The sequence below is a fragment of the Gallinula chloropus genome (assembly GCF_964237585.1).
Source record: "Gallinula chloropus genome assembly, chromosome: 25".
NCBI classification, from domain to species: Eukaryota; Metazoa; Chordata; class Aves; order Gruiformes; family Rallidae; genus Gallinula; species Gallinula chloropus.
The window spans coordinates 3,846,628-3,917,104 of record NC_140110.1 but is presented as its reverse complement, the minus strand read 5'-3'; the positions used below and the strand labels follow the sequence as shown (position 1 = coordinate 3,917,104).

Sequence of the window (70,477 nt, the reverse complement as noted above, 5' to 3'; positions counted from 1 at the left end):
AGAACTGGACACAGTACTCCAGGTGGGGCCTGACCAGGGCAGAGTAGAGGGGGAGGATCCCCTCCTGTGACCTGCTGGCCACACTCCTCCTGATGCCCCGCAGGATCCCATTGGCTCTCTTAGCCACCAGGACACACTGCTGGCTCATGGCCAACCTGTCACCCACCAGGACCCCCAGGTTCTTCCCTTCTCTGCAGAGCTCCTCTCCAACAGGTCATCCCCCAGCCTGTACTGATTCCAGCAGTTATTCCTTCCCAAGGTGATGATGTCAGGCACTGTTAGGAACGATCCCTTGGTAGGGACAGACATGAGTCCCAAGGTTACTGGGGCTGCTACTGGGCTACCTGGCATGGTTTCAGGACAGGAACATATTTCTGCCCCCAATCCTCCTATTTGGGAGTTACTGCTGGACATTTATCAGTTTGAAATATGGACACTGTTAGCACACGGAATGACAGAGGCATCGTTAGGAACATTCCCTTGCCAAGGAAAGACCTGAGGGTCGTGGTTTTACCCCGGCTGAGAGCTGAGATCCAGGCAGCTGCCTGCTCTTTAAAGGAAAAGAGGAGGGGGAGAAGTGATGACCAAAAGCCTCCCCATTTCAGTGGGCATTGGACTACCACTGGGCCCTGTGGTGTGCCAGGACACATCCAAGTGGATCCACGACACAGCATGTCTGTATCTTCTCACTTTGTCGTCCTGAAATTGCTCCCTCTGATTTCCTGCTCTAATCAGCATTCAGGGAGGCACGTGTCAATGTTCTGAAGGAGTTTCATCACCCACAGCCCTTAGCAGCTTCTACTAAACCTCCAGGAATCTTCATTCCTGCCATGGCCCTCCACACTCAGTGCCTTTCCCCTGGAAGCTTGTTAGTGTGCAGCCACTATCATCAGTTTATTCTTGCCTCTCAACTCAGACTAAGTTAGGAACTCTGGGGATATGTATTAAAAGTAGGAGGGGAAATACACATCCTCCTGAGTCCTTGAGGTGTCAGGACACTGTCACACTGTGCACTGAAACTTGCCTCTCGGGTATTTCCACCTGCCCTGAGGAAACTGACTGTGTCTCAAGGCCTCTTTTCAGCAGACTCTCTGGCCATGTGCCCTGTCCTTTGCTTTTGGGATTTACTCCACCCCCATACAGTTTTTTACTCCTAGTTGGGGAATGTGTTTTATTTCTTTTATAACTTTTTTCAAAATGAGGAAAAATTCTGTTTCTATTCCCAGCCAGTCCTCAGGGTAAACGGGGTGGGAATTGCAGCAAAGGGGCTGCAACATTCAGCTGCAGACTTAGTGCAGAAGCCTGATGGAGGAAAAGAGTGCAAGTCCCAAGCATCCCTTGGAGACATGGTGGGGTTGGGGAGGTGTAGAGGGAGGTCATCTAAGCACTGTGAGAACTCAGGGAGACAGGTGTTATGACTTTTCCACACCTCCTTAGGAGGTCCTCTGGTGCACTATCAATTGGAGAAAGCTCCTGTCACTTCTGTAATTTGAAAAACTAAAAAGCCTGAAAGTGTTGAAATATCTTTTTTCTTTTCAAGTAAGTGCTCATTGAAATCTTCCACTTTAAATCGAGCCCTGAAACTTCTCCAATTAGCTGTACAAGTCTTGAAACCCTGAAGAAAAGACACATAGATTGTTAGGGCTTTTTCAATTTTAATGAGCCCCATGGTGTATTTGGTGCTGATTCCATGAACTGCAGATCCTGTGAGGAGACTGAAGCAGTCTCTCCAAGAGTTAAGGTCAGAAGAAAAAGCTGAACTGCTGTAGAGTGTTAATTGGCCCCACTGAGGCCCATTACTGAGAAAGCCTCTCTCCTCATGAAGGGGTTAGAGCAGAAAATTGGAGGCTGTGATTTAAGGTAGACTGAGGCACTGTGCAGGTGGATGTGATGCTGAGTAAAGCCTTGATGTATTTTATCAAGCAGAAGAGCCAGCCCCACAGAAGTGGGATTCTGCCCCCTGCACTGCCTCAGGGCTCTTCCTGGGCCAGTGTCACATGGGGTGTGTGATGCAGCATGTGGTACAAGGGTACCACAGCTCCCAGCATCCTGAGGGGGTGCAAGGAAGCAATGAGGCCCCAGTTCTGTGAGATTAGTATGTGTGGTGGTTTAGGCCTGGCTGGAGGCCAGATGCCCACCAAAGTCGATCTATCACTCCCCTTTTTTTGGACAGGGGAGAAAATAGATATAGAGAGGCTGAGGAGTCAAGATAAGCACAGGGAGAGATCATCCTGTAATCAACAACACGGCAAAACAGACTCAACACAGAGTGAAGGAAAGAAAACTCTGATTGATGACACTGCACTACACACACAGTGACACCAGAGTCGAGTCAGAAGCATGACCAGATCTCAAAGCACCTTCCCCCACCCCTCCCTTCTTAGCAGACTTTAGTCAGGATTTTGCTCCCTTCTCTGGTGGCAAATGCAGCTGCTTGTGTTTCTCTTTCTCCTGTATGTGATTCCCAGAGGCGCTGTGACCATCGCCAATTGGCTCGCCCTTAGTCAGCAGCAGCTCTGGCCTTGAATCAGCCAATGTTTACTCTCTGGGGTTTGCAGAGAGCTTCTGGCTGCTTCTTACAGCACCCATTTTCTGCAGCCCCCATTCTCTCCACCAGCCTCACCTCTAATTTTCCCCAAAATTCTCTTAAATTTTCCTCAAATTCTCATAATTTTTCCACAAATTCCTTAATTATCTTTTAAATTTCCTTAATTTACCCCCAAATTCCTTCATATTTTCCACAAATTCCTTCATTTCCCTCAAAAATCCTTTATATTCCTCCAAAATCCTCTAATTTTTCCAGCTGGGACACTGGTGGAGTCCAGAGGGGCTTCAAGACACCCGGGGGGTCCCTGCGCCTCCTCTGCAAGGCCTCTGGCTTTGACTTCAGCAGCACCCACATGTTCTGGACTCGCCAGGCTCCCGGTAATGGGCTGGAGTGGGTCACACACATTAGTAACGATGGTAGCAGCACTGACTACGGGTCATCGGTCAAGGGCCGGTTCACCATCTCCAAGGACAACTCCCAGAGCACGGTGATGCTGCAGATGAACAGCCTCAGGGATGGTGACACGGCCACCTACTACTGAGCCAGAGCTCCTGGTGGTGCTACTGGTGGTGCTGGTGGTGGCCTTGACCCCATCCCTGTATCCCCACCTCCCTGGAGAACCATTTTGTCCCATTCTCAATCTCTTTTAAGTCAACTTGGAGTGTTTCTGGCCAAAATCTCCCCCAGTTTCCTTCAGAACCCAACTGTGGGGCCCACCGACCCCTTGAAGGAAAACTTGGCGGCACAAGAACAGGCTGTCCCAGGCTGTGGGAAGAGGAGTCGGCCAGGAAGGAAGCCAGCTTGGCTGAGGAGAGAGATCCAAGAAGTCGCCTCCACGTCCGTGTCCTCATCCTTCAAGGGGAGCAAGTCTGGGCTGAGCCTTTGCCATGGCTCCTGGGGTCAAGGTTTGGGTTGGGGTTTGGGGCAAATACGGCTGAGCAATGAGGGGAACAATCAAAGGACCCAGCCATGACCATTCCACCCCAACCCTCCACTGGTCACGCCAGCCATCTGCCCTTGGAGCGACGCGTGGCCCAGCTTTGGCGTCCTGCTCCCAGCTCGGCCTCCTCCAGCTCTGTCCCAGTTCTGGGTCGCTGGGTGCTGGGAGAGAAGAGGGGCTGCTCAGACCAAGTGCTGTGCTTGGGGGGGGCTTTGACCCAGAGGTTCACTCCCTTTCCCATCTTCTTACCGTGGCTTTTACATGGCCTCTGGGAAGCTGGCAGGCTTGGGGACTCATCCTGAATCCTCGAAAAGCCAGAATCAAAGCCTCAGCAGGCCCCCAGCTGACCCTCACCCCCCGGGCAAAGGGCTGGGGGCATTTGGGGGGCCAGGGCCAGCTCCTCTTGGTCTCCCAGGCGACGCCAGGCACTGACTTTGCCCAGGTGGTGGCACGTGGTTGGCTGCCCCTTGCACCGTCACCTCTCGGCACTGTGATGTCATCACACGTCACACTCACCCTCCACTATAACTTGGGGTGTGGCGGCTGTGGGGCTGCCAGAAGGCCAGGAGCAGCCGTGGCAGCAGGAGCCATGGCTGGGTACTGCTGCAGCCACAGCTGGAGCAGCCGCCGGCAGAGACCCCGCTCCAGGCGCACCCGGCAGACACACAGCCGGAGAAGGGGGAGGCAGCCAGCTGCCAGCCACAGGCAGCAACGCCAAGGGAGGCCATGGAAATGGGGGCCTGTCCCCAGGTGTTGTGGGATGTCCTGGGGCTGCGAGCGGTGGGCGATGCAAGGGTGGCCGGGCAGCAAGGAGCGAGGCAGGGGACTCACAGATTCCCTTTTTACCCAGGGCGCCGCTCTGTCCTGTGCCGCTGCACCCCCATGCAGAGGAGGAGGAGGAAGGCACTGTAAGTGCAGCGCCCGCAGTCTCCTGCAAATAATTTGACTAGTAAAGGCTGAGGGAAAGAAGGAATTCAGGACCTCAGCCTTGTCCTCATCCCTTGTCACTCCTGTTCCCCCTGCGTCCAGTCAGGGCTGGAGATTCCCCTTGACCCTCCTGTTCCTGTTCATCTCCCTAGAGAAGGACTTTGATTCTCTGGTACAGAACTGGCCAGGCTGAGTCCCAGTTGGGCTTCAGCCCTTCTGACTTTCTCCACATGTGATCTCCCCACATACGGCCGGTCAGGTAAGGCCCAGTCAGCAAGGCGGCCGGTCAGGCAAGGAGACCGGTCAACATGGCGGCCAGTAAGGCAAGGAGACCGGTCTACATGGTGGCTGGTCAGGCAAGGTATCAGGTCAGGTAGGCAGCTGGTCAGGCAGGGAGGCCGGTAACCAAGGCAGTTGGTCAGGCAGGTGTATGGTCAGGCAAGGTGGCCAGTGAGGCAGGGAGGCCGGTCAAACAAGGTGTCTGGTCAGGCAGACGGCAGGTCAGGCAAGGCGATCGGTCGCTGAGGCGGCCGGTCAGTGACGGTGGCCAGTGAGGCAGGTGGCCGGTCAGTGAGGCAGCCAGTCACTAAGGCAGCAGGTCACTCAGGTGGCCGGTTGGGCAAGGCGGCCGGTCAGGCCAGGAAGCCAGTGTGCATGGTGGCCACCTGACCCGCCACCTGACGTGACCTGTCACCTCCCCTGACCCACCGTGAACAGCACCTATGGAGACAGCTCAAAGGTTTTCTGGCAAACTAAAGCCCTCAGAGCCACAATGCTAGGGGCTGCTTGTGGGCTGCCTGGGGAGGTTTCAGGCCAGCTATGTCTTTCAGTCCTGGCTCCTTTGGTTTGGGAGTTATTGCTGGATGTTCGGCATGTTTTCAAGGGAGCACTTCTGAGGCCGTGAACAGCAACTACAGAGAGAGCTCGAAGGTTTCCTGGCAAACAAAAGCCCTAAGAGCCGCCTACCTGACCTGAACGGCGGCCTTGCCTGACCAGCCGCGTAACCTGACTGGGCACCTTCGCTGACCTGACCAGCCGCCTTGCCTGACCTGACCAGCTGCCTTGACCGACTGGCCGCCTGACCTGACCTGCATGGCCGCCTGAACCGACCGGCCGCCTTGTCCAACTTGATAGGCCGCCTGCCCGACCGGCCGCCTGAACTGACCGGCTGCCTTACCCGACCTGACCAGCTGTGCGATCTGACTGGTCCCCCTGTCCTACGGGCCGCCTGACCTGACCTGACTGGCCGCCTGAGCTGACCGGCCACCTTGCCCAACTGGCCACTTGATCTTAGCTGACAGGCCTCCTGACCTGACCAGCCGCCATGCCCGACCAGCCTCCTTGACCGACCTGACAGGCCAACTGACCATCCGCCTCTCCCAACCTGACCGGCCGCCTGCCCGACCTGCCCGGCCGCCCGACCCACCAGACTGTCCACTGCCCGACCAGCCTCCTGACCTGACCGGGCTCCTTGCCCGACCTGACCGGCCGCGTACCCGACCGGCCACCCTACCTGACCAGCCACCTCGCCCGACCTGACCGGCCGCCTGACCTGACCTGACCCAACTGGCGGCCTGACCTGACCGGCCGTCTTGCCTGACCTGACCGGCTACGCGATCTGACCGGCCACCTGCCCGAACTGACTGGCCGTGTGACCCGACCGTCCACCTGAACTGATTGGTTGCCTTTCACGACGTGACCGGCTGCCTCCCTGACTGGCTGCCTGGCCTGAACTGACCAGCCACCTGACCTAACCACCCGCCTCGCCCGACCTGACCACCCGCCTGCCCGACCGGGCCGCCTGACCTCACCTGACCGGCCACCTGACCTGACCGCCCGCCCGAACTGACTGGCCGCCTGCCCCACCTTACCGGACGCCTGCCTGACCTGACCAGCCTCCTTGCCCAACATTACCGTCCGCCTGACCAACCCGCTGCCTTCCCGACCTGATCGTCCGCCTGAGTGACCGGCTGCCTGTCCTGACCGGCCACCTGACCTGACTGGCTGCCTTGCTCTTCTTACTGGCCTCCTACCCGACTGGCTACCTGACCTGACCTGACCAGCCGCCTGACCTGACAGGCATCCTTGCCCGCCTTGCCAGACCAGCCACCTGACGTGACCGGCCGCCATGCCTGACTCGATGCCTGACCTGACCTGACCGGCCTCCTGACCTGACAGGCCGCCTGCCTGACCAACGGCCCGACCTGTCCGGCCATCTTGCCCAACCTGACTGGCTGCCTGCCCGACCTGCTGCCTGACCTGACAGGACTCCTTGCCTGACCTGACTGGCCGCGTGATCTGGCCTGCCGCCTGCCAGAATTGACCGGCTGCCTTGCCCGACCAGCCGCCTGACCTGACCGGCCACCTCGCCCGACCTGACCTTCCACCTGACCTGACCAGCCGCCTGACCTGACCTGATCTGACTGGCCACCTTACCCGAATTGACCAGACGCCTGCCCGACCTGACGCCTTGCCCGACCTGACCGGCCACCTGCCCGACCGGCATCCTGACCTCACCGGTCGCCTTGCCCGACCTGACATGCCGCCTGCCCAACCAGCTGACTCACCTGAGCGGCTGCCTTGCCCGACTGGCCGCCTGACCTGACCTGACTTTCCACGTGACCTAGCAGTCCGCCTTGCCTGACCGGCCACATGACCTGACATGACCAGACACCTGACCTGACTGGCCGCCTTGCCCAACCTGATCGGCTGCCTACCTGACCGGACGCCTAACCTGACCTGACCGGCCGCCTGACCTGACCTGATCTGACCAGCCACCTTACCCGAATTGACCAGATGCCTGCCCGACCAGCCGCCACACGTGACCGTACAACTCTCCCGACCTGACTGGCCACCTGACCTGACCGGCCGCCTGACCTGACCTGACCTGACCTGACTGGCTGCCTGACCTGACCGGCTGCCTCACCTGACCTGTCCGGACCGGCCACCTTGCCCGAACGGACCAGCTGCCTGACCTGACCTGACCTAACCTGACCGGACGCCTGACCTGCCCATCCGCTTGACCTGACCGGCCGCCTGACCTGACTTGACTTGACCGGCCGCTTGACCTTTCCGGCCACCTTGCTGGACCAGCCGCCCCACCTGACCGGCCGCCTTCCTGACCTGAACGGCCGCCTGACCAGACTGGCCTCTCTGACCGGCTGCCTTTCCCGAACAGCCGCCTGACCTGACCTGACCAGCTGCTTGACCTGACCGGCCACCTTGCCTGACAGGCTGCCTCCCCGACTAGCCGCCTGCCTGATCTGACCGGTCGTCTTCCTTTACCTGACTGGCCACCTGACCGACCGACCACCTGACCTGACCTGACCTGACTGGCCCACTCCCTGACTGGCCACCTGACATGACCTGACCTGACCTGCCGCCTGACCTGTCCAGATGCCTGACCTGAACTGACGTGACCGGCCGCCTGACCTGATAGGCTGCCTTGCCAGACTTGAATGGCCGACTACCTGACTGGCCGCCCGACGTGACTGGCCGCCTTCCCAGACTTGTCTGGTCGCCTGCCTGACCGGCTGCACTACCTGACCGGCTGCCTTGCCGGACCGACCAGCTGGCCTGACCAGCCGTCTTCTCTGACCTGACTGGCCACCTGTCCAACAGACGGCCCAACCTGACCAGCCACCTAGCTCGACGTGACCGGCCTCCTGCCCGATCGGCCCCACGACGTGACGAGCCTCCTTCCTGATTGGCTGCCTGACCTGACCAGCTGCCTTTCCTGACTGGCCGCCTTGCCCGACACAACCGGCTGCATATCCAACTGTCCGCATTCCCCGACCGGCCGCCTGCCTGACCGGCAGCCTGACCTGACCGGATGCCTAACCTGACCTGGCCAGAATGGCCACCTGACCTGACCGTCTGCCTTGCCTGACCTGACCGGTCGCATGCCCGACCAGCCTCCTTGACCGACCTGACAGGCCAACTGACCATCCGCCTCTCCCAACCTGACCGGCCGCCTGCCCGACCTGCCCGGCCGCCCGACCCACCAGACTGTCCACTGCCCGACCAGCCTCCTGACCTGACCGGGCTCCTTGCCCGACCTGACCGGCCGCGTACCCGACCGGCCACCCTACCTGACCAGCCACCTCGCCCGACCTGACCGGCCGCCTGACCTGACCTGACCCAACTGGCGGCCTGACCTGACCGGCCGTCTTGCCTGACCTGACCGGCTACGCGATCTGACCGGCCACCTGCCCGAACTGACTGGCCGTGTGACCCGACCGTCCACCTGAACTGATTGGCTGCCTTGCACGACGTGACCGGCTGCCTCCCTGACTGGCTGCCTGGCCTGAACTGACCAGCCACCTGACCTAACCACCCGCCCTGCCCGACCTAACCACCCGCCTGCCCGACCGGGCCGCCTGACCTCACCTGACCGGCCACCTGACCTGACCGCCCGCCCGAACTGACTGGCCGCCTGCCCCACCTTACCGGACGCCTGCCTGACCTGACCAGCCTCCTTGCCCAACATTACCGTCCGCCTGACCAACCCGCTGCCTTCCCGACCTGATCGTCCGCCTGAGTGACCGGCTGCCTGTCCTGACCGGCCACCTGACCTGACTGGCTGCCTTGCTCTTCTTACTGGCCTCCTACCCGACTGGCTACCTGACCTGACCTGACCAGCCGCCTGACCTGACAGGCCTCCTTGCCCGCCTTGCCAGACCAGCCACCTGACGTGACCGGCCGCCATGCCTGACTCGATGCCTGACCTGACCTGACCGGCCTCCTGACCTGACAGGCCGCCTGCCTGACCAACGGCCCGACCTGTCCGGCCATCTTGCCCAACCTGACTGGCTGCCTGCCCGACCTGCTGCCTGACCTGACAGGACTCCTTGCCTGACCTGACTGGCCGCGTGATCTGGCCTGCCGCCTGCCAGAATTGACCGGCTGCCTTGCCCGACCAGCCGCCTGACCTGACCGGCCACCTCGCCCGACCTGACCTTCCACCTGACCTGACCAGCCGCCTGACCTGACCTGATCTGACTGGCCACCTTACCCGAATTGACCAGACGCCTGCCCGACCTGACGCCTTGCCCGACCTGACCGGCCACCTGCCCGACCGGCATCCTGACCTCACCGGTCGCCTTGCCCGACCTGACATGCCGCCTGCCCAACCAGCTGACTCACCTGAGCGGCTGCCTTGCCCGACTGGCCGCCTGACCTGACCTGACTTTCCACGTGACCTAGCAGTCCGCCTTGCCTGACCGGCCACATGACCTGACATGACCAGACACCTGACCTGACTGGCCGCCTTGCCCGACCGGCCACCTTGCCTGACCTGACCGGCCGCCTGACCAGCCGCCTTGCCCAACCTGATCGGCTGCCTACCTGACCGGACGCCTAACCTGACCTGACCTGACCGGCCGCCTGACCTGACCTGATCTGACCAGCCACCTTACCTGAATTGACCAGATGCCTGCCCGACCAGCCGCCACACGTGACCGTACAACTCTCCCGACCTGACTGGCCACCTGACCTGACCGGCCGCCTGACCTGACCTGACCTGACTGGCTGCCTGACCTGACCGGCTGCCTCACCTGACCTGTCCGGACCGGCCACCTTGCCCGAACGGACCAGCTGCCTGACCTGACCTGACCTAACCTGACCGGACGCCTGACCTGCCCATCCGCTTGACCTGAACGGCCGCCTGACCTGACTGGCCTCTCTGACCGGCTGCCTTTCCCGAACAGCCGCCTGACCTGACCTGACCAGCTGCTTGACCTGACCGGCCACCTTGCCTGACAGGCTGCCTCCCCGACTAGCCGCCTGCCTGATCTGACCGGTCGTCTTCCTTTACCTGACTGGCCACCTGACCGACCGACCACCTGACCTGACCTGACCTGACTGGCCCACTCCCTGACTGGCCACCTGACATGACCTGACCTGACCTGCCGCCTGACCTGTCCAGATGCCTGACCTGAACTGACGTGACCGGCCGCCTGACCTGATAGGCTGCCTTGCCAGACTTGAATGGCCGACTACCTGACTGGCCGCCCGACGTGACTGGCCGCCTTCCCAGACTTGTCTGGTCGCCTGCCTGACCGGCTGCACTACCTGACCGGCTGCCTTGCCGGACCGACCAGCTGGCCTGACCAGCCGTCTTCTCTGACCTGACTGGCCACCTGTCCAACAGACGGCCCAACCTGACCAGCCACCTAGCTCGACGTGACCGGCCTCCTGCCCGATCGGCCCCACGACGTGACGAGCCTCCTTCCTGATTGGCTGCCTGACCTGACCAGCTGCCTTTCCTGACTGGCCGCCTTGCCCGACACAACCGGCTGCATATCCAACTGTCCGCATTCCCCGACCGGCCGCCTGCCTGACCGGCAGCCTGACCTGACCGGATGCCTAACCTGACCTGGCCAGAATGGCCACCTGACCTGACCGTCTGCCTTGCCTGACCTGACCGGTCGCATGCCCGACCAGTCGCCTGACCTGACCGGCCACCTGACGTGACCAGACCGGCCGCCTGACTTGACCGGCCGCCTTGCCTGACCGGCCAGCTTATCTGACCGGCCGCCTGATGTGACCTTACCTGACCGTCCGCGTGACCTGACCGACCGCCTTCCCAGAGTTGACTGGTTGCCTGCCTGACCGGCCAGCTGATCTGACCGGCTGCTTTGTCCGACGGGACCGGCAGCCTCTCTGACCAACGGCCCAACCTGACTGGACCCCTTGCTCGATGTGACCGGCCTCTTGCCCAATCAGCCCACCGACGTGACCGGCCTCCTACCCGATTGGACGCCCGACCTGACCGGCCACCTTGCCCAAATGGCTTCCTTGCCCAACCAGACTGGCCACCTACCCAACCGGCCACCTTGTCCAACAGGCCACCTGCCTGACAGGCCACCTACCTGACAGGCTGCCTGACCTGACCGGCCACCTTGCCCAACCTCACCGGCCACATGACCTGACTGGCCACCTTGCACAACCTGACAGGCCACCTGACCTGACTGCCCACCTTGCTTGACTGGCCACCTGCCTGACCTGACTGGCCGCCTGACCTTACCTGACTGGCCGCCTGACCTGACCTTACCTGACTGGCTGCCTGACCTGACCTGACCATCCGCCTGCCTGAATGGTCGCCTTGCCAGACTTGACCAGCAACCTGCCTGACCGGCCGCCAGCCCTGACCGGCCACCTCACATCACCGGCCAACTTACCTGACCGGCCATCTTGTCAGACTTGACCGGTCGCCTGCCCGACCAGGCACCCGACCTGACTGACTGCCTGACTGGCCGCACTACCTGACCAATCGCCTGAACTGACTGGCAGCCTGCCCGACCTTATCGGCCGCCTTCCCAACCGGCCGCCTAACCTGACCGGCTGACTTGCCCAACTTGACAGGCTGCCTGTCCGACCAGCTGCCTGAACTGAGTGGTGGCCTTGCCCGACATGACCGGCCGCCAGCTCGACCGGCCGCCTGCCCGAACGACCGCCTGACCTTTCCGGCCGCCTGACCTGACCTGTGTGGCCGCATGACGGTCAGGTCGGGCAAGGCGTCCGGTCAGGACAGGTGGCCAGTCAGGTCAGGTAAGGCGGCTGGTCAGATCAGGTCAGGCGGCCAGTCGGGCAATGCGATCGGTCAAGTCAGGACGCTGGTTGGGCAAGATGGCCGGTCAGGTCGGGCAGGCAGCACGTCAGGCCGGGTAAGGAGGCCATTCGGGCACACGGCCAGTCAGGTCGGGCAAGGCGGCTGGTCATGTCGGGCGGCCGGTTGGGCAGGCTTCCAGTCAGGTCGGGCAAGGCGGTCGGTCATGTCAGACGGCTGGTCAAGCAGGCGGCCGGTCGGGCAAGGGGGCCAATCAGGATGGCAGACGGTCTGGTCAGGTCAGACGGCCAGTCAGGTCAGGTCAGGTGGCCAGTCGGGCAGACGGCTGGTCAGGTTGGGCATGGCAGCCCGTCAGGTCAGGAATCCGGTCAGGTCAGGTCAAGTCACTCAGCCGGTCAGGTCAGGTGGCCGGTTGGGCAAGGCGGCCTGTCAGGTCAGTTTGCCAGTCAGTTCAGGCAAGGCGGCCGGTCAGGTCAGGTCATGCGGCCAGAAGGGAGAGTCGACCAGTCAGGTCAGGTGACCAGTCGGGCAAGGCGACTGGTCAGGTCAGGCTGCAGGTCGGGAAGGCGGCCGGTCAGGTTGGTCAGGCGTCTGGTCAGGTGGGGCAGGCGGCTGGTCATGTTGGGCCGTCGGTCGGGCAGGCGGCCAGTCAGATCGTGCAGGCGGCCAGTCAGGTCAGGCAGCCGGTCAGGTCAGGTCAAGTGGCCGATTGGGCATGGTGGCTGGTCAGGTCAGGTCAGGCGGCTGGTCAGGTAGGGCAAGGCGGCCAGGACTGAAAGACATAGCTGGCCTGAAACCTCCCCAGGCGGCCCACAAGCAGCCCCTAGCATTGTGGCTCTGAGGGCTTTGGTTTGCCAGGAAACCTTTGAGATATTTCCATAGGTGCTGTTCACAGCCGCAGAAGTGCTCCACAGTTGCTGTTCACGGCGTGTCAGAGGAGGCGACAGGTCACGTCAGGCGGCGGGTCAGGTGGCCACCATGCACACTGGCTTCCTGGCCTGATGGGTTGCCTTACCCAATCGGCCACCTGAGTGACCTGCAACCTGGCAGGTACCTCCCAGGTTCCCGGCCCAACGAAAGCCCCCAGACCCAAATGGAGAGGGGCTGCTTGGGGGCCCCCTGGGGCCCCTTCAGGCCAGCTAGGTCTTTGGACCCTGGCTCCTTCGCTTTGGGAGCAGTCGCTGGACGTTGAGCATGTTGGCCGGAGAGTGCTTCTCGGGCCACGGACTGCAAGCTGGCAGGTACCTCCCAGGTTCCCGGCCCAACGAAAGCCCCCAGAGCCAAATGGAGAGGGGCTGCTTGGGGGCCCCCTGGGGCCCCTTCAGGCCAGCTAGGTCTTTGGGTCCTGGCACCTTCGCTTGGGGAGCAGTCGCTGGACATTTGGCACGTTGGCCGGAGAGTGCTTCTCGGGCCGCGGCCTGCAACCTGGCAGGTACCTCCCAGGTTCCCGGCCCAACGAAAGCCCCCAGACCCAAATGGAGAGGGGCTGCTTGGGGGCCCCCTGGGGCCCCTTCAGGCCAGCTAGGTCTTTGGGTCCTGGCTCCTTCGCTTTGGGAGCAGTCGCTGGACGTTGAGCATGTTGGCCGGAGAGTGCTTCTCGGGCCGCGGCCTGCAACCTGGCAGGTACCTCCCAGGTTCCCGGCCCAACGAAAGCCCCCAGACCCAAATGGAGAGGGGCTGCTTGGGGGCCCCCTGGGGCCCTTTCAGGCCAGCTAGGTCTTTGGGTCCTGGCTCCTTCGCTTTGGGAGCAGTCGCTGGACGTTGAGCATGTTGGCCGGAGAGTGCTTCTCGGGCCGCGGCCTGCAACCTGGCAGGTACCTCCCAGGTTCCCGGCCCAACGAAAGCCCCCAGACCCAAATGGAGAGGGGCTGCTTGGGGGCCCCCTGGGGCCCCGTCAGGCCAGCTAGGTCTTTGGGTCCTGGCTCCTTCGCTTTGGGAGCAGATGCTGGACGTTGGGCATGTTGGCCGGAGAGTGCTTCTCGGGCCGCGGCCTGCAAGCTGGCAGGTACCTCCCAGGTTCCCGGCCCAACGAAAGGCCCCAGACCCAAATGGAGAGGGGCTGCTTGGGGGCCCCCTGGGGCCCCTTCAGGCCAGCTAGGTCTTTGGGTCCTGGCTCCTTCGCTTTGGGAGCAGTCGCTGGACATTTGGCACGTTGGCCGGAGAGTGCTTCTCGGGCCGCGGCCTGCAATCTGGCAGATACCTCCCATGTTCCCGGCCCAAAGAAAGCCCCCAGACCCAAATGGAGAGGGGCTGCTTGGGGGTCCCCTGGGGCCCCTTCAGGCCAGCTAGGTCTTTGGGTCCTGGCTCCTTCGCTTTGGGAGCAGTCGCTGGACGTTGGGCATGTTGTCCAGAGAGTGCTTCTCGGGCCGCGTCCTGCCACCTGGCAGGTACCTCCCAGGTTCCCGGCCCAACGAAAGCCCCCAGACCCAAATGGAGAGGGGCTGCTTGGGGGCCCCCTGGGGCCCCTTCAGGCCAGCTAGGTCTTTGGGTCCTGGCTCCTTCGCTTTGGGAGCAGTCGCTGGACGTTGGGCGTGTTGGCCGGAGAGTGCTTCTCGGGCCGCGGCCTGCAACCTGGCAGGTACCTCCCAGGTTCCCGGCCCAACGAAAGCCCCCAGACCCAAATGGAGAGGGGCTGCTTGGGGGCCCCCTGGGGCCCCTTCAGGCCAGCTAGGTCTTTGGGTCCTGGCTCCTTCGCTTTGGGAGCAGTCGCTGGACGTTTGACATGTTGGCCGGAGAGTGCTTCTCGGGCCGCGGCCTGCCACCTGGCAGGTACCTCCCAGATTCCCGGCCCAACGAAAGCCCCCAGACCCAAATGGAGAGGGGCTGCTTGGGGGCCCCCTGGGGCCCCTTCAGGCCAGCTAGGTCTTTGGGTCCTGGCTCCTTCGCTTTGGGAGCAGTCGCTGGATGTTTTGCATGTTGACCGGAGAGTGCTTCTCGGGTCACGGCCTGCCACCTGGCAGGTACCTCCCAGGTTCCCGGCCCAACGAAAGCCCCCAGACCCAAATGGAGAGGGGCTGCTTGGGGGCCCCCTGGGGCCCCGTCAGGCCAGCTAGGTCTTTGGGTCCTGGCTCCTTCGCTTTGGGTGCAGTCGCTGGATGTTGGGCATGTTGGCCGGAGAGTGCTTCTCGGGCCGCGGCCTGCAACCTGGCAGGTACCTCCCAGGTTCCCGGCCCAAGGAAAGCCCCCAGAGCAAAATGGAGAGGGGCTGCTTGGGGGCCCCCTGGGGCCCCTTCAGGCCAGCTAGGTCTTTGGGTCCTGGCTCCTTCACTTTGGGAGCAGTCGCTGGACGTTGGGCATGTTGGCCGGAGAGTGCTTCTCGGGCCGCGGCCTGCAAGCTGGCAGGTACATCCCAGGTTCCCGGCCCAACGAAAGGCCCCAGACCCAAATGGAGAGGGGCTGCTTGGGGGCCCCCTGGGGCCCCTTCAGGCCAGCTAGGTCTTTGGGTCCTGGCTCCTTCGCTTTGGGAGCAGTCGCTGGACGTTGGGCATGTTGGCCGGAGAGTGCTTCTCGGGCCGCTGACTGCCACCTGGCAGGTACCTCCCAGGTTCCCGGCCCAACGAAAGCCCCCAGACCCAAATGGAGAGGGGCTGCTTGGGGGCCCCCTGGGGCCCCTTCAGGCCAGCTAGGTCTTTGGGTCCTGGCTCCTTCGCTTTGGGAGCAGTTGCTGGAAGTTGGGCATGTTGGCCGGAGAGTGGTTCTCGGGCCGCGGCCTGCCACCTGGCAGGTACCTCCCAGGTTCTCGGCCCAACGAAAGCCCCCAGACCCAAATGGAGAGGGGCTGCTTGGGGGCCCCCTGGGGCCACTTCAGGCCAGCTAGGTCTTTGGGTCCTGGCTCCTTCGCTTTGGGAGCAGTCGCTGGACGTTGGGCATGTTGGCCGGAGAGTGCTTCTCGGGCCGCGGCCTGCCACCTAGCAGGTACCTCCCAGGTTCCCGGCCCAATGAAAGCCCCCAGACCCAAATGGAGAGGGGCTGCTTGGGGGCCCCCTGGGGCCCCTTCAGGCCAGCTAGGTCTTTGGGTCCTGGCTCCTTCGCTTTGGGAGCAGTCGCTGAACGTTGGGCATGTTGGCCGGAGAGTGCTTCTCGGGCCGCGGCCTGCCACCTGGCAGGTACCTCCCAGGTTCCCGGCCCAACGAAAGTCCCCAGAGCCAAATGGAGAGGGGCTGCTTGGGGGCCCCCTGGGGCCCCTTCAGGCCAGCTAGGTCTTTGGGTCCTGGCTCCTTCGCTTTGGGAGCAGTCGCTGGACGTTGGGCATGTTGGCATGAGACTGCTTCTCGGGCCGCGGCCTGCAACCTGGCAGGTACCTCCCAGGTTCCCGGCCCAACGAAAGCCCCCAGAGCCAAATGGAGAGGGGCTGCTTGGGGGCCCCCTGGGGCCCCTTCAGGCCAGCTAGGTCTTTGGGTCCTGGCTCCTTCGCTTTGGGAGCAGTCGCTGGACGTTGGGCATGTTGGCCGGAGAGTGCTTCTCGGGCCGCGGCCTGCAACCTGGCAGGTACCTCCCAGGTTCCCGGCCCAACAAAAGCCCCCAGACCCAAATGGAGAGGGGCTGCTTGGGGGCCCCCTGGGGCCCCTTCAGGCCAGCTAGGTCTTTGGGTCCTGGCTCCTTCGCTTTGGGAGCAGTCGCTGGACGTTGGGCTTGTTGGCCGGAGAGTGCTTCTCGGGCCGCGGACTGCCACCTGGCAGGTACCTCCCAGGTTCCCGGCCCAACGAAAGGCCCCAGACCCAAATGGAGAGGGGCTGCTTGGGTGCCCCCTGGGGCCCCTTCATGCCAGCTAGGTCTTTGGGTCCTGGCTCCTTCGCTTTGGGAGCAGTCGCTGGACGTTGGGCATGTTGGCCGGAGAGTGCTTCTCGGGCCGCGGCCTGCAAGCTGGCAGGTACCTCCCAGGTTCCCGGCCCAACAAAAGCCCCCAGACCCAAATGGAGAGGGGCTGCTTGGGGGCCCCCTGGGGCCCCTTCAGGCCAGCTAGGTCCTTTGGTCCTGGCTCCTTCGCTTTGGGAGCAGTCGCTGGACGTTGGGCACGTTGGCCGGATAGTGCTTCTCGGGCCTCGGCCTGCAACCTGGCAGGTACCTCCCAGGTTCCCGGCCCAACGAGAGCCCCCAGACCCAAATGGAGAGGAGCTGCTTGGGGGCCCCCTGGGGCCCCTTCAGGCCAGCTAGGTCTTTGGGTCCTGGCTCCTTCGCTTTGGGAGCAGTCGCTGAACGTTGGGCATGTTGGCCGGAGAGTGCTTCTCGGGCCGCGGCCTGCCACCTGGCAGGTACCTCCCAGGTTCCCGGCCCAACGAAAGTCCCCAGAGCCAAATGGAGAGGGGCTGCTTGGGGGCCCCCTGGGGCCCCTTCAGGCCAGCTAGGTCTTTGGGTCCTGGCTCCTTCGCTTTGGGAGCAGTCGCTGGACGTTGGGCATGTTGGCCGGAGAGTGCTTCTCGGGCCGCGGCCTGCAACCTGGCAGGTACCTCCCAGGTTCCCGGCCCAACGAAAGCCCCCAGAGCCAAATGGAGAGGGGCTGCTTGGGGGCCCCCTGGGGCCCCTTCAGGCCAGCTAGGTCTTTGGGTCCTGGCTCCTTCGCTTTGGGAGCAGTCGCTGGACGTTGGGCATGTTGGCCGGAGAGTGCTTCTCGGGCCGCGGCCTGCAACCTGGCAGGTACCTCCCAGGTTCCCGGCCCAACAAAAGCCCCCAGACCCAAATAGAGAGGGGCTGCTTGGGGGCCCCCTGGGGCCCCTTCAGGCCAGCTAGGTCTTTGGGTCCTGGCTCCTTCGCTTTGGGAGCAGTCGCTGGACGTTGGGCTTGTTGGCCGGAGAGTGCTTCTCGGGCCGCGGACTGCCACCTGGCAGGTACCTCCCAGGTTCCCGGCCCAACGAAAGGCCCCAGACCCAAATGGAGAGGGGCTGCTTGGGTGCCCCCTGGGGCCCCTTCATGCCAGCTAGGTCTTTGGGTCCTGGCTCCTTCGCTTTGGGAGCAGTCGCTGGACGTTGGGCATGTTGGCCGGAGAGTGCTTCTCGGGCCGCGGCCTGCAACCTGGCAGGTACCTCCCAGGTTCCCGGCCCAACAAAAGCCCCCAGACCCAAATGGAGAGGGGCTGCTTGGGGGCCCCCTGGGGCCCCTTCAGGCCAGCTAGGTCCTTTGGTCCTGGCTCCTTCGCTTTGGGAGCAGTCGCTGGACGTTGGGCACGTTGGCCGGATAGTGCTTCTCGGGCCTCGGCCTGCAACCTGGCAGGTACCTCCCAGGTTCCCGGCCCAACGAGAGCCCCCAGACCCAAATGGAGAGGAGCTGCTTGGGGGCCCCCTGGGGCCCCTTCAGGCCAGCTAGGTCTTTGGGTCCTGGCTCCTTCGCTTTGGGAGCAGTCGCTGGACGTTGGGCATGTTGGCCGGAGAGTGCTTCTCGGGCCGCGGCCTGCAACATGCCCAACGTCCAGCGACTGCTCCCAAAGCGAAGGAGCCAGGACCCAAAGACCTAGCTGGCCTGAAGGGGCCCCAGGGGGCCCCCAAGCAGCCCCTCTCCATTTGGCTCTGGGGGCTTTCGTTGGGCCGGGAACCTGGGAGGTACCTGCCCGGTTGCAGTTCGCGGCCCGATAAGCACTCTCCGGCCAACATGCCCAACGTCCAGCGACTGCTCCCAAAGTGAAGGAGCCAGGACCCAAAGACCTAGCTGGCCTGAAGGGGCCCCAGGGGGCCCCCAAGCAGCCCCTCTCCATTTGGGTCTGGGGGCTTTCGTTGGGCCGTGAACCTGGGAGGTACCTGCCAGGTTGCAGGCCGCGGCCCGAGAAGCACTCTCCGGCCAACATGTCCAACGTCCAGCGACTGCTCCCAAAGCGAAGGAGCCAGGACCCAAAGACCTAGCTGGCCTGAAGGGGCCCCAGGGGGCCCCCAAGCAGCCCCTCTCCATTTGGGTCTGGGGACTTTCGTTGGGACGGGAACCTGGGAGGTACCTGCCAGGTGGCAGTCCGCGGCCCGAGAAGCACTCTCCGGCCAACATGCCCAACGTCCAGCGACTGCTTCCAAAGAGAAGGAGCCAGGACCCAAAGACCTGGCTGGCCTGAAGGGGCCCCAGGGGGCCCCCAAGCAGCCCCTCTCCATTTGGGTCTGGGGGCTTTCGTTGGGCCGGGAACCTGGGAGGTACCTGCCAGGTTGCAGGCCGCGGCCCGAGAAGCACTCTCCGGCCAACATGCCCAACGTCCAGCGACTGCTCCCAAAGCGAAGGAGCCAGGACCCAAAGACCTAGCTGGCCTGAAGGGGCCCCAGGGGGCCCCCAAGCAACCCCTCTCCATTTGGGTCTGGGGTCTTTCGTTGGGCCGGGAACCTGGGAGGTACCTGCCAGGTTGCAGGCCGCGGCCCGAGAAGCACTCTCCGGCCAACATGCCCAACGTCCAGCGACTGCTCCCAAAGCGAAGGAGCCAGGACCCAAAGACCTAGCTGGCCTGAAGGGGCCCCAGGGGGCCCCCAAGCAGCCCCTCTCCATTTGGGTCTGGGGGCTTTCGTTAGACCGGGAACCTGGGATGTACCTGCCAAGTGGCAGGACGCGGCCCGAGAAGCACTCTCCGGCCAACATGCCCAACGTCCAGCGACTGCTCCCAAAGCGAAGGAGCCAGGACCCAAAGACCTAGCTGGCCTGAAGGGGCCCCAGGGGGCCCCCAAGCAGCCCCTCTCCATTTGGCTCTGGGGGCTTTCGTTGGGCCGGGATCCTGGGAGGTACCTGCCCGGTTGCAGGCCGCGGCCCGAGAAGCACTCTCCGGCCAACTTGCCCAACGTCCAGCGACTGCTCCCAAAGCGAAGGAGCCAGTACCCAAAGACCTAGCTGGCCTGAAGGGGCCCCAGGGGGCCCCCAAGCAGCCCCTCTCCATTTGGGTCTGGGGGCTTTCGTTGGGCCGGGAACCTGGGAGGTACCTGCCAGGTTGCAGGCCGCGGCCCGAGAAGCACTCTCAGGCCAACATGCCCAACGTCCAGCGACTGCTCCCAAAGCGAAGGAGCCAGGACCCAAAGACCTAGCTGGCCTGAAGGGGCCCCAGGGGGCCCCCAAGCAACCGATCTCCATTTGGCTCTGGGGGCTTTCGTTGGGCCGGGAACCTGGGAGGTACCTGCCCGGTTGCAGGCCGGGGCCCGAGAAGCACTCTCTGGCCAACATGCCAAACGTCCAGCGACTGCTCCCAAAGCGAAGGAGCCAGGACCCAAAGACCTAGCTGGCCTGAAGGGGCCCCAGGGGGCCCCCAAGCAGCCCCTCTGCATTTGGGTCTGGGGGCTTTCGTTGGGCCGGGAACCTGGGAGGTACCTGCCAGGTTGCAGGCCGCGGCCCGAGAAGCACTCTCCGGCCAACATGCAAAACGTCCAGCGACTGCTCCCAAAGCGAAGGAGCCAGGACCCAAAGACCTAGCTGGCCTGAAGGGGCCCCAGGGGGCCCCCAAGAAGCCCCTCTCCATTTGGGTCTGGGGGCTTTCGTTGGGCCGGGATCCTGGGAGGTACCTGCCAGGTTGCAGGCCGCGGCCCGAGAAGCACTCTCCGGCCAACATGTCCAACGTCCAGTGACTGCTCCCAAAGCGAAGGAGCCAGGACCCAAAGACCTAGCTGGCCTGAAGGGGCCCCAGGGGGCCCCCAAGCAGCCCCTCTCCATTTGGCTCTGGGGGCTTTCGTTGGGCCGGGAACCTGGGAGGTACCTGCCAGGTGGCAGGCCGCGGCCCGAGAAGCACTCTCCGGCCAACATGCCCAACGTCCATCGACTGCTCCCAAAGAGAAGGAGCCAGGACCCAAAGACCTGGCTGGCCTGAAGGGGCCCCAGGGGGCCCCCAAGCAGCCCCTCTCCATTTGGGTCTGGGGGCTTTCGTTGGGCCGGGAACCTGGGAGGTACCTGCCAGGTTGCAGGCCGCGGCCCGAGAAGCACTCTCTGGCCAACATGTCCAACGTCCAGCGACTGCTCCCAAAGCGAAAGAGCCAGGACCCAAAGACCTAGCTGGCCTGAAGGGGCCCCAGGGGGCCCCCAAGCAGCCGATCTCCATGTGGCTCTGGGGGCTTTCGTTGGGCCGGGAACCTGGGAGGTACCTGCCCGGTTGCAGGCCGGGGCCCGAGAAGCACTCTCTGGCCAACATGCCCAACGTCCAGCGACTGCTCCCAAAGCGAAGGAGCCAGGACCCAAAGACCTAGCTGGCCTGAAGGGGCCCCAGGGGGCCCCCAAGCAGCCCCTCTCCATTTGGCTCTGGGGGCTTTCGTTGGGCCGGGAACCTGGGAGGTACCTGCCAGGTTGCAGGCCGCGGCCCGAGAAGCACTCTCCGGCCAACATGCCCAACGTCCAGCGACTGCTCCCAAAGCAAAGGAGCCAGGACCCAAAGACCTAGCTGGCCTGAAGGGGCCCCAGGGGGCCCCCAAGCAACCCCTCTCCATTTGGGTCTGGGGTCTTTCGTTGGGCCCGGAACCTGGGAGGTACCTGCCAGGTTGCAGTTCGCGGCCCGAGAAGCACTCTCCGGCCAACATGCCCAACGTCCAGCGACTGCTCCCAAAGCGAAGGAGCCAGGACCCAAAGACCTAGCTGGCCTGAAGGGGCCCCAGGGGGCCCCCAAGCAGCCCCTCTCCATTTGGCTCTGGGGGCTTTCGTTAGGCCGGGAACCTGGGAGGTACCTGCCAGGTTGCAGGCCGCGGCCCGAGAAGCACTCTCCGGCCAACATGCCCAACGTCCAGCGACTGCTCCCAAAGCGAAGGAGCCAGGACCCAAAGACCTAGCTGGCCTGAAGGGGCCCCAGGGGGCCCCCAAGCAGCCCCTCTCCATTTGGGTCTGGGGGCTTTAGTTTGGCCGGGAACCTGAGAGGTACCTGCCAGGTTGCAGGCCGCGGCCCGAGAAGCACTCTCCGGCCAACATGCCCAACGTCCAGCGACTGCTCCCAAAGCGAAGGAGCCAGGACCCAAAGACCTAGCTGGCCTGAAGAGGCCCCAGGGGGCCCCCAAGCAACCGATCTCCATTTGGCTCTGGGGGCTTTCGTTGGGCCAGGAACCTGGGAGGTACCTGCCCGGTTGCAGGCCGGGGCCCGAGAAGCACTCTCTGGCCAACATGTCCAACGTCCAGCGACTGCTCCCAAAGCGAAGGAGCCAGGACCCAAAGACCTAGCTGGCCTGAAGGGGCCCCAGGGGGCCCCCAAGCAGCCCCTCTCCATTTGGCTCTGGGGGCTTTCGTTAGGCCGGGAACCTGGGAGGTACCTTCCAGGTGGAGGCCGCGGCCCGAGAAGCACTCTCCGGCCAACATGCCCAACGTCCAGCGACTGCTCCCAAAGCGAAGGAGCCAGGACCCAAAGACCTAGCTGGCCTGAAGGGGCCCCAGGGGCCCCCAAGCAGCCCCTCTCCATTTGGGTCTGGGGGCTTTCGTTGGGCCGGGATCCTGGGAGGTACCTGCCCGGTTGCAGGCCGCGGCCCGAGAAGCACTCTCCGGCCAACTTGCCCAACGTCCAGCGACTGCTCCCAAAGCGAAGGAGCCAGGACCCAAAGACCTAGCTGGCCTGAAGGGGCCCCAGGGGGCCCCCAAGCAGCCCCTCTCCATTTGGGTCTGGGGGCTTTCGTTGGGCCGGGAACCTGGGAGGTACCTGCCAGGTTGCAGGCCGCGGCCCGAGAAGCACTCTCTGGCCAACATGTCCAACGTCCAGTGACTGCTCCCAAAGCGAAGGAGCCAGGACCCAAAGACCTAGCTGGCCTGAAGGGACCCCAGGGGGCCCCCAAGCAGCCCCTCTCCATTTGGGTCTGGGGGCTTTCGTTTGACCGGGAACCTGAGAGGTACCTGCCAGGTTGCAGGCCGCGGCCCGAGAAGCACTCTCCGGCCAACATGCCCAACGTCCAGCGACTGCTCCCAAAGCGAAGGAGCCAGGACCCAAAGACCTAGCTGGCCTGAAGGGGCCCCAGGGGGCCCCCAAGCAGCCCCTCTCCATTTGGCTCTGGGGGCTTTCGTTGGGCCGGGATCCTGGGAGGTACCTGCCAGGTTGCAGGCCGCGGCCCGAGAAGCACTCTCCGGCCAACTTGCCCAACGTCCAGCGACTGCTCCCAAAGTTGGGATCCTGGGAGGTACCTGCCAGGTTGCAGGCCGGGGCCCGAGAAGCACTCTCTGGCCAACATGCCCAACGTCCAGCGACTGCTCCCAAAGCGAAGGAGCCAGGACCCAAAGACCTAGCTGGCCTGAAGGGACCCCAGGGGGCCCCCAAGCAGCCCCTCTCCATGTTGCTCTGGGGGCTTTCGTTGGACCGGGAACCTGGGAGGTACCTGCCCGGTTGCAGGCCGGTGCCCGAGAAGCACTCTCTGGCCAACATGCCCAACGTCCAGCGACTGCTCCCAAAGCGAAGGAGCCAGGACCCAAAGACCTAGCTGGCCTGAAGGGGCCCCAGGGGGCCCCAAGCAGCCCCTCTCCATTTGGGTCTGGGGGCTTTCGTTGGGCCGGGAACCTGGGATGTACCTGCCAGGTTGCAGGCCGCGGCCCGAGAAGCACTCTCCGGCCAATATGCCCAACGTCCAGCGACTGCTCCCAAAGAGAAGGAGCTAGGACCCAAAGACCTGGCTGGCCTGAAGGGGCCCCAGGGGGCCCCCAAGCAGCCCCTCTCCATTTGGGTCTGGGGGCTTTCGTTGGGCCGGGAACCTGGGAGGTACCTGCCAGGTTGCAGGCCGCGGCCCGAGAAGCACTCTCCGGCCAACATGCCCAACGTCCAGCGACTGCTCCCAAAGCGAAGGAGCCAGGACCCAAAGACCTAGCTGGCCTGAAGGGGCCCCAGGGGGCCCCCAAGCAGCCCCTCTCCATTTGGGTCTGGGGGCTTTCGTTGGGCCGTGAACCTGGGAGGTACCTGCCAGGTTGCAGGCCGCGGCCCGAGAAGCACTCTCCGGCCAACATGCCCAACGTCCAACGACTGCTCCCAAAGCGAAGGAGCCAGGACCCAAAGACCTAGCTGGCCTGAAGGGGCCCCAGGGGGCCCCCAAGCAGCCGCTCTCCATTTGGCTCTGGGGGCTTTCGTTGGGCCGGGAACCTGGGAGGTACCTGCCAGGTTGCAGGCCGCGGCCCGAGAAGCACTCTCTGGCCAACATGTCCAACGTCCAGTGACTGCTCCCAAAGCGAAGGAGCCAGGACCCAAAGACCTAGCTGGCCTGAAGGGGCCCCAGGGGGCCCCCAAGCAGCCCCTCTCCATTTGGCTCTGGGGGCTTTCGTTGGGCCGGGAACCTGGGAGGTACCTGCCAGGTGGCAGGCCGCGGCCCGAGAAGCACTCTCCGGCCAACATGCCCAACGTCCATCGACTGCTCCCAAAGAGAAGGAGCCAGGACCCAAAGACCTGGCTGGCCTGAAGGGGCCCCAGGGGGCCCCCAAGCAGCCCCTCTCCATTTGGCTCTGGGGGCTTTCGTTGGGCCGGGAACCTGGGAGGTACCTGCCAGGTTGCAGGCCGCGGCCCGAGAAGCACTCTCTGGCCAACATGTCCAACGTCCAGCGACTGCTCCCAAAGCGAAAGAGCCAGGACCCAAAGACCTAGCTGGCCTGAAGGGGCCCCAGGGGGCCCCCAAGCAGCCGATCTCCATGTGGCTCTGGGGGCTTTCGTTGGGCCGGGAACCTGGGAGGTACCTGCCCGGTTGCAGGCCGGGGCCCGAGAAGCACTCTCTGGCCAACATGCCCAACGTCCAGCGACTGCTCCCAAAGCGAAGGAGCCAGGACCCAAAGACCTAGCTGGCCTGAAGGGGCCCCAGGGGACCCCAAGCAGCCCCTCTCCATTTGGGTCTGGGGGCTTTCGTTGGGCCAGGATCCTGGGAGGTACCTGCCAGGTTGCAGGCCGCGGCCCGAGAAGCACTCTCTGGCCAACATGTCCAACGTCCAGTGACTGCTCCCAAAGCGAAGGAGCCAGGACCCAAAGACCTAGCTGGCCTGAAGGGGCCCCAGGGGGCCCCCAAGCAGCCCCTCTCCATTTGGGTCTGGGGGCTTTCGTTGGGCCGGGAACCTGGGATGTACCTGCCAGGTTGCAGGCCGCGGCCCGAGAAGCACTCTCCGGCCAATATGCCCAACGTCGAGCGACTGCTCCCAAAGAGAAGGAGCCAGGACCCAAAGACCTGGCTGGCCTGAAGGGGCCCCAGTGTGCCCCCAAGCAGCCCCTCTCCATTTGGGTCTGGGGGCTTTCGTTGGGCCGGCAACCTGGGAGGTACCTGCCAGGTTGCAGGCCGCGGCCCGAGAAGCACTCTCCGGCCAACATGCCCAACGTCCAGCGACTGCTCCCAAAGCGAAGGAGCCAGGACCCAAAGACCTAGCTGGCCTGAAGGGGCCCCAGGGGGCCCCCAAGCAGCCCCTCTCCATTTGGGTCTGGGGGCTTTCGTTTGGCCGGGAACCTGAGAGGTACCTGCCAGGTTGCAGGCCGCGGCCCGAGAAGCACTCTCCGGCCAACATGTCCAACGTCCAGCGACTGCTCCCAAAGCGAAGGAGCCAGGACCCAAAGACCTAGCTGGCCTGAAGGGGCCCCAGGGGGCCCCCAAGCAGCCCCTCTCCATTTGGCTCTGGGGGCTTTCGTTGGGCCGGGAACCTGGGAGGTACCTGCCAGGTTGCAGGCCGCGGCCCGAGAAGCACTCTCCGGCCAACATGCCCAACGTCCAGCGACTGCTCCCAAAGCGAAGGAGCCAGGACCCAAAGACCTAACTGGCCTGAAGGGGCCCCAGGGGGCCCCCAAGCAACCCCTCTCCATTTGGGTCTGGGGTCTTTCGTTGGGCCCGGAACCTGGGAGGTACCTGCCAGGTTGCAGTTCGCGGCCCGAGAAGCACTCTCCGGCCAACATGCCCAACGTCCAGCGACTGCTCCCAAAGCGAAGGAGCCAGGACCCAAAGACCTAGCTGGACTGAAGGGGCCCCAGGGGGCCCCCAAGCAGCCCCTCTCCATTTGGGTCTGGGGGCTTTCGTTAGGCCGGGAACCTGGGAGGTACCTGCCAGGTTGCAGGCCGCGGCCCGAGAAGCACTCTCCGGCCAACATGCCCAACGTCCAGCGACTGCTCCCAAAGCGAAGGAGCCAGGACCCAAAGACCTAGCTGGCCTGAAGGGGCCCCAGGGGGCCCCCAAGCAGCCCCTCTCCATTTGGGTCTGGGGGCTTTCGTTGGGCCGGGAACCTGGGAGGTACCTGCCAGGTTGCAGGCCGCGGCCCGAGAAGCACTCTCCGACCAACATGCCCAACGTCCAGCGACTGCTCCCAAAGCGAAGGAGCCAGGACCCAAAGACCTAGCTGGCCTGAAGAAGCCCCAGGGGGCCCCCAAGCAACCGATCTCCATTTGGCTCTGGGGGCTTTCGTTGGGCCGGGAACCTGGGAGGTACCTGCCCGGTTGCAGGCCGGGGCCCGAGAAGCACTCTCTGGCCAACATGTCCAACGTCCAGCGACTGCTCCCAAAGCGAAGGAGCCAGGACCCAAAGACCTAGCTGGCCTGAAGGGGCCCCAGGGGGCCCCCAAGCAGCCCCTCTCCATTTGGCTCTGGGGGCTTTCGTTAGGCCGGGAACCTGGGAGGTACCTTCCAGGTGGAGGCCGCGGCCCGAGAAGCACTCTCCGGCCAACATGCCCAACGTCCAGCGACTGCTCCCAAAGCGAAGGAGCCAGGACCCAAAGACCTAGCTGGCCTGAAGGGGCCCCAGGGGGCCCCCAAGCAGCCCCTCTCCATTTGGGTCTGGGGGCTTTCGTTGGGCCGGGATCCTGGGAGGTACCTGCCCGGTTGCAGGCCGCGGCCCGAGAAGCACTCTCCGGCCAACTTGCCCAACGTCCAGCGACTGCTCCCAAAGCGAAGGAGCCAGGACCCAAAGACCTAGCTGGCCTGAAGGGGCCCCAGGGGGCCCCCAAGCAGCCCCTCTCCATTTGGGTCTGGGGGCTTTCGTTGGGCCGGGAACCTGGGAGGTACCTGCCAGGTGGCAGGCCGCGGCCCGAGAAGCACTCTCCGTCCAACATGCACAACGTCCAGCGACTGCTCCCAAAGCGAAGGAGCCAGGACCCAAAGACCTAGCTGGCCTGAAGGGGCCCCAGGGGGCCCCCAAGCAGCCCCTCTCCATTTGGCTCTGGGGGCTTTCGTTGGGCCGGGAACCTGGGAGGTACCTGCCAGGTTGCAGGCCGCGGCCCGAGAAGCACTCTCCGGCCAACATGCCCAACGTCCAGCGACTGCTCCCAAAGCGAAGGAGCCAGGACCCAAAGACCTAGCTGGCCTGAAGGGGCCCCAGGGGGCCCCCAAGCAGCCCCTCTCCATTTGGGTCTGGGGGCTTTCGTTGGGCCGAGAACCTGGGAGGTACCTGCCAGGTGGCAGGCCGCGGCCCGAGAAGCACTCTCTGGCCAACATGCCCAACGTCCAGCGACTGCTCCCAAAGCGAAGGAGCCAGGACCCAAAGACCTAGCTGGCCTGAAGGGGCCCCAGGGGGCCCCCAAGCAGCCCCTCTCCATTTGGCTCTGGGGGCTTTCGTTGGGCCGGGAACCTGGGAGGTACCTGCCAGGTTGCAGGCCGCGGCCCGAGAAGCACTCTCCGGCCAACATGCCCAACGTCCAGCGACTGCTCCCAAAGCGAAGGAGCCAGGACCCAAAGACCTAGCTGGCCTGAAGGGGCCCCAGGGGGCCCCCAAGCAGCCCCTCTCCATTTGGGTCTAGGGGCTTTCGTTGGGCCGGGAACCTGGGAGGTACCTGCCCGGTTGCAGGCTGCGGCCCGAGAAGCACTCTCCGGCCAACATGCCCAACGTCCAGCGACTGCTCCCAAAGCGAAGGAGCCAGGACCCAAAGAACTAACTGGCCTGAAGGGGCCCCAGGAGGCCCCCAAGCAGCCCCTCTCCATTTGGGTCTGGGGGCTTTCTTTGGGCCGGGAACCTGGAAGGTACCTGCCAGGTTGCAGGCCGCGGCCCGAGAAGCACTCTCCGGCCAACATGCCAAACGTCCAGCGACTGCTCCCAAAGCGAAGGAGCCAGGACCCAAAGACCTAGCTGGCCTGAAGGGGCCCCAGGGGGCCCCCAAGCAGCCCCTCTCCATTTGGGTCTGGGGGCTTTCGTTGGGCCGGGAACCTGGGAGGTACCTGCCAGGTTGCAGGCTGCGGCCCGAGAAGCACTCTCTGGCCAACATGCCCAAAATCCAGTGACTGCTCCCAAAGCGAAGGAGCCAGGACCCAAACAACTAGCTGGCCTGAAGGGGCCCCAGGGGGCCCCCAAGCAGCCCCTCTCCATTTGGGTCTGGGGGCTTTCGTTGGGCCGGGAACCTGGGAGGTACCTGCCAGGTTGCAGGCTGCGGCCCGAGAAGCACTCTCCGGCCAACATGCCCAAAATCCAGTGACTGCTCCCAAAGCGAAGGAGCCAGGACCCAAAGAACTAGCTGGCCTGAAGGGGCCCCAGGGGGCCCCCAAGCAGCCCCTCTCCATTTGGGTCTGGGGGCTTTCGTTGGGCCGGGAACCTGGGAGGTACCTGCCAGGTTGCAGGCTGCGGCCCGAGAAGCACTCTCCGGCCAACATGCCCAAAATCCAGTGACTGCTCCCAAAGCGAAGGAGCCAGGACCCAAAGAACTAGCTGGCCTGAAGGGGCCCCAGGGGGCCCCCAAGCAGCCCCTCTCCATTTGGGTCTGGGGGCTTTCGTTGGGCCGGGAACATGGGAGGTACCTGCCCGGTTGCAGGCCGCGGCCCGAGAAGCACTCTCTGGCCAACATGCCCAACGTCCAGCGACTGCTCCCAAAGCGAAGGAGCCAGGACCCAAAGACCTAGCTGGCCTGAAGGGGCCCCAGGGGGCCCCCAAGCAGCCCCTCTCCATTTGGGTCTGGGGGCTTTCGTTGGGCCGGGAACCTGGGAGGTACCTGCCCGGTTGCAGGCCGTGGCCCGAGAAGCACTCTCCGGCCAACATGTCCAACGTCCAGCAACTGCTCCCAAAGCAAAGGAGCCAGGACCCAAAGACCTAGCTGGCCTGAAGAAGCCCCAGGGGGCCCCCAAGCAGCCCCTCTCCATTTGGGTCTGGGGGCTTTCGTTGGGCCGGGAACCTGGGAGGTACCTGCCAGGTTGCAGGCTGCGGCCCGAGAAGCACTCTCTGGCCAACATGCCCAAAATCCAGTGACTGCTCCCAAAGCGAAGGAGCCAGGACCCAAACAACTAGCTGGCCTGAAGGGGCCCCAGGGGGCCCCCAAGCAGCCCCTCTCCATTTGGGTCTGGGGGCTTTCGTTGGGCCGGGAACCTGGGAGGTACCTGCCAGGTTGCAGGCCGCGGCCCGAGAAGCACTCTCTGGCCAACATGCCCAACGTCCAGCGACTGCTCCCAAAGCGAAGGAGCCAGGACCCAAAGACCTAGCTGGCCTGAAGGGGCCCCAGGGGGCCCTTAATCAGCCCCTCTCCATTTGGGTCTGGGGGCTTTCGTTGGGCCGGGAACCTGGGAGGTACCTGCCAGGTTGCAGGCCGCGGCCCGAGAAGCACTCTCCGGCCAACATGCCCAAAATCCAGTGACTGCTCCCAAAGCGAAGGAGCCAGGACCCAAAGACCTAGCTGGCCTGAAGGGGCCCCAGGGGGCCCCCAAGCAGCCCCTCTCCATTTGGGTCTGGGGGCTTTCGTTGGATCGGGAACCTGGGAGGTACCTGCCAGATTGCAGGCCGCGGCCCGAGAAGCACTCTCCGGCCAACATGCCCAACGTCCAGCGACTGCTCCCAAAGCGAAGGAGCCAGGACCCAAAGACCTAGCTGGCCTGAAGGGGCCCCAGGGGGCCCCCAAGCAGCCCCTCTCCATTTGGATCGGGGGGCTTTCGTTGGATCGGGAACCTGGGAGGTACCTGCCCGGTTGCAGGCAGTGGCCCGAGAAGCACTCTCCGGCCAACATGTCCAACGTCCAGCGACTGCTCCCAAAGCGAAGGAGCCAGGACCCAAAGACCTAGCTGGCCTGAAGGGGCCCCAGGGGGGCCCTAAGCAGCCCCTCTCCATTTGGGTCGGGGGGCTTTCGTTGGGCCGGGAACCTGGGAGGTACCTGCCAGGTTGCAGGCCGCGGCCCCAGAAGCACTCTCCGGCCAACATGCCCAACGTCCAGCGACTGCTCCCAAAGCGAAGGAGCCAGGACCCAAAGACCTAGCTGGCCTGAAGGGGCCCCAGGGGGCCCCCAAGCAGCCCCTCTCCATTTGGGTCTGGGGGCTTTCGTTGGGCCGGGAACCTGGGAGGTACCTGCCAGGTTGCAGGCCGCGGCCCGAGAAGCACTCTCCGGCCAACATGCCCAACGTCCAGCGACTGCTCCCAAAGCGAAGGAGCCAGGACCCAAAGACCTAGCAGGCCTGAAGGGGCCCCAGGGGGCCCCCAAGCAGCCCCTCTCCATTTGGGTCTGGGGGCTTTCGTTGGGCCGGGAACCTGGGAGGTACCTGCCCGGTTGCAGGCCGCGGCCCGAGAAGCACTCTCCGGCCAACATGCCCAACGTCCAGCGACTGCTCCCAAAGCGAAGGAGCCAGGACCCAAAGACCTAGCTGGCCTGAAGGGGCCCCAGGGGGCCCCCAAGCAGCCCCTCTCCATTTGGGTCTGGGGGCTTTCGTTGGGCCGGGAACCTGGGAGGTACCTGCCAGGTGGCAGGCCGCGGCCCGAGAAGCACTCTCCGGCCAACATGCCCAACGTCCAGCGACTGCTCCCAAAGCGAAGGAGCCAGGACCCAAAGACCTAGCTGGCCTGAAGGGGCCCCAGGGGGCCCCCAAGCAGCCCCTCTCCATTTGGGTCTGGGGGCTTTCGTTGGGCCGGGAACCTGGGAGGTACCTGCCAGGTTGCAGGCCGCGGCCCGAGAAGCACTCTCCGGCCAACATGCCCAACGTCCAGCGACTGCTCCCAAAGCGAAGGAGCCAGGACCCAAAGACCTAGCTGGCCTGAAGGGGCCCCAGGGGGCCCCCAAGCAGCCCCTCTCCATTTGGGTCTGGGGGCTTTCGTTGGGCCGGGAACCTGGGAGGTACCTGCCCGGTTGCAGGCCGCGGCCCGAGAAGCACTCTCCGGCCAACATGCCCAACGTCCAGCCACTGCTCCCAAAGCGAAGGAGCCAGGACCCAAAGACCTAGCTGGCCTGAAGGGGCCCCAGGGGGCCCCCAAGCAGCCCCTCTGTGGGAAAAGCAGACGATGATTCTGGAGCTGCGAAATTGCACAGTGGAGCAAGCGACCAAGATCTGATAGCCTTGGTCGGACGAAAGTTGTGGGAGGCCTGATAGCCTTGGTCGGACGAAGGCTGTGAAGGCTGTGGGAGACCCGAAGAACGGGGCTTCTCAAAACATCATGAAGCGAGGAGCATTCCATTGTGGTGACGGTGTAACTGCAGCTGCGGTGTGAAGATAACCTTTAACACTGAAGACATCAGTAACCTGTAAAAAGCCTTCTGACGGTTTTATATTATCCAATCTTGACGCACTTAGAAAATATATAAGCTGCTGTATGTGTGCAATAAACCGATCACTTGCTTACATTAAGCGGTGTCCCGTCTCTCGATTGCGGCAAATGGTGACCCCGACGTGATTCGATCCAAAACGGACCGGATGACGTGATTCGATCCTAAGCGGACCGGAGGACGTGATTCGATCCGAAGCAGACCGGACGACTCGGCACTCCAAGGAACTGGAGAACTGCCTATCTGGCAGCTGGTCGCAACTCCCGCAGAACTACAGAGTACGCTGCTGAAAGGAAGCAGGAGCCGGCAAACAATCCCTCGGGGAAGAGAGGTGAGCTGCGGGTAATCCAGATGGGAGGGCAAGTTTCGACATGATAAGACTATTTCGGGTCACGATCTTAAATGCACCTTGAAGTGGGTCCAGGTTAAAATCCCCACTAACGGATATATGGGACTCCGTGGGTGTTAAACTTTGGGACGGAGCCACAAAGGGTGACCCCCAGGCGCAAAAACTGCTCCCTTGGTGGAGAATTATATTTGAAACTTTAAAAGAGCAAGAGCGCTCTAATAGAGCGAATCAATCGCCTGGAAAAGACTCTGACGGGGACGATTCCCCTGTCGCTCCTTCAGCCCCACCGGAACTGCCTCCCTCCTCTGAAACCGACCCTTCATTAGTGCCAAAGCCATCCTCAAATAAAGGGGGATTAGTAAATTACCCTCCTGAAGACGACCCCTTTGATCCTGGTCCTTCGGACCCAGAGGATGAGCCTGATTTGTTCCCCCCTGACCCGCACAGCGTATGGACCAAAATCAAAGGGCAAGCGTTAGCACCGGTCATGTATCAAGGGCTCGGGCACGGGGCTCAGTGGGAACCTCTGTTGTTCAACAGAACGGGGGAGATGTGGGAAAAGCAGACGATGATTCTGCAGCTGCGAAATTGCACAGTGGAGCAAGCGACCAAGATCTGATAGCCTTGGTCGGACGAAAGTTGTGAAGGCTGTGAAGGCTGTGGGAGACCCGAAGAACGGGACGTCTCAAAACATCATGAAGCGAGGAGCATTCCATTGTGTTGACGGTGTAACTGCAGCTGCGGTGTGAAGATAACCTTTAACACTGACGACATCAGTAACCTGTAAAAAGCCTTCTGACGGTTTTATATTATCCAATCAATTTAAAGCTCGCTAAGCTTGACGCATTTTCTGCTCCTGTGCACTGGGTGGGAAGTGGGAGCTGAGCTTTTCTTGATAACTTTGCAGCAGGCAGTGCAAACTCATTTGTCATTAGGACTTGTTAGAGCATCTCCTGAGCCCTGCACACACAGAGGTTCCCCAGGGCAATGATCTGATGCCAGGAGGGGTCTGCAGAGCAGAGCAGAGCACTAGGCAGTTTGGATGAGGTCTGTGAGCACAGAACAGGAGGTGACATGGGCAAAGAGCATCAGCTCCAGGGACAGCTCCAGGCAGCAGAGACATTGTCAGGTAGGGAGAAGGAGCTCCCTAACAGGTATCTGCCAGGTACGTCCCTGACATCTCCTGTTGTGCTGACACTTTCCCGAAGCAACCGCCTGGTTTCTGTCACCCAGCACAAACTGCACCCAGAGTTCAAGGATTTCATACTGAGTCTTCTCCTTGGCAGCCCAACCCCAGTGAGTAGAAACCCCTGAGTGTCTGTCGGTCTGTCTGTCCCTGTCCTTACAGCCTTGGCTGCAGCATTTCTTGCTGTTCCTCCTCACGTCCTTGCTGCTTTTGTCCCACCATACCTGGGACTCTGGGCACATCCATTCGTGGTGCTGGCACAGAGCTTCCCCTCACTTCAGGACTCCCATTTGTAGCTTCAAAGCTCTGCTCTGGGGTTAAATTGGAGTGACAGTGCTGAAAAGCTCATTCCTATCCACAGGGGATTTAGTCTGAGATCACTCCAGCCTTCTATTTCCTTACTGCTGACTGTCAGGACTGAGTTCTCGAGAGCCAAAGCTGACCCTCCTTTCAGCAGTGGCAACTCAACCCAGCACAAGGCAGAGCTCCCAAAAGGGACTTGACAAAACTTGTCCTTAATGCAGAGTCAATCTGAGGGTATTCTATTAGAATTGAAGAGGTTTTCAAGAAGGAAGAGTTCCCTCAACTAGCTGCCTTTTCCTCCTTGGACAGGTCTCCACACTTGATGGAAGCAGCAGATGTCCAACAGCAGCAGCTCCATCAGCCAGTTCCTCCTCCTGCCCTTTGCAGACACACGGGAGCTGCAGCTCCTGCACTTCTGCCTCTTCCTGGGCATCTACCTGGCTGCTCTCCTGGGCAATGGCCTCATCATCAGCACCATAGCCTGTGACCACCACCTCCACACCCCCATGTACTTCTTCCTCCTCAACCTCTCTGTTCTTGACAGTGGCTTCATCTCCACCACTGTTCCCAAATCCATGGCCAATTCCTTGTGGGACACCAGGGCCATTTCCTACACAGGATGTGTGGCTCAACTCTTCTTCTTTGTATTGTTTATCTCTACAGAGTTCTGTCTTCTCACTGTCATGGCCTATGACCGCTACGTTGCCATCTGCCACCCCCTGCACTACGAGACCCTCCTGGGCAGCAGAGCTTGTGTCCACATGGCAGCAGCTGCCTGGGGCAGTGGGTTTCTCTATTCTGTGCTGCACACAGCCAATACATTTTCACTGCCCCTCTGCCATGGCAATGCCCTTGACCAGTTCTTCTGTGAAATCCCCCAGATCCTCAAGCTCTCCTGCTCAGATGCCTACCTCGGGGAAATTGGAGTCATTGTGGTTGGTGTCTGTTTAGGTATTGGGTGTTTTGTGTTCATTGTGGTGTCCTATGTGCAGATCTTCAGGGCTGTGCTGAGGATCCCCTTAGGACAGGGACAGCACAAAGCCTTTTCCACCTGCATCCCTCACCTGGCTGTGGTCTCCCTGTTTGTCAGTTCTGGTATGTTTGCCCACCTGAAGCCCCCCTCCATCTCCTCCCTTGTTCTGGACATGGTGTTGGCATTTCTTTACTCAGTGTTTCCACCAGCAATGAACCCCGTCATCTACAGCATGAGGAACCAGGAGCTCAAGGATGCCATGTGGAAACTGATGACTGGTTGTTTCTAAGAAACAATAAACTGCTCATCTTCCGCATATTGCTGCCCATGGAACTCATTATGACCAGCCTTTATTCTGTAGTGGTTTTAGTTGTTGGGGTTTTTTCCTTCTATTTTGACTGTCATGTAATTGCATGTTTCATGTTCATCCCATTTCAAACGTAGCACCTTCTGGTCTTGTGTGACCCAGATGATGAGTAATGATGAGCTGTGCTCTCCTTGCATCATATCTGCCTCCAAAGGGCTACAGTTTTTTCTTTCTTTTATTTCCCCATAAATTTTTAAATAATTTACCTCACATTTCCATCAGCTGAATCACTTGTCTGGAATGGCTTTCCCACTATGACAGAATGGGAATTTCCAGGATTGGGACCCATGGCAGCAGAAGAAATGTTCACCTGTCCCTGTACCTGCATTACCTCCAGGGTGTTTCTTTCATCTCCCCCATAATTCAGGTGTTTCCACCTGTCCTGATGATACAGCCATGACTAAGAACATCTTTTCCACAGATGGGCTGGACATGTGCACTTTACTTTGATCACAGGTTTCCACCTCCACTTGCTCTTTGGTTACTCAAATGCTACTCATCTCTCTGGTTTCTGCTTTGAGCTCCAGAGAGTTGGAAAATGAGACCAATATCCATCCCAGAATGCTGCTGTCACTCCTTCCATCAACTGAGCCATGACAGGAAATACCTGTGAAAGGGAAAATATCCTCCATTGTAATATTCCTTTGAAATATTCATCATTAAATACCTAACTGTAATCCAATTATTTGTAGAACTCTGGATTTTTTTTAATGAAAAGCACTTGAAGAGATATGCTTTTTAAGGCTTTCTGTATTTTCATTTGCTCCATGGTGTCTTTTCTTCTGAGTCCACACACCACAGATACTACGTGGCGAGTGAAGAAACCTCTCAAAATGTCAAAGTCAGAACGAATGCCCAAAGTACCTTGAAGTATTCATGGGCCCTACTGTGAGCCATTGCTGACAAAGCCTCCCCATGAACATCTTACACCTCACAAGTGGAGGCCATGAGGACAAACACAGGCAAAGCGCAGGCAGCTCTGATGCTGAGGACACCCTGGCTTGGTCTGATGAAGCAGAAATGCCAAGCGCTGACCCCCAGCCCCTGGGCAGGGAGATCCTGACCCTCACCTGTGTCTCAGGGCTCTTCCATGGGATGAGGGGAGTGTGATGCCAAGGGTAGGACGGGGGTATGACACATGGATGCCTCCCTAGGTTGAGTTCAAGGAGGCAATGATATTCCATGGCCATGAGGACAATGTGTCTCCTCTGAGGCCTCTGCAGGGACATCAACCATTGCCAAGGGGAAAAAGACCTCGTTTCTGTCAGTTGCTTTCAGCCTGGCCAACACCCCCCACCTTCTGCACCGCAGCCCATCTCACTCTGCCCCACACCTGTGCCTGTTTCCCTGCAGGCACCCAACCCCTTTCCCCACTTTGTTCTCACCCCACGATGTCCCTGCCTGTACTGCTGTCTCTCCCTCCTCGCCAGCTGTTCCCAGATAAACCAAGCAACCAGCTCATCCACACATCCTCCAAGTAACTCCAAGCACCACAGCACTACCCTCAGAATGGCGTTTCTCCATGCTTATAACCCATCTGCACCTCTAGTTTTAATTGCCATTCATTTGAAAAGGAAATTTCAATCTCTCTGGAGCTACCCCTATACACTGCTCAGACTCCCCTTCCCCAGGCTAAAGAAGCCCAGATCTCACAGCCTCTCCACACAAGACCCCTAACCCTATCTTGGCAGAATTTCTTTCAACCTCGTGACTGTTCCTCCACACTCATCTTGACTGGGGACCCCCCCCATCTCCTGGACACTCTTCTAGTTGCCACACCAGTGCTGAGTCAAATTGACAGTGAGTGCCTTTGCCTGGGTGGCCGTAGTGCTCCCAGTGCTGCCCAATGTGCTCATGGCCACATTCCTGTGTAGCAGCCCTGGCTGCTGTGGCATCCCTCAGAACGCCCAAAGCCTCCTCCTTGACACTGCTGTTCCACCAGTCATGTCTGAATTCCCTTGATGTGTGGGTGTCGAGGTTTAACCCTGCTCACTGATGATGTCATCATGCATGGGAGATTCTTCTGGGCAGCTGGCGTCAGCTGCCCTGGCAGTCCTCCCTCACAACAACCAGTGCTCCCTGAGCTTACTTTCTGGTGGAGCAGCATGTGAATCAGGAAGGGCCTTGATGCTGTGCAAGCACTGGGCAGCAATGAATAAATTATCATGTGTCACCAATGCTGGATTGGTCACAAAAGAGGACGATGTGTTGGTTCTACCCCCTGTTGTGGTTATCCCCTGATGCAGAACATCACAAGATCAGAAGGAGCAGATCAGCTCTGCTTGGAAAAGTTCTTGAGGTTTCTCTGTGTAAAACCATGAAGGTTTTTGCCAGGGTCTGCTGGAAGTGAAGCTCCGATGTGTCAGTGGTTAATGTGTGCGTGTAGAAGCCTCAGCTGACTTGTGGTGCCTCAGCAAGAGGCATTAAAGGACATGATAGAAAATAAATAAATAGAGGAGAGAGTAATTTAAATGCTTCTGGTGGTTCAGCCCCAAACAGTGTATCAGCACCACACACCACTGGCTCACTCCCAGAGGAGAAAGAGACAGAGCCTCTGTTGGTTGGGATAAGGAGAGTTCACTGAAAAAAACTCCATGAAACTAGAACAATAAACAGCCCATTACACTCATACCCGGTGAGACCACAGAGTACCATACCCACCTGAGGATTACAGAGTGCTGCAGGACAGGAGGACCAACCCAACACCCCAGCTGCACTCAGACTGCCCTGGAGGCACCCAGGAGTGGTGCCCAAACCAGCTCCTTTATGGAGAAGTGATGTCAGGTGGTGTGGAAAACAGCCAGGGCTAACTCAGCCTCCCCAAGCAGCCAGCACAGGTGAGATAACTGTGGCCTGACCAGAACCAGGACAATATCTACCCCTTTTTGCACACCATCTACATCATGGCCAGATGGGTTTGCCTCTGCACTCCCAGTTGCTTTGTTTCCATTGCTGCAACCACCCCCACAGAGCAAAGGCCACCATCCAGGAATGAGTATAGGGGTAGAATTTTGGCCACTTTTCTCATTTGGCAATGTTTAAAGCCAGCTGGATGGCTTTTACCTCTGCAAACTTGCCCTCTAATCTTGTTCATCATATTAGCTGTTTACTTCTTGCAAAAAAAAGCTGAGCAGTCCCTTCAAGAGGATCACAGGCACAATGACAGTCTGGTGGGCTGTCTACTGGAAACTGGTGCAGCATTCTTCCTGGAGAAATCTCTTTTTGTAACTGTTTTTCTTTGCAGCTTGTTCACTCAGGATTGGAGGTGGGTTTCCCATCTCACCTCCTCATGTCTTCACCATGGTCATGCAGAGAGAACCACAGGATGCCTCTTGGTGTGTACTTTTTTTTGGAACAGGGGAAGGCCTGCTTCAGATAGCTCTTTGAGTTGCCAGACCTCTCAAGACAACTTATCCACAGCTGAGACAAGGGAGGAACAAAGACTTTCATCAAATAGACAGAGTTGGCCAGACACCTCAGCCACTGTCAGTGCTTCTTCCTTTCCCCAATCTATTACTGCCAGTCAGTTGGCATATGATGCTGGTGCACTCCACACAGACTTACACCACATGGGTGAGGAACATTGGACTTCATCAGGAATGGTGGGTAGCTGCAGATCATCAGGATCACAGTAATTCATCTCTCACGTGGCTAATCCCCTCAAATACTGCATATTCTGCTCCATGGTCATGCACTTGCCTGGCCAACACATGACATCTTCACTGAACGGGTACCTTTCCCCCACACTTGACAGAAGTCGCCTCCAGAGGCTGAGGGCTTGAGACTTCTTTCCAATCACCTTGTCAATGACTCCTTCTCTGAACAGGGATCCCAGCTGCTTGGCCTCCCTGCCTTCAAATTCCAGGCTGTGTGCCCCATTGTCTCAGCATCAGAGTAGCCAGGTGATGATGTGCTTCCCTGGAAGGCAGCTGCAAACTTTTCTCATTTCTTCCAGCTCACTTATGTACAAGGGTCAGGTTATAATGCTCACTCCTGGAGGAGAAACAGACAGACCCTCTGTGGGCTAGAAGGACAGTTACTGACAAAATCACTGTGAAAAAATGATAACAGCACATCACAAACTACACTCACATTGAGTGATAACAGAGAGTACTTTACTGACCAAAGGATCACAAGGTGCTGCACAATGCAAGGATCAACCAAATGCCCCAGCCACTCTCAGACTGCCCTTAAGGAACCCAGGAGTGCCCCTCCCCAACCAGCCTCTTTTATGGGGGAGTGATGTCAAGTGGTGTGGAAAACAGCCTGGGCACACTCAGCTCAGCTATGCTAACTCAAGTCACCACTGCTGGCTGCTTGGGGAAGTTAACTCTTGCCTGGCCAGAAACAGGACAGCTGTGCATTTAATCTCCCCTGTCTGTCACATATTTCTACCTGTCCAAGATCAATTGTCCGTGTATGAAATCATTCCGACAGTGGATCTGCACACCATTGCTTCTGGTTGCTCCCTAGATTTCTCTTCCCCTTCCCCTCGGACCATTCAGACAGCTCCCAACCATCCAGCTGCTGCTCTTTCAGGGAGTTAAACCCTTGCCTTTCTGGCAGTTGTCTGACTCATTCTGTCTTTAGCCAGCTCTTGAGTTGCGGTGATTTCACAGTCTCCTTTCACACTAGAACATCTCTCACAGGGTTAAGCTTTGTGACAGGTGAACCTCACTAGTGGCAGATTGCACTTGGCACAGAGTGAGGAGTGTTTAATTTAATGGTGAATCTTGTCAGGTTTCTTCTGTTGGTGGGAAAATAACTCCCTCTGCACTGCCTGTGTGCAGCCAGTTCTCTAAGGAAAGCAGGGGAGCTGGTACAGAGGGGCTGTAATGCCCCACTGTGGAGTGCAGCAGAGAGACCTGAAGTAAGGACAAGGGATGCAAGTCCCAGGTGGCTGGTGAGAGTCATGGTGGGCTTGTGGAGATGTGCAGCAAGGTTGTCCCTACTGCCTCAATGGACCCTTTTTCAGACCATTACAGACCTCCTTAGGAGACACCCTGGATCAATCTCAGTCAGTTTATCACCTCTCATCTACAGTGAAAATAATAACCTACACCCTTAAAAAGAAATCAATTTTACTCTGAGCTCTTCTTGAAACAGCTTCAGTGATCTGTACATCTCTTGAAGATTTGAAGATAATTACACAGAGAGACACAGCTCATTAGGGCTTGCTTTTTAATTTTAATGAGCTCTGGGGTGCATTTGGTGCTGAGTCCTTGAAGCTCAGGTACTGAGAGGAGATTACACAAAATACTCCATGTCAAAAGTAGAAGCCAAAGTACCCTGAAGTATTAATGAGTCCCGCTGAGAGCCATTGCTGGCTGAGCCTCCCCAGGGACTCGTTAGAACAGGTAATTGGAGGACATGTTGGCTGGTAGGCAAAGGCAATGTACAAGCAGCTGAGATGCTGAGCAAGCCCTGGGTTGGTTTGATGAAGCAGAAAGGCCAAGCCCTGACCCCCAGGCAAGGGAAAACAGGTCCTGTCCCTCAGGCATTGCTCAGGGCTCCTCCTGGTGCAGTGTGGGGTGTGTAATGTTGAGGGAAGTACAACAGGATGAGGGTTTCTCCTTGTTGTCTGTCTCAAGCCCATCTAGAAATTCATCTGTCCTCCATTTAAATAAAAGGAAGACCAGGGAGACCCTCCATCCCCTATCAGATTCAGGAGGAAACATTTTGGAAAGATGAGGCCAAGACTGAGGTGCTTAATGAAATCTTTGCCACTGTCTTTAGTAATAGGAGCAGTTGTACAGAGAGAATCCAATTCCCAGAGCTTGGAGACAGGGACAGGGAGCAGAATGACCCCACCTCAATCCAGGAGGAGATGGTCCTGCTGCACCACAGAGATTTGCACAGATCTGTGGGGCTGGATGGGATGCAGCCAGAGGTGCTGAAAGAGCTGGCAAGGGGTTTCACCAAGCCACTTTCCATCAGTCCTGGCTGACTGCGGAGGTACCAACAGACTGGAAATCAGTCAACGTAACCCCCTATATAAGAAGGGACAGAAGGATGATCAGGGAAATTACAGGCCTGATAGTTTGACTTCAGTCCCAGAGAAGCTGATGGAGCAGATTATCCTGAGCAGTATTATCCAGTTCTTGAAGAACCCCCAGGTGATCAGGCCCAGTCAGCTTGGGTTCATAAGGGCAGGTCCTGTTTGACCCACTGAATCTCCCTCTATGACAGAGTGACCTGCTTCTTGGACAAGGGAAGGGCTCTGGATGTTGTCTACCTTGATTTTAGCAAGGCCTTGGACACAGTTTCCCACCACCTTCTCCTAGAGAAGCTCACTGCTTCTGGCTTGGAAATTGTGGTTGTTCAGCCTCAAACAATGGCTGAGCACCACATGCTGCTCGCTCACTCCCGGAAGAGAAACAGACAGAGCCTCTGTGGGTTGGGATAAGGACAGTTTACTGACAAAGGCACCATAAAAGGGGAAAAATAACAGCCCCAATTGCACTCACACAGAGAGTACCTTGCAAACCCAACAATAACAGAGTGCTGCACCATAGTACGATCACCCCTCCCTAACCAGCCCCTTTGATGGGGAAGTGATGTCAGGTGGTGTGGAAAACAGCCCAGGCAAACTCATCTCACCTGTGCTGGCTGCTTGGGGAGGTGAGCTCTGGCCTGGCCAGAACCAGGACATTATCCACCCCTGTTTCCACAACATCTACACCATGCCCAGATCTCACGTTTTCAGTGTATTGGGGAGGTTCATAACATCATTTATCTATTATTTAGACCATCTGCCATGGACTGATTTTGTTATACACCGACAATTTAGTGGCTGTCCTCACCTAGAACTAAAACGCCTCAGCGTACACACTGGACTTCCCCATCCTTTCTCATCACCCACCAAGTGCAGATCCCAGTTCTAGAGGGTTCCACCACCCATTGCTTTTGCCGCAGTCTTTCACAGCTCATTGTACCTCTCAATTTTCCCGGGGGCTGGTGCACGGTGGGGATATGATATCCCCATTCGATGGTGTATTCCTGGGCCCAGGTGTCTATGAGATTATTCCAGAAACGAGTCCCATTTTCTTCTTTCTGGAGGGCCATGTCGCCAGAGGGCTTGCTTCTCAAGACCCAGGATGGTGTTCTAGGTGGTGGCATGGGGCACATACTATGTTCCTAGCCAGCCTTTGGTTGCTTCTACCACTGTGAGCACACGCCACTTGCCTTGGCGTGTCTGTGGGAGAGTGATGGAATCCATCTGCCAGGCCTCTCCATACTTGTATTTCAGCCTCCATACCACAGAGGTTTGGTTTGCTTGATTGAGGCACATGTTTCACATTCATGGATGACCTGTGGGATAGCGTCCATGGTCAAATCCACCACGCGTTCACGAGCCCATCTGTATGTGGCATCTCTTCCTTGATGGCCTGAGGTGTCATGGGCACAGCGAGCTATAAAGAATTTGCCCTTACATTGCCAGTCAAGGTCTACTTGAGTCACTTCAATCTTAGCAGCCTGGTTGATCTGCTGGTTGTTTTGATGTTCTTCATTAGCTCGGATCTTGGGTATCTGGGCATCTACATGACGTACTTTTACAGTCAGGCTCTCTAACTGGACAGAGATGTCTTGCCACAATGAAGCAGCACAGATGGGTTTGCCTCCACACTGCCAGTTGTTTTGTTTCCATTGCTGCAACCACCCCCACAGGGCATTGGCCACCATCCAGGAGTCAGTATAGAGGTAGAGCTTTGGCCTTTTTTCTCTTTCAGCAATGTTCAGGTCTAACTGGCTGGATTCACCTTTTCCTTCAGTGGCTTCTGCTACTCATCTTATGCTACTCCATACAGCAGCTTTCCATCTCCGATGCTTTCCCACAATGCAACAGAACCCATCGGTGAACAGGGCATGTTTATTTTTCATTTTCTGGCAGTTCACTGTACAGTGAGGCCTCATCAGCACATGTCACCTGCTCCTCTGGTGATATTCCACAATCTTTGCCTTCTGGCCAGTCTGTGATCACTTTCAGGGCTCCTGGGTGATTGGGGTTTCCTATTCAAGCCTGCTGTGTAATAAATGTGACCCACTTGCTCCACGTAGCATAAGTGGCATGTTGTGTAGAAGGGGGCCTTCCCTTTGAACATCCAGCACAGTACTGGCAGTCGGGGTGCCAAGAGGAGCTGGGCTTCAGTCCCAGTCACTTCCTAAGTGGCTTGAACCCCTTCACAGGTGGCCAGTATTTCCTTTTCTGTTAGAGTGCACAGATCCTCTGTAGCCCCAACTCCAAAATCCCAGAGACTGACCTTGAGCCTCCCCTGGTGCTTTCTCCCAGAGTCTCCTGGTAGGGCCATTCTCCCTGGCTGCGGTGTAGAACATATTCTTTACATCTGGCCCTGTCCGGATGGACCCAAGGACTACTGCATGGACTGTCTCCTGTTTCATCTCTTCAAAGGCTTCTCATTGCTCAGGGCCCCATTGGAAATCATTCTCTTACCAGGTTATATGACAGAGAGGGCTGGCATTGAGACTGTGGTTTGGGATATGCATTCTCCAGAAACCCACAGTGCCTAGGAAAGCTTGTGTCTCCTTTGTGTTTGTTGATAGAGACACAGCTGCTGTTGTATTGATAACATCCACTGGGATCTGATGACACCCATCCTGCTACTTTATTCCTAAAAAATGGATTTCTTAAGCAGGTCCTTTGCCTTTACTTTGTCTCATGGCAAAACCAGCTTTTAGCAGAATTAAGATAATTTTTTTCTTTCTCAAAAAATTCCTCAGCTGTCTGTCCCATACAACGATGTATGGGATATCACTGTATGGGACTCATCAGGCTTCACCATGTCCCAGCATAGTCTGGATCAGTCCATGGCAGATGGTGGGGCTGTGTTTCCAGCCCTGGGGCAGTCGATCCAGGTGTACTGCTTTCCCTTCCAAATGAAGACAAACTGTGTCCTGCACTCTGCCACCAAAGAAGTCAAGAAGAAAGCATTTTCAGTGTTGATTGTGGAGTATCACTTGGCTGGTTTTAACTTCAGTTCATACTGGAGTTCCACCATGTCTGGCACTGCAGCACTCAGAGGCAGCGAGACCTCATTCAGGGCACGATAGTCCAGAATCAGCCTCCACTCTGCATTGGACTTCTGCACAGGCAAGATTGCACTGTTGAAGTGTGAGCAGGTTCTACCAATCACTCCCTGACTCTCCAGTTGATGATCAGTTTCTGAATGGGAATCAGGGAGTCTCTGTTGGGTGTGGTATTGTTGCCTGTGCACCATCATGGTAACAATTGGTACTCAACCTTTAGCAGCCTCACAACAGCAGGGTCTTCTGACAGTCCAGGCAGAAGAGACACTCGTTCAATTTCTTCTATCTCTGAGGCAGCTATTCCAAAAGCCCACTGGTACCCTTTTGGGTCTTGGAAGCGCCCTCTCCAGAGGAGGTCTATGCCCAGGATGCACAGAGCTGCAAATTGTCAGGATCACACTAAATCATCTCTCACATGCCTAATTCCCTCAAATAATGGATATCTCGCTCCATGGTCATCCACTTGTCCGGCCAATACACAACATCTTCAATGAACTGGTACCTTGCCCTTACCCTTGATAGAAGTCACCTCCAGAGGCTGAGGGCTTGAGCCTTCCTTCCAATTGCCTTGCTACTGCCTCCTTCTCTGGACAGGGATCCCAGCTGCTTGGCCTCCCTGCCTTCTCCCTGCTGCCTGCCCCATTGTCCCAGCATCAGAGTAGCCAGGTGATGATGTTCTCCCCTGGAAGGCGGCTGAAGTCTTTTCTCATGTCTCTCAGCTCAAGGACAAGGATCGGGTTATAACCTCTGGTATTGCCTCTTCAGGGCCTTGCAATGGTCCCAGTTCATCAGCATCTCTCCCGATGAGGACTGATTTCTCCATGTATTTCTTCTTCTGGATAGAGGTGACTGACAGGCGTACTGGTTGGCTGTCTGGATCAGCTCTGGGGTTGGCCTCTGAGGTTTGAGCACCCATGGTGCTTCTTGGGGAGACTGGAGGAACTGCACTCTCTGAGTCATGGGTAGCTCCAGTGCCTGTTGTAAGGGTTCTTTCTGGCTCAGCTGTGGTGTTGGTTTCTGAGGCTTGGGGAGCCACAATGCCTCTGGATCTGTTTCTCTTGTCTAGGTATTTTTTCATGCCCTCCCACACCCCATGCCACCCCTGAACCTTCAGCCCAGAGAAGACCTCTTGGCAATATTCTTGGAGCAGTTGTTGGTAACACATAGGTCCAGACAGACATTCAGGAGAGCGAGCAAGACACATATGCTGGTCTGAACATCCCAGGGATAGTCAACATTCTCAAGAGATGCTGTAAAAAGCCTAAAGGGTAAAGGGGAGGAGAAAGCACCCCTCACCTCTTCCTCTACTATTATCAAAACCTTCAGGGTAACCTTGTGCTTTAAAAAGGTGTGTGGTGATTCAGCTCCAACCAGTGGCTGAGCAGCATATGCCGGTTCCTATCTCCCACAAGAGAAAAAGACAGAGCTTCTGTGGGCTGGCCTAAGGACAGTTTACTGACCAAATCACCATGAAAGGAGAACAAAAACCGCTCACAGTGAATTTCACTTATACCCAGTCATGACCCAATAACTGCACAAAATGAGGACCAACCTGATGACTTGGCTGCACTTGCACTGCCCTGGAGGCACCAGGAGTGCCCCTCCCCAACAAGCCCCTTTTATAGGGGAGTGATGTCAAGTGGTGTGGCAAACAGCCTGGGCTAACACAGCTCTCCTGTGCTGCCAGCCTGGGGAGGTTAATTCTGCCCTGCCAAGATCCAGGACAGATGGGATGGGATTGGGATGGGATTGGGATTGGATTGATGTAGTCAAGGCACCCATCGATCAGGTGGCGTGTCAGTTTGCCAGGGTTGTTTGCCTGTGCAGCTGTAAAGTCACAGGCTGTAGGAGGTGATAACTGCTCTATGACCTGCCCAAATTCTTCCACAAACCCTGCCAGCCAGGGACTGGCTGCTGAGGGAGGGGGAAATGTTGGAGAGACTATAACAATGATCATTAAACTGTTGCCCAGAGGAGCAGCCCATGAAGAGCCAGAAGTGCAGGAGCTGGAGCTCCCCTGTGTCTGTAAAGGCCGGGAGGAGGAACTGGCTGATGGAGCTGCTGTTGGACATGTGGTGCCTCTGGGTATGGATGGTACTATCTGCTGCCATGTTATTTGCCAAAGCAATTCCCCACCAGGCTCAAAAGTGCTGCTCCCAGGAACCACTCTCATTCAGCATTGCTCCATTGGCCCTTGAACCTACTCATGTCTCTTGGACCACCTCTGGTCCTTAAGGTGGCAGCAGGGGTTGGTGTCTGAGCTCCTCCCTCCTGGCCTCCACCCTCAGTAATTCCCATGGGCACTGGGACCAGCAGCTCCCAGGAAGCAGGTGCCTCTTTTGTGCCAACTGGAATTGGGGAAAGGGGAATCCCAGCTCTGGTGGCTTTGAGAGAGTCACAGTCGACAGCTGTGTCTCCTATCAGCCCCAGGGCTGCAAAGAAAGCATGCGGTGCCTGGTGGGTGCTGCCATACTCCTTAACCTCTGCAGGGGCAAAGAGTCCCCTCCCTGTCCTGTCTGGGGGTCCTGTCCCATGGGGAGACATGGAAAGGTGATTGTCCTGCCCAGCTCTGGTTTGGTCAGGAGAAAGGACTCTGCTGGAGAGAAGGATTTCTCCCTAGCTCAGGGAGAGAACGTCAGAGATGAGATCATTGAGTGATCCCCATGAGGCCTGAGACACCAGGAGGGAGATAGAAGAACTGGTCTTCTCCTGCTGATCTGGGATGGTCTCCTGGGGTGGAGGAAGCTCATGGTAATCCAGCAGCACTGCAGAGAGACAGCTCTGGCCAGGAGTAGCTCCTCTGCCAAGCACACAGGGCTGGGGACACTGCCTGTAGGCACCGAGGGGAGACGTGTGAGGCTGAGAGAGCTGATGGATGCTGAGAGCTCACTGGAGGAGAAATCTCCACAGCACTCTCCCTGGTATGTCTGTGGGTACAGGGCAATGCAGGTTCTGCTCCTGGAGGGATTTCCTAAAGCTGGGACATGGGGCAGTGTGTGGGGTCTGTCAGGAGGGCAGGTTCTCTCTAGGACCTGAAAGTGCTGCCTGGAAGGGATGCCCTTCTGCCCCATCAGAGGGACAGGGCAGGAAATTTCCTCCTGGGCATGTCTGCAGAGGTGTGAGGCAGTGATTGCATCCAGGTGTGCCCAGGGGTGTCCTTGTGAGCAGGGTCCCTGCGCCCCGGGGACTGTGTGCTGGGGCAGTGAATCTGCTGCTGCCAGGATCAGCACTCAGCCTGGCTTGTTGGATTTCCACAGGGATAGAGAAGGACCTCTGGGTTGGAGAGTGTGATCCATGGTAGGACAGTGTAGGGTCCTTCTCCTGTCAGTGAGCTGCGCAGGACAGGTTTGCTCCAAGCTCCATCTCATCCCTGGCAACTTCCCAGGGTATTTTCAAGAACACCAGAGATGCATTTTGCACTCAGGTAAAGAGACTTTGCATTGAGTTTTCTGCTCCTGTGCACTGGGTGGGAAGTGGGAGCTGAGCTTTTCTCAATCACTTTGCGGAAGGCAGTGCAAACTCATTGGTCATTAGGACTTCTCAGAACTTCTCCTGAGCCCTGCACACACAGAGGTTCCCCGGGGCAGTGCCCTGATGCCAGGAGGGGTCTGCAGAGCAGAGCTCAGTGCAGGGCAGGTTGGATGAGGTCTGTGATCAAAGAGCAGGATGTGACATGGGAAAAGAGAATCAGCCTCAGGGACATCTACAGGCAGGAGAAACAGAAGTAGCTGCTCCCAGAAATGCCCTGGCAGTGGGGATTTGGTAATTCCCTGACACCCCCACAGTGCTGATACTTTCCTACCACAACCCTCTGCTTTCTGCTACCCAGCACAGACTCTATACCCAGAGTTCCAGGGTTTCAGGCTGAGTCTTCTCATTAATACCAAACCCAAAGTAAGGAGAAACTCCTCAGTGTCTGTCATTCTTTCTCTGTCCTTCTGGTCTTGGCGGGAGTATTTCTTGCTGTTTCAACTCCTGTCCTTGCTGCCTTGGTCCCAACATTACCAAAGCTCCAAAGCTCTGATCTGCCATCAGGAGAAACTGGAGTGACAGTGCTGAAAAGCTCATTCCTAGCCACAGGGGATTTAGTCTGAGATCACACCATCCTTCTATTTACTGACTACTGCCAGGCAGGACTGAGTTCTCGAGAGCCACAGCTGACCCTCCTCCTCCCAGCAGTGGCATGCTCAAGTCAGCACAGAACAGACCTCCCAAAAGGGACTCGCCAAAAGTCTTCCTGAATACAGAGAGTCAATGTGAGGGTATTCCCTAAGAGTTGCAAGGAATTTTCCTCAAAGAAGAGTTGCCTAAATTCTCACTGCCTTTTCCTCCTCGAACAGGTCTCCATGCCCTCAGAAAGCAAATGTTCAACAGCAGCTCCATCAGCCAGTTCGTCCTCCTGCCCTTTGCAGACACACAGGAGCTGCAGCTCCTGCACTTCTGCCTCTTCCTGGGCATCTACATGGCTGCTCTGATGGGCAACGGCCTCATCATCATCACCATAGCCTGTGACTACCACCTCCACACCCCCATGTACTTCTTCCTCCTCAACCTCTCTGTTCTCGACCTTGGCTGCATCTCTACCACTGTTCCCAAATCCATGGCCAATTTCCTGTGGGACACCAGGGCCATTTCCTACACAGGATGTGTGGCTCAACTCTTTTTCTTTGTATTTTTGATCATTACAGAGTACTATCTCCTCACTGTCATGGCCTATGACCGCTATGTTGCCATCTGCCACCCCCTGCACTACGGGACCCTCCTGGGCAGCAGAGCTTGTGTCCACATGGCAGCAGCTGCCTGGGCCAGTGGGTTTCTCTATTCTGTGCTGCACACAGCCAATACATTTTCCCTGCCCCTCTGCAATGGAAATGTCATTGACCAGTTCTTCTGTGAAATCCCCCAGATCCTCAAGCTCTCCTGCTCAAGTGCCTACCTCAGGGAAACTGTAGTCCTTGTTGTCAGTGTCTGTTTGGATTTTGGCTGTTTTGTGTTCATCATGGTGTCCTATGTGCAGATCTTCAGGGCTGTGCTGAGGATCCCCTCACAGCAGGGACGGCACAAAGCCTTTTCCACCTGCCTCCCTCACCTGGCCGTGGTCTCTCTGTTTGTCATTACTGGTGTGTTTGCTTACCTGAAACCTCCCTCCATGTCCTCCTTTTTTTCAGATGTTGTGGTGGCATTTCTTTACTCAGTGTTTCCACCAGCAGTGAACCCCCTCATCTACAGCATGAGGAACCAGGAGCTCAAGGATTCCATGTGGAAAATAATGACTGGATGTTTCTAAGCAGCAATAAACTGCTCATCTTCTTCTACATTCATCTGGCCAAGTATCACATGTTAGGACTAGTCTGTATTTTGTAAGGAGTTTAGGTTTTTATTTATCCTTCTGTGTTTTCTAAGCCTTAATAACATGGTCCACATTTATCCCATTCCTAATGCAGTATCTAGTGGTCTTGTGTTCCAGGTCTAAGGACATATTTTCAGCAGACTACCTGGATGTATACACTTTGATCACAGGTTTCCACCTTCACTTGCTCTTAGGTTATTCAGATACCGCTCAGCTCTCTGACTTCTGCTTCGGGCTTCATAGAGTTGGAAATGTCCCATCTTTCAGGAGTCCATCAGGCCCTTGTATCGTGGCCAGCACCCTTGGCCATCTGCACCACAGCCCATCCAATACTTCCCAACGCCTGTGCCTGTTTCCCTGCAGGCTGCAGGCACCAAACGCCCTTTCTCACTATGTTCACAGCACACCATGTCCCTGCCTGTACTGCTGTCTCTCCCTTTTCAACACCTTTGTCATGGTTTTACCTTGGCTGAGAGCTGAGATCCACGCAGCTGCCTGCATTTAAAGGAAAAGTGCAGGGGAAGAATGTGTGTGTGTGTGTGTGGGGGGGGGGGGGGAGGGGTAAGGCAAGGGAAGGGAAAAGGAAGGGGCAAATAACCCTAAAACCAAGAAACCAAAAGCCCATGGGTTGGGATAAGGATAGTTTACTAGAATAGTAGAAAGATACAATATAACAATGCTGACAGGACTTGAGAGCAAAAATTATATGAAACTATTGATACACAATGCAGTTTCTCACCTAACCCACAGCTCAGGCCGTGCCACCCAGAGCCGTCCCGGAACCCGACCGTCCCCCAAAAGACGCACGTCCCGGAGCTGCCCCCTCCTCCTCCCATCAGCCCCCCTTTATAATGAGCATGAAGTGATTGACATGCAATACTCTCTTTGGCCCATTTGGGCACCTGTCCTGGCTTTGCCCCTCCTTTCTCGTGAATAGAGAAATATGAAGAAACGAGAAAGTCCTTGACTGTCTGACAGCAACTAACAACATCAGGGTGTTACCAGCACTGCTTTCATTTTAACTCTCAAACACAGCATTCCATCCGCTGCTACAAAAGACGTTAACTCCATCCTGACTGAGACCAGGACATTATCCACCCCTTATTCCATACCATTTATGTCATGACCAGATCCAACCATTTCTTTTGGGTATAACCAGTTTCTTGTTTCAGACACACATATATGTATGTACACATGTATACGCACACATGTGCATACAGGTAATATTCCCTTAGTCTATAGACCATTCCTCTGAGTTTGTTGAGTAAATAAATATTTAGTCCATGATTTTCAGGCTTCATTCGCCGTAACAGTCTCTCATGGTGTCAGTATGCGCCATTGGATCGTTGCATTCTGCATCTTGGGCTCTCGACCGATACAGCTGGCATGGTCCATGTTTATAGTCTGTGAATCAAAGATGTTCATTTTCAAAGGGAAGGAGGAAAAAAGTCCTTGGTCCCGTCATCGTGGCACTCTTCCTTCACTGACTTGTATGACTCCGGCTGTAACTCCATTGATACAACATACAGCAACATACAGCAATTATAGTAATACTGAATGTACAATAATGGGTTATTTAGCAATTATTATAATACAATTTCTATTAATTACATTCGCTATTCTCACCTAAAATCAAATCCCTCTGAGGTACACATCGAACTTCTCCATCCTTCTGCATTACCCACCAAGTATAACTAGGCCCTTGAGCAAAAAGAATCCGAGACATGGGTTTACCTTTGCCTGAAGCAGGGATGACCCAAACCGTCTTTCCTAATATACTCTTCATATGCATCACTGGGATTCTTTCTCCTTCTACAGTACATGGAAATTTTGACTGGGCAGGACCAGCTCGATTGGTGGATCCTCTAGAGTTAACTAACCACGTGACTTTGGCTAAATGTGTATCCCAATGTTTGAATGTTCCACCACCCATCGCTTTCAGGGTAGTCTTTAAGAGCCCATTATATCGTTCAATTTTCCCAGAGGCTGGTGCATGGTAAGGAATGTGGTACACCCACTCAATGCCATGCTCTTTGGCCCAGGTGTCTATGAGAGCGTTTCGGAAATGAGTCCCGTTGTCTGACTCGATTCTTTCTGGGGTGCCGTGTCGCCATAGGACTTGCCTTTCCAGACCCAGGATTGTATTCCGGGCAGTGGCATGGGGTACAGGATATGTTTCTAGCCAGCCGGTGGTTGCCTTCACCATCGTAAGCACGTAGCGTTTGCCATGGCGGGTTCGTGGGAGGGTGATGTAATCAATCTGCCAGGCCTCCCCATATTTATATTTCATCCACCGGCCTCCATACCAAAGGGGCTTCAACCGCTTCGCTTGCTTGATTGCAGCACACGTCTCACATTCATGGATAACTTGTGCAATAGCATCCATGGTCTAGTCCACCCCTCAATCTCGAGCCCATCTATATGTTGCATCTCTCCCTTGATGACCTGAGGAATCATGAGCCCATCGAGCTAGGAATAATTCACCTTTACGTTGCCAGTCCAGATCTACCTGAACCACTTCAATCCTAGCAGCCTTATCTACCTGATGGTTGTTTTGATGTTCCTCCATGGCCCGACTCTTAGGCACATGGGCATCAACATGACGTACCTTTACAACAAGCTTCTCTAACCGGGCAGCAATATCTTGCCATAAGTCAGCAGCCCATATGGGTTTGCCTCTACGCTGCCAGTTGTTCTTTTTCCACTGCTGCAACCAACCCCACAGGGCATTGGCTACCATCCATGAATCAGTGTAAAGGTAGAGCATTGGCCACTTTTCTCTCTCAGCAATGTCCAGGGCTAACTGTATGGCCTTCACCTCAGCGAACTGGCTTGATTCACCTTTTCCTTCAGCGGCTTCTGCTACTCGTCTTGTAGGACTCCATACAGCAGCTTTCCATCTTCGTTGCTTTCCCACAAGGCGACAGGAGCCATCAGTGAACAGGGCATATTGCTTTTCATTCTCTGGCAGTTTGTTGTAAGGTGGGGCTTCTTCAGCCCGTGTCACCTCCTCATCCTCTGGTGACATCCCAAAGTCTTTACCTTCAGGCCAGTCTGTGATCACTTCCACGATTCCTGGGCGATTAGGGTTTCCTATTCGAGCCCGCTGAGTAATTAGTGCAACCCACTTGCTCCACGTAGCATCAGTGGCATGGTGTGTAGAAGGGACCTTCCCTTTGAACATCCAGCCCAGCACCGGCAGTCGGGGTGCCAGAAGGAGCTGGGCTTCAGTTCCAATCACTTCTGAAGCGGCTCAAACCCCTTCATAGGCGGCCAGTATTTCCTTTTCTGTTGGAGTGTAATTGGCCTCAGAGCCTTTGTAGGCCCGACTCCAAAACCCCAGCGGTCGACCTTGAGTCTCCCCTTGTGCTTTCTGCCAGAGACTCCAGGTAGAGCCATTCTCTCCGGCCGCAGTGTAAAGCACATTTTTAACATCTGTCCCTGTCCGGACAGGCCCAAGGGCCACTGCATGGACTATCTCGCGTTTGATCTGCTCAAAGGCTTGTTGCTGCTCAGGGCCCCATTGGAAATCATTCTTCTTCCGAGTTACGTGGTAAAGTGGGCTCACAATGAGACTGTAGTTTGGGACATGCATTCGCCAGAAACCTATAACACCTAAGAAAGCTTGTGTTTCCCTTTTGTTGCTTGGTGGAGACATAGCTGCTATTTTATTGATAATGTCCATTGGGATCTGACGACGCCCATCCTGCCATTTTATTCCTAAAAACTGGATTTCTTGCGTAGGTCCCTTGACTTTACTTTGCTTTATAGCAAAACCAGCTTCTAAAAGGATTTGAATTATCCTTTTTCCTTTCTCAAATACTTCCTCTGCTGTATTGCCCCATACAATGATGTCATCAATATACTGCAGGTGTTCTGGGGCTTCACCCTTTTCCAGTGTAGTCTGAATCAGTCCATGGCAGATGGTAGGGCTGTGTTTCCACCCCTGGGGCAGACGATTCCACGTGTATTGGATGCCCCTCCAGGTGAAAGCAAACTGTGGCCTGCACTCTGGTGCCAGTGGTATTGAGAAGAAAGCATTTGCAATGTCAATTGTAGCATACCACTTAGCTGCCTTTGATTCCAGTTCATACTGCAGTTCCAGCATGTCTGATACAGCAGCACTCATACCTGGAGTGACTTCATTTAGGCCACGATAATCCACTGTCAGCCTCCACTCTCCATCGGACTTCCGCACTGGCCATATGGGACTGTTAAAGGGTGAGCGAGTTCGGCTGATCACTCCTTGACTCTCCAGTTGACGAATCCGCTTATGGATGGGGATCAGGGAATCCCGGTTAGTACGGTATTGTCTTCTGTGCACTGTCGTTGTAGCAATTGGCACTTGCTGTTCTTCGACTTTCAACAACCCCACAACAGAAGGATTGTCCGAGAGTCCAGGCAATGCACGCAATTGTTCAGTTTCTTCTGTCTCCAAAGCAGCTATTCCAAAAGCCCATTGGTACCCTTTTGGGTCTTTAAAATACCCTCTACGGAGATAATCCATACCTAAAATGCACGGAGCTTCTGGGCCAGTCACAATTGGGTGTTTCTCCCAGTCCTTCCCAGTTAAGCTCATTTCAGCCTCTAACACAGTCAATTGTTGGGATCCCCCTGTCACTCCAAAAATGCTAACAGGTTCAGTCCCAACATGGTTCGATGGCATTATCGTACACTGGGCACCAGTATCCACCAGAGCCTTGTACTCTTGTGGGTCTGACGTGCCAGGCCATCGGATCCTCACAGTCCAATAGACACGGTTATCCCTCTCCTCCACCTGGCTGGAGGCAGGGCACCTCTATTGTTGCTGACTGTGTTGGCTGTTCACTGGTGCAGCGTTCTTCCTGGCAGAATCGCGTTGTGTGATCCTTTTACCTTGCAGCTCATTTACTCGTGCTTGGAGGGCTGAGGTGGGCTGCATACCCCACTTACTCATGTCCTCACCATGGTCACGCAGGTAAAACCACAGCGTCTCTCGCGGTGTGTACCTACTGTATCCTCCCTTCTGGGATGATGGACGCTTTCTCCCAATAGCTGCAACATGGCTGCATACGGGTTGGGAGATGGACACATTTTCATCAACTCGCTTGACCAGTTTCTCTACTGCTGCGATCACAGAGAGAGAAACATTGTCCTGATATCTCCGGAGGTGGCCGGACACCTCAGATACGGTTGGTGGATACGTATCACTCCAGTCCATTGTTGCCAATGAATTGGTGTGCCCTGCTGGTGCACTTCGTACAACCTTACGCCACATATCTGGGGTGCATAGGACATCATCAGGATCAGAGGGAAGCTGTGAGTTGTCCAGATCATAATAAATTACCTCCCGTACAGCTAATTCTCTCAGATGCTGGATAACTGCCTCAATGTTGTTACACTTGGGTGTTTGACATGTGATGTATTCCTTTATGGGATACCTTTCCCTCACACTTGACAGTAGTCGCCTCCAGAGGCTGAGGATTTCAGGCTTTTCCCCAATTGCCTTATCAATGCCTCCTTCTCTAGCTAGGGATGCCAACTGCTTGGCCTCCCTGCCATCTAATTCCAGACTACTGGCTCCATGATCCCAGCATCAGAGCAACCAAGTGATGATGTGCTCACCTGGGCAGCGGCTGAAATCTTTTCGAATTTCACGCAGCTCACTCAGGGACAGGGATCGTGTAACAACAACCTCATCCTGAGATGGTTGAGATGGAACAACCTTATCCCGGGATGGTTGAGATGGCTTTGCCTTATCCTGAGATGGTTTGGATGGCCCTGCTTCATCCTGACATTCATCAGATGACCCAGCTTTATCCTGACCTTCATTAGGTGGCCCTGATTCAATTTCATCCTCATCCTCATCCTTCACTACAGGAACAACTTTCTTTGTGTATTTTCTCTTTCGTACGGGAGCAACAGACACTGATGTGGGTTGATTTTTTGTTTTACCAGCAGTATCTGCTGTAGGGGCAGCAGTAGCTGCAGCATCAGTTGGGCAGGTTGCAGCAGCCACAGTGCTAGTCATAGAAGTTACAGTGGCCTCAGTGTTAGTCCCAGTGGTTACAGTAGCTGCAGTTTCAGTTGGGCAGGTTGCAGTAGCCACAGTTCTAGTCATAGAAGTTACAGTGGCCTCAGTGTTAGTCCCAGTGGTTACAGTAGCTGCAGCTTCAGTTGGGCAGGTTGCAGTAGCCACAGTTCTAGTCATAGAAGTTACAGTGGCCTCAGTGTTAGTCCCAGTGGTTACAGTAGCTGCAGTTTCTGCTGGTCTGTTTTCCTTCCTTTCCCTCTGACAATGCTGACTGCTATCAAGCAGTGTTTGGTAAATAGTGGCCAGGGCCCAGCACAGTGCAGTAAGCTGTGCATCTCTGGGAAACTTACGGCAATTTCTTTACAGATATGCAGTCACTTTATCAGGGTCCTGTAACTGTTCGGGAGTGAAACTCCAAAACATCGGACGTGAGAAAGTGCCTAGGTAGTTGCCCATACTCTGCCACGTACCCTGCCACTCGTGATTATCTGGCCTCGCAGAACACTCTTGAGTGGTATTCATAAACCTTTGCTTAATATTGAACAAAAGCAGAACCATATTCACCAAACATAACAACAGCAAAATGCTAGTTTGAATATCCCAGGGATATTGGAAATTTTCAAAAACGATTACCAGAGCTGTTGTATTTAGCCCAAAGGAAGAGAAAACAGCATAGATATTTCGTTCTGTACTCCCACGATACCAGCTGCCGTTATTAACTCCTCCCTGTCCAAAGAATGGACAGGGCAGCAAAATCTTATACAAGTACCAGAACAAGTTCACGACCATCGATATCACTGTATCATAAACTGTTTTCATAAAATACACCAAGATGAGGTACGGGAACGAAAACAGGAGCTGCAGTCCCAGGATGTTAAAGGATCCTGCTAGGATTGCATACAACAGACGGTGCTTTTGCTGCCACAGCTGTGAGCACAGCCTTGTAAGTAAATACCAGAGCATCGTGACCAGAGACTGCTTAAACCAAAGTGCTTATCACAACTTTGACTTAATTACAATCGGGTCAGGGTCAGATCTACCGTTATCCCAACCTTTCGTGCCCCACGTTGGGCGCCAAAAAGACTGTCGTGGTTTCACCCGGCTGAGGGCCAAGATCCACGCAGCTGCCTGCTCCTTCAAGGAAAAGAGCAGGGAAAGAGGGCGGGGCGGGGGGTGGGGGGCGGGGGGGGCGGGGGGAGGGGGGAAAGGGAAGGGAAGGGAAAAGGAAGGGGCAAAGAACCCCAAATCCGAGAAACTGAGAGGTCCGTGGGTTGTGATAAGGAAAGTTTACTAAGATAACAGAAAGATACAATATAACAATGCTAACAGGATGTTAGAGCAAAAATCTATGAAGCTGTTGATACCCAATGCAGTTTCTCACCGAACCCACAGCTCAGGCCGTGCCACCCAGAGCCGTCCCAGAACCCGACTGTCCCCCAAGCACCGCGCGTCCCGGAGCCGCCCTCGGCCTTCCTCCCGTCAGCCCCCGATATCCTGGGCAGGACGTAACTGGCTGGAATACTCTCTTTGGGCAGTTCAATCACCTGTCCTGGCTTCGCCCCTCCTTTCTCATGAAGAGCTGAGAAAGTCCTTGACTGTCTGACAGCAACTAGAAACATCAGGGTGTTATCAGCACTGCTCCCATTGTAACTCCCAAACACAGCATCCCATCCGCTGCTACAAATGAAATTAACTCCATCCTGACCAGAACCAGGACAGACGTCACAATCCATTCTGTGACGTCACAATCCATTCTGTGATGTCACAATCCCCTCGCCTCACAATCGATTCTCTGAGGTCACAATCCCCTCACGTCACAATCCATTCTGTGATGTCCCAATCCATTCTGTGACGTCACAATACATTCTGTGACATCACAATCCCCTCGTGTCACAATCCTTTCTCTGACGTCACAATCCATTCTGTGAAGTCACAATCCCTTCACCTCAAAATCCATTCTGTGACTTCACAATCCATTCTGTGACGTCACAATCCATTCTGTGATGTCACAATCCATTCTGTGACTCACAATCTCCTCACCTCACAATTCATCCTGTGACGTCACAATCCATTCTGTGACGTCACAATCCCCTCGCGTCACAATCCAAACTGTGATGTCACAATCCATTCTGTGACGTCACAATCCATTCTGTGACGTCACAACCCCTTCGCCTCACAATCCATTCTTTGACGTCACAATCCATTCTGTGATTTCACAATCCCCTCGTGTCACAATCCATTCTGTGACTTCACAGTCCATTCTGTGACGTCACAATCAATTCTGTGACGTCACAATCCCCTCACCTTAAAATCCATTCTGTGACTTCACAATCCCCTCGCGTCACAATCCATTCTGTGATGTCATGATCCATTCTGTGAAGTCACAATCCATTCTGTGACGTCACAAGACATTCTGTGACGTCCCAAACCATTCTGTGACTTCACAATCCCCTCCCGTCACAATTCTTTCCGTGACATCACAATCCATTCTGTGACGTCACAATCCCCTCGCCTCACAGTTCATTCTGTGATTCACAATCAATTCTGTGGCTTCACAATCACAGAATCACAGAATCCCAGGGGTTGGAAGGGACCTCCAGAGATCATCGGGTCCAGCCCCCCTGCCAAAGCAGCTCCCCAGGACAGATCACTCAGACAGGCATCCAGACGGGGCTGGAATCTCTCCAGAGATGGAGACTCCACCACCTCCCTGGGCAGCCTGTCCCAGGGCTCCCTCAACCTCACTGGGGAAAAGTTCTTCCCCATGTTGGTGCGGAACTCCCTGTGCTCCAACTTGCAGCCATTGCCCCTTGTCCTGTCCCCACAGACACTGAAAAGGGGCTGGCTGATTCCCCCTGCATCCCCTGCTTCAGATAATTATAAACTTTAATTAGGTCCCCCCTTAGTCTTCTCTTCTCAAGGCTGAACAGTCCCAACTTACTCAGCCTTTCCTCATAGGGGAGATGATCCAGGCCCCTAATCATCTTCATAGCCCTTCTCTGGACTCTCTCCAGGAGATCCCTGTCCTTTTTATCCCAGGGAGCCCAGCACTGGACACAACACTCCAGTGGGGCCTGACCAGGGCAGAATAGAGGGGGAGGATCCCCTCCTGTGACCTGCTGGCCACACTCCTCTTGATACACCCCAGGATCCCATTGGCTCTTTTAGCCACCAGGGCTCACTGCTGGCTCATGGCCAATCTGTCATCAACCAGGACCCCCAGGTCCTTCTCCACTGAGCTCTTCTCCAGCAGGTCACCCCCAGCCTGTACTGATACAAATGGTTGTTCCTTCTCACGTGCCAGACTCTACACTTGCTTTTGTTGAACCTCATCTGGTTTCTCCCAGCCCAGCTCTCCAGCCTGTCAAGGTCTCGCTGGATGGCAGCGCAGTGTTCCTGCGTGTCAGACAATCCTCCCAGCTTTGTATCATCGGGTACTTGCTGAGGGTGGATGCTGTTCCCTCATCAAGATCGTCAATGAAGATATTAAACAGGACTGGACCCAACACCGAGCCCTGGGGAACACCGCTAGTCACAGGCCTCCATTCAGATTCTACTCCACTGATCACGACCCTCTGAGCCCGGTCTGACAGCCAGTTCTCGACCCACCTCACTGTCCACTCATCTAACCCTTGTTCCCTCAGCTTCTCTATCAGGATGTCGTGGGAGACAGTATCGAAAGCTTTGCTAAAGTCAAGGTAGACGACATCCACTGCTCTCCCTCCATCTACCCAGCCTGTTATGAGATCGTAGAAGGCTATGAGATTGGTCAAGCACGATTTCCCCTTGGTGAATCCATGCTGACTACTCCTCGTGACCTTCTCCTCTTCCTATTGCTTGGAGATGGCATCCAGAACAAGCTGTTCCATCACCTTTCCAGGGACAGAGGTGAGGCTGACTGGCCTATAGTTGCTAGGTTCCTCTTTCTTGCCCTTTTTAAAAACTGGAGTGACATTGGCTCTCCTCCAGTCTTCAGGCACTTCTCCTGTCCTCCAAGACCTGTTGAAGATGATAGAGAGCGGCTCAGCAATCACCTCCGCCAGCTCCCTCAGCACACGTGGATGTAACCCATCTGGGCCCATGGATTTGTGTGCATTAATCCCTCTGAGCTGCTCCTGGACCTCCCCTACCACAACCAGAGGGAAATTCTTCATTTCCCCAACACTCCAACTTTCATCCAGGATCTGTGGGTCCCGGGGGTCCTTTGGAGTGAAGACCGAAGCAAAGGCAGCATTCAGTATCTCCACCTTCTCAGCATCCCCCGTTACCAGGACACCCTCCTCATTCAGCAAGGGTCCTACATTATCCCTGGTCATCCTCTTACTATTAATGTATCTAAAGAAACCCTTTTTATTATCCTTTATGTCCCTTGCCAGCTTCATTTCCAAGAAGGCTTTAGCCTTCCTAGTTGCATCCCTACAGGCCCTGACCACATTCCTGTATTCTCCCCAGGTGCTCAGACCCTTTTTCTATAATTCGTAGATCTTCTGCTTCTCTTTAAGTTTACCCAATAGCTCCGTGTTCATCCATGCAGGTCTTCTGCCTCTCTTTCCCGATTTCTTACTCAAAGGGATGCATCATTCCTGTGCTTGGAAGAAGTGCTGTTTGAATGTTAGCCAGCTCTCACAGGCTCCCATTCCTTCAAACAGTGTAGCCCACGGGATAGCCCCTATTAGATTTCGGAGGAGATCAAAGTTAATGGTCATCAATGAAGATATTAAACAGGACTGGAAGATATTAAACAGGACTGGAGGCTGTGTGCAGAGAGCTGCAGAGAGCCCTCAGTATTCCTGGCTGGGAGGGGAGGGCTGAGATCCCCCTCAGGTACAGCGGGAGAGGGTCTGAGGGTTGGAGATGTGCTCTTGGGAAATGGATTCCTCTGCTCACAGCAGTGTCCAGTTCCTTTTGGGGGGAACACCTGGGTGTGATCATTCTCCAGCTAAAATTGCTGCCAGCACAGGGCAGCTGGGACCAGGGCTGATGGTATGACCCACTCTCCTCACTCATCGCTAAGGGACAGTCCCTTTGCTTCTCAGAACACATGAGGCTCCACTTGAAATGCAGCACTAATGCCAGGGCTTTCTGCCTTAAAACACTCCTCAGGAGTGGTGGGACAGCTAGAGTAGAATAAACAAAATCCTACCAGCTCTGATCGGCCGTTGGGTAAAATGGGAGTCACAACAATGCTGAAGAGCTCTTTGATATCACAAGTGGATTTAATCCTCGATCAGCCTGTGTTCCTATGGACCTATTGCTGTGGGGCAAGGCTGGCTCCTCCAGAGCCCACAGCAGAGCCCCCTGCTCCCTGGGCATGCCTCAGCCAGAGCTCACAAATGAGACCTCAGAAAGGTCTTCCTGAAATGAGAGAGGCAGTTTGGGGGTCTTATGGGATATGCAGAAGGCTGATGGGGTTGGGGAATGAGCTGCTTTGTTTCTCTTTAAGCTCAGGGAGGGGGGGTTCTGTGGGAAATGGCAAGGGCTGTTCCTCATGGAAGTCTCCCCTATCTTGTCACTGCCTTCTCCTCCTTGGACAGGTACCTGTTCACAAAGGAAGCAAATGTCCAACAGCAGCTCCATCAGCCAGTTCCTCCTGCTGGCTTTTGCAGGAAAACAGGAGCTGCAGCTCCTGCACTTCTGGCTCTTCCTGGGCATCTACCTGGCTGCTCTCCTGGGCAATGGCCTCATCATCATCACCATAGCCTGTGACCACCACCTCCACACCCCCATGTACTTCCTCCTCCTCAACCTCTCCTTCCTTGACCTGGGATCAATCTCTATGTTAGTTCCCAAATCAATGATCAATTCCTTGTGGGACACCAGGGCCATCTCCTACACAGGATGTGCTGCACAGCTCTTTTCTCTTATCTTCATGGTATTAACAGAGTATTCTCTCCTCACCATCATGGCCTATGACCGCTACGTTGCCATCTGCCACCCCCTGCACTACGGGACCCTCCTGGGCAGCAGAGCTTGTGTCCACAAGGCAGCAGCTGCCTGGGCCAGTGGGCTTCTCTGTGCTGTGCTGCACACAGCCAGTACATTTTCATTACCACTCTGCAAGGGCAGTGCAGTTGACCAGTTCTTCTGTGAAATCCCCCGACTTCTCAAGCTCTCCTGCTCAGACACCATCAGGGAAGCTGGGCTTAATATGGTCAGTGCCTGTTTAGCCTTTCTGTGTTTTGTGTTCATTGTGGTGTCTTATGTGCAGATCTTCAGGGCTGTGCTGAGGATCCCCTCGCAGCAGGGACGGCACAAAGCCTTTTCCACCTGCCTCCCTCACCTGGCTGTGGTCTCCCTGTTTGTCAGTACCGTCACAGTTGATCACCTAAAGTCTCCTCCATCTCCTCATCATCCCTGGACCTGGTGTTGGCAGTTTTATACTCAGTGGTGCCTCCAGTCATTAACCCCTTCATCTACAGCATGAGAAACCAGGAGCTCAAGAAGGCCATTGGGAAAGTCTTTCAGTCACTTCCTTGCAAGTTGTTTTCCTAATTAGTTGGGCGATGTGGAGGGCGAGTTGGGGGGTGGGCACTGCTCCCACCCTTCCCCTGCTGCACCGTGGGGTTCCACTCACAGCAGACAGTCCTCCATGAAGTTCTCCAAGGTTTTTCTGCTCCCTTCAGGGACTGGAAGGCTGCAATGAGGTCCCCCCACAGCCTTCTCTTCTCCAGGCTGAACCAGCCCAGCTCCCCCAGCCTCTCTCCATAGGGGAGCTGCTCCAGCCCTTTAATCATCTTTGTGGCTCCTCTGAAGCCTCTCCAACAGTTCTATATCTTTCTTGTGTTGGGGCCCCAGATCTGGACACAGGACTCCAGAAGGGGCCTCATGAGGGCAGAATAGAGAGGGACAATCACCACCCTATCCCTGCTGCCACTCCTCTTCTGATGGAAAAGGAAAAACTTCCTGTCAAAACACTCCTATACTAAGTGGGTGTCCACTCCCTGTAATGTCTCCTTTATGCTAAGCATGTTGTAATTGGCAAGGAATGCCTCTTTGGCCAGTTTGGGGCACCTGTCCTTGCTGTGTCACCTCCCAGCTTCAAGCTGTCCCCCACCTTCTCCCTTCTCAGTAGCAGGGCAGTATGAACAACTGCTTGGCAACAACTGAAAACACCAGTGTGCTGATCTGATCCTAACACCCAAACACAGCATTCCACTGGCTGCTAAGAAGAACATTAATTCTATCCTAGCCGAAACCAGGAGAGGCCCCAAAATGCCATGAAATGAGCTCTTTCTGGTCAGCTGTGCTGCCTCGTCACACACACTCAGGCCAATCGTTCCTGGGGGTTTGGCACCCTGCAGTGAAAGACTGTGTCTCGTGGCCCATTCTGGTTCCAGGTGATTTTGGTGAAGGAATAGCTGAGGCACCATCTCATGGCCCTTGTTGCCTGTGCACAGCTTTGGACAGGCCTGTGTCTCCCTGGTACCACTGGCAGGGGTGGGACACAGACATTAAACCTTCAGGAAAAAGAGGTGGGTACTGGCCCCATCAGTCCCACCTCAGCATGGCTGTGCCCAAACTCAGCAACTCTTGATTCCTCTGCTCAAGCCAGCGGTGATGGGAGAGGGAAAAAGACCTGGAGACAGGGCCTGGATAAGAAATGCCACCCCACCAGATGGAAATCCCCAGGCCTTCCAGGCTCATCCAGCTCAGACAGCCCTACCTGCTGCCACTGAGGGGTATTTCCTACCTGGTATGTCATCTTCACCAGAGCTCATGTCCAGCACCTCTGGGAGGTGGTTCAGCAGGGGCAGTGCACATAGACCTCCTCACCCCACACACAGGCCCTGGATGGTCAGGGCAGGCCCACAGTGCCTGAAGAGGACAAGTGCTCCAGTTTCAGCTTGTACCTGCCTGGGGCTGGGGACTCAGGGATAAAGCACGCTTGGAGATGCCAGGGACCAAACCCAGGACCTCTCATGTGAGAAGTGGGTGCTCTGTTGCTGAGCTATATCCCCTTCATACCCACCAGCAGGAGAGATGAAGCAGTGCTGATATCCACACACTATCGTGGGTGATCCTCAGCACAGCTTTCTCAGTTGTCCCAGGCACATCAGAGGTCTGGCTGCAACAGAACTCTGGAGGAAAGGTGCTGCCACTCAGGCCTCAGCTTCAGGGAATGCCTCTGACTGGGATGATAGTGTCCTCTGGTCTGAGAGCCAGCTGAAGGGGGTGTGTGAGGAGAAAAGCAGTCTGTGCACCATGGAGAATGACAGAGGGGAGAGATGGAGTCTTTGCAGAGACCCTGCAGTGGAGAGATCTAGATCCCTGTGGAGCAGGGAAGGAGCGAGAGCTGGACACCAGCCCAGAGGAGCACTGAATGGAGAATCCTGCCAAGGAGATGTTGAGGACTCATGGTGCTGGAGGAAGGCTCAAAGCTGCAGATCTACAGCCATAGACCAGGGACAGTGGTCTGGTAAGAGGTGAAGGAGAAAGCAGAGCTGGGTTCTGTCCAAGTCAGAGGTAACCTCCCCAGGCAGCCAGCACAGGTGAACTGAGTTAGCCTGGGCTGTTTTCCACACACCTGAAATCAGTCCTCCATAAAGGGGCTGGTCAGGAAGGGGCTCTCCTGTGCTGCTCTGGGACAGTTCAAGTGCAGCCAGAGCATTGGGTTGGTCCTCATGTCAGTGCAGTGCTCAGTGTTATCATCTCACTGGGTTGGTAAAGTTGAACCAGGGACCTTTAGATCTTTGATCTAACACTATCCCAGATGAGCTATTTCAGCCCTGCCCCCGCAGCCCTTGTCCCTGTGCCACCTGTGCCATGTCATAGGTGAGGAGCGCTCCTCAGTGAGATCCCCAGGGGAAAGCTGTGCCCAGCCCCCAGCAGAGAGGACCTGGCTCCTCCTTGCCTCCAAGGCCAGGTGGGCTCCAGCTTTGGTGGAGGCTAGCTTACAGATCTCCCTGTTCTACTGCAGATTGGCTCAGCCCATGGCAGATGGTGGGGCTGTGTTCCTCCCCTGAGGCACTTGATTCCAGGTGTACTGGATTCCCTTCCAAGTGAAAGCAAGTGGTGACCTGTGAGTGCCTCGGTGCTGGAGATGTCACAACTCCAGAACGAACTGGAGTCAAATACATCCAAGTGGCATGTCAGGATCGACATTGCAAATGCTTTTTTCTCAGTTCCTTTGGTGGCTGAGTACAACCACTGGCTGGCTAAAAACATATCCTGTGCCCCATGCCATTGCCCACAACACTATCCTAGGTCTTGAGAAGCCAGTCCTCTGGCAACATGGCACTGCAGAGGGAATTGAGTCAGACAACGAGACTCATTTCCCAAATAATCTCACCTGGGCCAAAGAACATGGCATCAAATGGATATATCATATTCCCATGCACCAGCCTCCGGGAAAACGGAGAAGTACAATGGACACTAAGAACTGCAATAAGAACCATGGATGGTGGAACTCTAAAACTGGGATATGTGTTTAGCCATGTCCACCTGGTTAGTTAACTCCAGAACATCTTCCAGTCAAACTGTTCCTGCACAATCAAAACTCCCGTGTACTGTAGAAGGGGATAAAATCCCTGTAGTGCACATGAAAAACCTGTTGGGGAAGAGTGTCTGGGTCATCCCTGCTTCAGGCAAAGGCAAACCTACCTGTGGGATTGCTTTTGCTCAGAGACCTGGGTGCATTTGGTGGGTAATGTGAAAGGATGGGGAAGTCCAGTGTGCACCCCAAGAGGATCTAAATTTAGGTGAGGATAGCTGCTAAATTGTTGCTGTATAATGGATCAGTCCATGGCACATGGTGTAAATCACAGAATCAGAGAATCACAGGGGTTGAAAGGGACCTCCAGAGATCATCGTGTCCAACCCCCTGCCAAAGCAGCTCCCAGCTCATATTGCACAGGTCGGCATCCAGACAGGTCTTGAATCTCTCCAGAGATGGAGACTCCACCACCTCCCTGGGCAGCCTGTCCCAGGGCTCCCTCACCCTCACTGTGAAAAAGTTCTTCCCCATGTTGGTGTGGAACTTCCTGTGCTCCAACTTGCAGCCATTGCCCCTTGTCCTGTCTCCACAGACACGGAAAAGGGGCTGCCCATTTCCCCTTGCATCCCATACTTAAGATATTTATAAACATTAATAAGGTCCCCCCTTAGTCTTCTTTTCTCCAGGCTGAACAGTCCCAGCTCACTCAGGCTTTCCACATAGGGGAGATGCTCCAGGTACTTCCTCATCTTTGTAGCCTTCTCTGGACTCTCTCCAGGAGATCCCTGTCTTTTTTATCCCAGGAAGCCCAGAACTGGACACAATACTCCAGGTGAGGCCTGACCAGGGCAGAGCAGAGGGGGAGGATCACCTCCTTCGGCCTGCTGGTCACACTTCTCTTGATGCACCCCAGGATCCCATTGGCTCTCTCAGCCCCCAGGGCACACTGCTGGCTCATCGCCACCCTGTCACCCACCAGGATGCCCAGGTCCTTCTCCGCAGAGCACCACTCCAGCAGGCAACCCCCAGCCTGTCATGATTCAAACAGTTATTGCTTCCCAGGTGCCAGACTCTACACTTGCTTTTATTGAACCTCATTTGGGTTCTTACTGCCCAGCTCTCCAGCCTGTCCAGGTCTCACTGAAATATTATAGAAATTATATGAACCAGCCAAATCAACTGAAAATGTAAGATCCAGGCATGATGTCGATGGTGTGAAAAAAGGGGTGGATAATTTCCTGGTTCTGGCTAGGACAGAGTTAACTTGCCCAAGCAGCCAGCACAGGTGAGCTGAGATGGCCCAGGCTGTTTTCCACACCAGGTGACATCTCTGCCCCATAAAAGGGGCTGTGAGGAAAGAGGCAGGCCTGCATGGCTCTGGGACAGTCTGAGTTCCATCTGGCATTGCATCAGGGGTTGGGTTGGTGCAGTGTTCTGTGTCATCACTGTGCCTGTATTTTGTCATGGGCTATGTTGTTCTTCCCCTTTCACTGTCCTTATCCCAACCCAGGGGGCTATGTCTGCTTCTCCTCCCAGGGGAGGGGGTTAGTGAGTGGTGTGTGGTGCTCAGCCATTTCCTAGAGATGAAACACCACCTCAGGAAAAAACTGAGCCATGCATGAAGGACAGGATCTCCCTCCCCGAGGGCTGGGAGTCAGGGCTTGGTGTTTGGCTTGATAAAACATGCCAAGGCTTTTCTCAGCATTAGAATCACCTGAACTTTCCTCTGCCTGCCTCTGAAGAGGGACCTTGAACAAAGACACCCCTCAGGCACTGTACCCTTACAAACAATGTTCCCCACACCTCAGCCTCACACGGCACTTCAGACCAATAGTAATAGTAAGGAGTGGGGTCTTCTGGCTTTTTATTGGGTTTTGGGTTTGGCTGTTTTGTTACTGAGCTGTTTTGAAATGGTCATCTTCAGATACAATATGCAATGATCCTACACCCTGTTTCACACCCTCTTAGATTGTTTTCAACTGATGAGCTTTTTGGCATGTTACAATCTAGTTGTTACAGGGGATGTACCAGGCCCTATCAGCTCTGTTCACTCCAGCTATTAATGTTTACGTTGCTAGGGCTAAGTTTCAACTCATGTTTTCCAAAACACAAGTCCCTGGGGAAAGTTTGTTGGTAACAGCCCTCAGTGGGATAAATCAATACTCCAAGAAACTTCAGTGTTTGCTTCTGACTCTGCCTTCTTGAGCAGCTAATGAAATCTTTCAGCACTGGAGAGCATCAACTCCACCATGAGGCTCATCAAAATGCAGAGATCCCTCAAGGTCTTTGTCTTGTCCTAGTAATTTTCCTCAATACTCTAAGACTTGTTAAGCTAATCCTAATATAACAAGGGAGATTTCAGTGCTCATTTAATGGAAGAGGATTTTTGCTATTTAAAGGCTATTTATAAATGTTTCTTTTACAGAGAAGAGGCGATAGCAGCATTCTCCAGTTCATATTGATCCACATGATCATCTAAGGAGGCAGGAAAAGCAGTCTCCTTCAAGTCCAACACAATATTAGAAACCTTTCTCCTCACCACCCCAACAACACCATCTCTCTCACTGGCCATCTGGGATGGGCATCAATTTTCCTGACATCAGACTTCACTGCATTGCACAGCTAGATGCAAGAGGTCCTTTGCACCAACTCCCACCTGCTTTCCTCAGAGAGCTGCCTGCTCACAGATACAGAGATTTCTCTCATTACCAAGAATCAAAAGTCAAATAGGATTCAGTTCAGGAAACCATAAACCACAGACTGAAACTGGATGTGCTAAGTGCAAGCAGTACTTGCTGATCTGGGCCTTCCACAGTGACCATCCATGCAAGGACTCTTTATGAAAGAGAGAGAGGAAAGGACATATATAAACACAACACAGAATTGGCTAAAGAGGCACTGAGACAGACTACTGGAAGATGGGGAAATTTTTAACTCCCTGAAACTCAAAGCAACAGCTCCATAGTTTCTTGAACTTCTTCAGTGCATCTTTGATCTCCTGGTTCCTCATGCTGTAGATGAGGGGGTTCACTGCTGGAGGCACCACTGAGTACAGAACAGTCACTATTAGGTCCAGCAGTGGGGAGGAGATGGAAGAAGGTTTCAAATAAGTAAATGTCCCAGTGCTGACAAGCAGGGAGACAATGGCCAGGTGAGGGAGGCAGGTGGAAAAGGCTTTGTGCCGTCCCTGCTGCGAGGGGATCCTCAGCACAGCCCTGAAGATCTGCACATAGGACACCACGATGAACACAAAACATGCAAAGAAAAAAAACAGATATTAAGCCCAACTTCCACAACATAGGCATCTGAGCAAGAGAGCTTGAGGATCTGGGGGATTTCACAGAAGAACTGACCCAGGGTATTTCCTTGGCAGAGGGGCAGTGAAAATGTACTGGCTGTGTGCAGCACAGCACTGAGGAAACCCCCTGGCCCAGGTATCTGCTGCCATGTGGACACAAGCTCTGCTGCCCAGAGGGGTGGATATCATCAAATCCCAGACTTTGTCAAGGTCTGTTTGAAGGGAAGCTCCATCTTTTTAACAGTCCACGTGTGCTTGCTGATGGCTCTCCAATTTGTGGTGCCTCTAACAAAATGACAGTAGTTAATGTTAAAGAACCTGGCACTCTGTTGCTGGACGTGCAGCATGTTTGAACGAGGATGAAGGTAGAGGCTGAAAATGACATCAGGCACCGTTAGGACCACTCCTGTGGCTAGGAATGCCCTGAGCTCCAAGGTTACAGGTGCTCCTTGCAGTACTTGGAGAGGATTCAGGTCAGGAACATCTTTTAGCCCTCACACCTTACGTTTTAGTGCTATTGCTGTACATTTAGAATTTTGAACGTGGATGCTGGTAGAGCCCTAAGATGACATTAGGCCCTGTTAGTACCATTCCCTGGGCTGAGAATGCCCTGAGCCTCAATGTTAATGAGGCTGCTAGTGTGCTGCCTGGAGAGGTTTCAGTCCAGGAGCACCTTTCATCCCTCAAAGCTTTTGTTAAGGATCTATTGCTGTTCGTTTAGCAGTTTCAAAGTGTATGCTGGTAGAGCCCAAAAGTGACATAAGGCATTGTTAGGATCGTTCCCTTTCTAAGGCAAGCTTTGATCCCCAAGGTTACTGGGGCTGCTAGTGAGCTACCTAGGCAGGTTTCAGTCCAGGAACATCCTTCTCTTCATGAACATTTTGTTTGGGAGCTATAGCTGGATGTTTTGCCCTCTTGAAAGTGGATGCTGGTACATCCAGAAAAAATGTCAAGCATTTTTTGGATCATTCTGTTGTCTATGAAAGCCCTGAGGTGAAGATTACTGGTGCTTCTAGTGGGCTACCTGGGCAGTTTTCAGGCAAAGAAGATTGTTAGGTCCTCACACGTTATGATTGGGGCTACTGCTGTACGTTTAACATGTTGGAAGGACGAAGCTGGTAGAGCCAGAAAATGATGTCAAGCAATGTTAGGACCGTTTTCTTTTCTAGGAAATCATTGATCCCATGGTTACTAAGGCTGCTTGTAGTCTTCCTGGGGAGGTTTCAGGCCAGGAACATTTTTCCTCCCTCCCCCTCCTTTTTATTGGGAGCTATTGCTGGAGGATTATCAGGTTTGAAGGTTGAGGCTGATAGAGCCAGAAAATGATGTCAGCCACTGTTTGGACCATTCCCTTAACTAGGAAAGCCCTGAGCCCCAAGGTTACTGGTGCTGCTGTGGGCTGCCTGAGGAGGTTTTAGCCCAGATCCATTTTTCATCCCCTGCACTTTTTCTTTGGGACATATTTCTGGATGTTCAGTGTGTTTGAAGGTGGACACTGGTAGAGCCCTAAAATGGCATAAGGCAAATCTAGATTGCTTCCCTTGGTAAGGAAAGTCCTGAGCCAGGAGCCCTCTCACCTTTTTTTCTGATCTATTGGATGGATGTTTAGCACGTTCTAATGTAGAAGTGAAAATGATGTCAGGCAATGTTAGGACCATTCCCATGCCTAGGAAATGCCATGAGTTTCAAGGTTGCTGCTGGTTATTAGGCTACCAGGGGAGATTTCAGGCCAGGAACATCTTTCATACCCTCATACCTTTTGCATGGGATCTGTTACTGGACTTTTAGCAGTTTTGAATTTGGATGCTGGTAGAGACAGAAAATTATTTCAGGCAGAGTTAGGACATTTCCCTTCACATTGAAAGCCCTGATCCGCAAGGTTACTGGGGCTGCCAGTTGGCTACCTGGGCAGGTTTGAGGCATGGAAAATGTTTCAGCCCTTCAAGTATTTTTGGGGAGCTACTGCTGGATGTTTAGCATTTTGTAAGGTGAAGGCTGGTAGAGCCTGAAGATGCCATCAGGCAATGTGAGGTCCGTTCCCGTGGCTAGGATTGCTTTGAGCCCCCAGGATCTGTATGTTGGCCACCCGTGGAGGTTTCAGGACAGGAACATCTTTCTGCCCTTGCATATTTTTGTTTTGGAGCTACTACTGTGCCTTTAGCAGTTTCACAGGTGGGCGCTGGTAGAGACAGAAAATAATGTAAGGGTCATTCTGTAGCTGGGAAAGCTCTGACCCCAAAGGTTACTTTGGAACATCTTTCATCGCTTGTTCCTTTTTTTGAGCTTTTGCTGGAGGTTTAGAATTTTTGAAGGTGGATGCTGGTAGAGACTGAAAATGACGTCAGGCACTGTTAGGACAGCTGACTTGGGTTTGAAAGCCTTGAACCCCAAGCTTAGTGAGGCTTCTAGCGTCTCTTAATGAATGAACCTGTTGTTCTGGAGTTATTGATGGACCTTTAGCAGTTTTCAAGATTGACATGGGTAGAGCTGGAAAATGGCATCAGGCAATGTTATGGCCATGTTATACCCTGAGCCTCAAGGTTACTGAGGCTGCTAGTTGGCTACCTGGGAAGATTTCAGGACAGGAACATTATTCCACCCTCGCACCATTTCTGTGGGAGCTAGTGATGGATGTTTGGCATTCTCAAAGGCAGACACTGGTAGAACCACAAAATGATGTCAGGCACTGATAGGACCGTTCTCTTGGCTATGAAAACTGTGAGCCTCAAGGTTAATGGGTTGGCTAGTGGCCTTCCATTGAAGGTTTCAGGCAAGGAAACATTTTCAGGCCTGATGCTGATTGCTGCCAGAGAAAGGAACGAGAAAGTGTAAGGAACTTTGCAGACAACAATGTCAGTGAAGTAGGGGGACAAGGTCCTCCAAGTCTGTGAGGGGGGGCTGTG

At 56.1% G+C, this 70,477-nt stretch overlaps 2 protein-coding genes and 1 pseudogene across 3 annotated transcripts; all 3 read left to right on the top strand.

Annotated features, from left to right (window-relative positions):
* Window positions 1-33,430: 33,430 nt before the first annotated feature.
* LOC311200864 (olfactory receptor 14C36-like) lies at window positions 33,431-34,357 on the top strand (the record flags this gene model as incomplete). Its single annotated transcript, XM_084275168.1, has 1 exon — window positions 33,431-34,357. One exon carries the CDS (start codon window positions 33,431-33,433, stop codon window positions 34,355-34,357), a length of 927 nt encoding a protein of 308 aa, XP_084131294.1.
* A 13,486-nt stretch (window positions 34,358-47,843) lies between these two features.
* LOC311200863 (olfactory receptor 14A16-like) lies at window positions 47,844-48,767 on the top strand (the record flags this gene model as incomplete). Its single annotated transcript, XM_084275167.1, has 1 exon — window positions 47,844-48,767. One exon carries the CDS (start codon window positions 47,844-47,846, stop codon window positions 48,765-48,767), a length of 924 nt encoding a protein of 307 aa, XP_084131293.1.
* Window positions 48,768-60,400: 11,633 nt separating this feature from the next.
* On the top strand, window positions 60,401-61,335 carry LOC311200862 (olfactory receptor 14A16-like; annotated as a pseudogene). Its single transcript has one exon. The product of its transcript is annotated as an olfactory receptor 14A16-like (transcript).
* The last annotated feature ends 9,142 nt before the right edge of the window (window positions 61,336-70,477 follow it).